Source organism: Salmo salar, chromosome ssa04, assembly GCF_905237065.1.
Source record: "Salmo salar chromosome ssa04, Ssal_v3.1, whole genome shotgun sequence".
NCBI lineage: Eukaryota > Metazoa > Chordata > Actinopteri > Salmoniformes > Salmonidae > Salmo > Salmo salar.
In genome coordinates, this window is record NC_059445.1 from 33,728,941 (window position 1) to 33,800,170 (window position 71,230).

A 71,230-nucleotide genomic window follows, 5' to 3' on the forward strand; every position below is an offset into this window, starting at 1 on the left:
TAAATAGCTAATGTGCCTACTCTGGTCTTGGCACCTGCTCTCTATCCAACAGCTCGCAGATACAGTGCTGGTAGGATTATTATGGATAAGAGAGGATATTTTTATTTGTCAAGCGGCAGTCAATCATCGATCATCATGTCACCAGAATTATTTATGGAGGGGAAAATTATATTTTAGATGGTGTCAGCATCATTTTATTTTCATTCATTTTGAAGTAGAAAAGTCACCAGAACTGACTTTCTCACAATTGTGGTAGAGGGTACAAAAATAAGAATAACGGGGTTGACATTTAGATGTAGTTAAAGCAGGGGTTCGGTGGTGACTTTCTGAACTGTTTGAGTTAGACCAACAGTTGAAAGTAAAGGATTGTATGTTATTTATAATCAAATCAAATTTTATTAGTCACATGCGCCGAATACAACAGGTATGCATATCCTAGCTTCTGAGTTTGAGTAGGAGGCAGTTTAATATGGGCACATATTGTTTTCGAAATTGTCAATACTGCCCCCTATCCTTAAGGAGCTGTAAGAGGTTAAAAAGTGGGATTAAAATGGATTTAATTGTAATTTGTTGTCAACAATGAACTCAAAGTACTCTGTAATGTCAAAGTAAAAAATTAATAATACAAATTAGATAACTAAAATATAGCCATTGAATACGAATTCAGCCCCTTTGTTACAGCAAGCCTAAATGAGTAAAATGTGGCTTAACAAATCACATAATATGCTACATGGACTATGTGTGAAGTAATAGGGGTTGACATGATTTTTTTTCAGACAAGTATTGATTTTCAAGCACAGATTCAATGACAAAGACCGGAGGGCCTTTTGAATGCCTCATAAAAGGTCAGTGATTGATGGTAACAATATCAAATCAGACATTGAATATCTCTGTAAGCATGGTCAAGTGAATAATTATGCTGTGGATTATGTATTACACCACCCAGACATATCAAAGATACAGTCATCCTTCTGAAATGAGCTGCAGGACAGGAATGAAACTGCATAGGGGCGTTACCATGAAGCCATTGGTGATTGTAAAACAGTTACAGCGTTAAATGGCTGTAATAGGAGAAAACTGAGGTTGGATCAACAACATTGTAGTAACTCCTCAATAATGATTTAAATGACTGAGTGAAAAGAATAATACAAATATGCAGAATAAAAATAGAATGTTAACATCGGCTGAGAAGATTATTATTACAATAGCTAATGTAGTTAATGAGTAGAAGTGTATTTGCTAAGTCTTGTAGTGAGGAGACTATAAATACAATTTTAGTATATTTCAAATTTTTGACAAATATACGTACAATGTATTTAAGATGTATTCAAAGTATATTTGTTTTGCTCTTTGTCTAATATACTAAGAATATACAAAAGTACAAAAAAAGTTCATATTCCGATAATTTTAAATGTATTTAATATACTTTAAAACGCTAATAAAATTCAAATAAAATGTACATTAAATGCATTAAATGTATTTAAATTCTTCCAATTTAGATAATTTTAAATATAATTAAATATGTTGATGAAGTATGATTTAAGTATATTTAAATATATATTTTTCCCCCAATGGGTTTATACTGCAAAACTTTGTTTATGCATTGTTTAATGTACTAAGGGTAAGAAAATTGACTTGTCCCAGTAGTGATGTATTGAGTTGGAGTGACATGTTTTGGGGATTTAGACATATATACAGTGGCTGTGTTTCAAACTCAAAATAGACAGCCCTCGGCCCTAAACCCTCAGCCCTTGAATGACGTTTTACATCGTCACATCCGAGTGTACCTTAAATGTCCCTTGCCCAAGCGAGGGAGAGTGATGATTGTAGAGGCAATGACCTTGGTGGAAATCTTGAAGTTGAGCTTTAAAAAATATGTCTAGTAAGCTAACATATCTAGCTAGCACTCCTGTCGGGTAGCTAGCTACAGTTACCCATAGCTGGCTAGCTAGTTTTATAGTTTAGTCATTTATTCCAATAAATTTCAGAATTCCAAAAAATATGTTTATGAATCTAGCTACGTTAGCAAGCTAGCTTCATATTTTTTCCTGACATGCCGAAAATGCAGCCTTGTTGATTCAATTTGACACTTCGCGGGCACAAGAGTTTGACATGTGACTACAGTTTGCATTGAATTGTGTGTCATATCAACCCTGCAAGTGACCAAAGTTGTTCACCCGCTCCCTCAAGCTAAATTGAGGGCCGAGGGGGCAACGTTAGTGAATTGGACTTCTACTTAAGATGGCAATCAAACTGCATCCGGTTTCGACGGGGATTCCCCAGAGGGAAAGTGGCTAGCGCAAGGGCTGAGGGGGTAAAAATGACGTGTTTGAACTGCAGCCAGTATCTATTATTTTGAATGCTAGAAAGTGAACAAAAGTATGTAATATATTAGATCAATAAAAACGAAGGCAATTAAAATAACCTATTTTTATTTCTCGCTTTGTGGCGGACAGGCCCCTGTCCTATCACTAGAAGATGCATATCGTTCATTTTAGCGGAAGAAGGCTATACTGACTATCGAATTGAAACTTCAATGAAAATTTATGAAGCGGAAAAAGTAGCCGGTTTACAGTGAGTCGGCTATTCCACCAATGGCCGGCCCTTATGGAAAACATTTTATATAAAGACCTTTCTTCCAGGTCTTCCATTATGGCATTAAGGGTCATCCTAGCTTTACAGTGCCTATTACAATTATTCCAAATCAATTATTGGGTTCAATGCACACGTGACAGAAATACTATATTAATATAAAATAAACTTGTATTACACATTCCAGTTTCTCTGTGTGATACATTTATATACAACTTCAGGTGTATTTTATTCATCTGATCCATAGAGTATATTCATTTATCAAATATATTAGTTGACACATCAGTCTATTCTAAAGTAGAGCCTTCATGATTATGAAAACATTATAGATATCATGTTTATTCCTTTACTCACCCAACCCAATTGGTCAGAGATATCTATCTCTATTTGATGATTTATATACAGTATAAGACATTAATTCAAACCTCAATAGAACAAAGTAAAACATCAATTTAAATAGTACAATTTGAGAAAAGGGGATACTAAACGAGTCAAATTACAAATGCAGTTATATTACTTGAATCACAATACGTATGATGATCGATACATAGACAATCATAATTTAATCATAGGTAATATAATATTATGACAGCTGACGGATGGTGACCGCTGACTCATACCAGACCCAAAAGCCTGGGTAGACAGGCTCAGCAAAGGAGGCCTTGAAGCGGTGTATGAGAGACATGGTGTCCCCCACAGTGTAGAACGAGAGGGTGCCTGCTGAGTGGTCCAGGAAGACCCCTATCCTGGAGGAGTAGGGTGCATTGATTTCCACCTGGTCTTTACCATATCGGGCGGAATAGCTGGAATCAGAGCAGAAGAGGCTCCAGGACTTGCGGTTGTAGCCGATGCGGCAGCTGTCCCCGTAGCCTACTCTCTTGATGCCCTTGTAGGTGACGCCCACGGAGGCACCCTCTCCACTCCATTCCACCTCCCAGTAGTAGGCACCTCCAGACAGGGACTCTTTGCAGAGGACCTGGGGCAGGCAGTCGAACCTGGAGGCACTGTCAGCGTAGTCCTGTGGTTCTCTCTTCAGGGCTGCCTTCCTGTTGCCTCTAGACAGGTATAGCTGGCGGTAGGCTGTGTTGGGGTCCAGGGTGAGAACGCAGGCATCTGAGAGAGAAGAGAGAGAAGGCATGTCATGAGTGAGTGCCACTGTGTGAACTGAATGCTCTTCTTTCCTATGGGCTTGATCATTTTACCCTTATAACCATACAATACTAGAGATTACAAGGTTAGCTATGGAATGTAAAAGGTTGTTTAAAACCAATATTATACACAATTATACAAAACAATGGCTGCATTTAGACAGGCAGCCCAATTCTGATATGTTTTTCATTAACTGGTCTTTTGACCAATCAGATCAGCTCTAAAAAATATTTGATGTGATTGGTCAAAAGACCAATTAGTGGGATTGTTTTTTAAAGAATTGGGCTGCCTGTCTAAACACAGCCCAAGTCCCAGATTTAAGTACCCTATTGCCTAGCACATCCCCAATCTGAAATGTCAAAAAGGTCAGACGTAGTTAGTTGAATTACCACAAACATAATATTGCAAATGCTACCAGTCATTCAAGTCAGCAAAGTGACCTTGAGTTTCATCAGGCAAACTAAGGGCAAGTAACGTAGCCTGGACCCAGATCGGTCTGTGCTGTTTGGCCAACTCCTCTGGTAATTCTCATGCATTGGCAAGGCAGGACAAACAGATCTGGGATCAGGACACCAGGCTATGATTAATGTGACCCTGCAAGATTGTAGTTGGTCTTATTAGATTTGTCCTGCATGTCCAGAATGGGATTCATGCCTGTCCCAATAACCATTTGGAATTCAGTTAATTCAGACAATATGCTGATCAGAGAATATAAAAAAAATACTTGGAGCATAGACATTGATAAAAGCAATATTCTTTCAATTATGGATGTAATAAAAGTAATTTTCTTTCAATTATGGATACATTTAAGGAAAGTGATTCTGCCTTCTTGATCTTTGCCTTTACCAAGAATGGTAATTGAGGTTCTTATAAATTGATCAGAGACTTGTCCCGAAGCCACACATGAGTTTTGTTTGGGGCTTTGTACAAATGGTTCTCTATTTTATGTGCGTCCTTTTGAACAGGTGTGTTTCTTGGAGCATTGCTATATAAATATATAAATATGGTTTCTTGCTAGGAGATCAAGACAGCTGGAACATTTGATAGGACTATTAAGGCTTTTCAAATTTCACAAGAGAATAATAACTAGTGTTGCCATTATTTTTCTAAAATGTAATAGTTGTCTTTAGTGTTGATAAATCCATGGATGTAAAATAACAAGCAGGACCCACAGGCCCCCCCCCCCACACCACTGGTCACTCCCCACCAAGAAGACCCTCTGGAAAACCATTCCCCCCCCCCCTCCTCCCTAGCCCCCTCACTATAATTACAGAGTTGTAGCCGCAGCCTTATATATGGAATCTCTTCAGCAGCATATTTTGTCTTAAGGTATAAAAAAATAAGTTAACAATTCTGACCATTACAATTAAGTTAGCAGACTTCATGAATAAGGGTGGGTAATGAAGAAAATGGTTCAATGAAAACAAGATATAACATACTTGTTTTCACTTTGGAAAGTATTCAGATCCCTTGACTTTTTCCACATTTTGTTACGTTACAGCCTTATTCTAAAATTGATAAAATTGTTTTTTCCCCCCTCAATCTACACACAATACCCCATGTTTGCAAATTTATTTAAAATTAAAACTGAAATATCACATTAACATAAATATTCAGACCCTTTACTCAGTACTTTGTTGAAGCACCTTTGGCAGCGATTACAGCCTTGAGTCTTCTTGTGTATGACGCTACAAGCTTGACACACCTGTATTTGGGGAGATTCTCCCACTCTTCTCTGCAGATCCTCTCAAGCTCTGTCAGGTTGGATAGAGAGTGTTGCTGCACAGCTATTTTCAGGTCTCTCCAGAGATGTTCAATCGTGTTCAAGTCCAGTCTCTGGCTGGGCCACTCAAGGACATTCAGAGACTTGTCCCGAAGACACTTCTGCGTTGTCATGGCTGTGTGCTTAGGGTCGTTGTCCTGTTGGAAGTTGAACCTTCGCCCAAGTCTGAGGTTCTGAGCGCTCTGAAGGAGGTTTTCTTCAAGAATCTCTCTGTACTTTGTTGTGTTCATCTTTCCATTGATCCTGACTAGTCTCTCAGTTCCTGCTGCTGAAAAACAGCCACAGCATGATGCTGCCGACACCATGCTTCACCGTAGGGATGGTGCCAGGTATACTCCAGACGTGGCACTTGGCATTCAGGCCAAAAAGTTCAATCGTGTTTTCATCGACCAGAGAATCTTGTTTGTCATGGTCTGAAAGTCCTTTAGGTTCCTTCTGACAAACTCCAAGCGGGCTGTCATGTGCCATTTACTGAGGAGTGGCTTCTGTCTGGCCACTACCATATAGGCCTGATTGGTGGAGTGCTACAGAGATGGTTGTCCTTCTGGAAGGTTCTTCCATCTCCACAGAGGAACTCTGGAGCTCTGTCAGAGTTACCATTGGGTTCTTGGTCCCCTCCCTGAACAAGGCCCTTCTCCCCCGATTGCTCAGTTTGGCCGGGCATCCAGCTCTGGGAAGAGTCTTGGTGGTTCCAAACTTCTTCCATTTAAGAATGATGGAGGCCACTGTGTTCTTGGGGACCTTCAATCTGCATACATTTTTTGGTACCCTTTCCCAGATCTGTGCTTCAACAAAATCCTGTCTCGGAGCTCTACGGACAATTCCTTTGACCTCGTGACTTGGTTTTTGCTCTGACATGCACTGTCAACTGTGGGACCTTATATAGACAGGTTTGTGCCTTTCAAAGTCATGTCCAATCAATTGAATTTACCAAAGGTGGACTCCAATCAGGATGTAGAAACATCTCAAAGATGATCAATGGAAACAGGATGCACCTGAGCTCAATTTAGAATCTCATATCAAAGGGTCTGAATACTTATGTAAATAAGGTTTAATTTTTTTACATTTGTAATACATTTGCAAACATTTCTAAAAACCTGTTTTCGCTTTGTTATTATGGGGTATTATGTGTAGATAGATGAGGAACAAATTGTATTTAATCAATTTTAGAATAAGGCTGTAATGTAACAAAATGTGGAAAAAGAGAAGAGGTCTGAACACTTTCTGAATGCACTGCATATATACAACTTTTAGAAAGCTCATGTTCTGAGCTAGCCATTAAAAGTATGGTCCACAGATCTAAGTGAATCTGAACAACCCTTTAACTGGAACAGAGTATGGAAAAATATGACCTTGACATCCCATAATCTGAGCCATCAATTTATACTTTATTCAAACTGTATTTAACACCAAGGAAAGTTATATGATGAAATTGGCCCCATACCAATCTGTTCACTGTGTCCCGTAAATCAGGTAGGCACAGTCCTTCATATAATGTGGGTGTGAACTGCAGTTAAATGCTTCTGGGACAAAGTTACACTTTTTTTTTTTTTCAAAGTGCATGAATGTAAATGTTTAATCTGCTAAGTTATATTACTTAACGGTGATAGCTCCTTGAATCTCTCAGATGATTACTGCTGGCAGGGGGAAGGCATGGTATGGGGAGGGTTCTCTGGTCTCTGGGAGGAAATGGGAAGAGAGGGAGGATGTAAAAGCATCCTCAGTTGACAAGGAACCTTGGATGTTTAGGGGAGTGGGCACTGACAACTAACCTGTGTTGCTAGATGGGGTGGAAAACATGGTTACATACCAATTGTACTATTACAAAATCCTTTTTGATCAATGTAATTATTTCTGTATGTATTTCTTACTTTAAAAAAAAAGTTGTGGAGCCCATAGGTACATGTTATATAAACTGAAAATATGAATTGATATTGTACCTGTAAATCACCCAACAAAAAAATTACAAAATAAAAACTTGTGACCCTGCAGGACAGGTGTGCACCAGCATGCAGGTAGTAGAACAGCTACAGTAGCTCATGTACTATAGACTTGGTTCACCTTGGTTCACCCCTCAGCCAGGTCAGAACTGGTGGTACTCTCTGTAGCCACGGCTAGGACGAGATGACCGACCACTTGGCCCATCTGGTCTGGAAGATCGACCACTTGGCCTATCATCTGGAATACCACCGGAGGCAGAGCCATTTATTTACATGTATAGCTCGGACCACAGTTATTCAAATCTGCTTGTGACCGATGTTTCCCTTTCCGCATGCTCAGTACGCACTTCTATTCTATACCTTGACTGTCCTATTCAGAGCAGTTTTTAAACTTGCTGAAGCTGTAGTGTCCAATAGTTGTAGTAGTCAAGTAACGTAGCTTCGAAAGATTTGCCAATACAGTGATGTCATTCTGTATAACCTTTTTACAAACCTATACTCCCACTCACCGCAGTAAACCGGTATAAAGTTCATTGAGCATGCCCACTTACAAACCTAGTATCTAAGGAATGTGGTAAGACTACTCCCATCACAGCACTAGCCTGTTTCCATGTGGGCTGGGCGCCAGGTAGTATTTTAGACTAACTCCTGTCTTTATAGTGGTTTTAACGCAATTTATGAACAGTAGTTCACACTTATATGATCAAATAGTATGAATAATTAAATGGCACTAGAATGAACCCTCAGTCCTATAGTATTTGATTTGGTAAGTATAGAATGAACCCTCAGTCCTATAGTATTTGATTTGGTAAGTATAGTCTCAGAAGGAGAATCATTAAATAGACGTACATTTCAGGAAGTCCTCTCTGTGCTGGGGCTCCTGGCTTGGAGACTTGTACACGGCAACAACTGCATCGGCTACAAAGAGAAGGAAATGCAAAAGAAAACAAAAAACATACATAACATTGTATTTGGATTGTACAATATAGCCTGCATGGAAATTTACTTTACAATCTTGGGATTTATTAGTGTTTCGGATATCCCCAGAAAATCCAACTTTAATGAGTGTGTGTTTGTGTAGAATTGCTTGATGCGTGTGTGGTGTTCTAAGAGAGTTAACTTATCAGCCAATGTAAATATTCAGGGCCACTTGAGCCACCACCTGACCTTTGAGTGCCCTCTAATAAAGATCAAGGTGCTCAGACCACTTTACTATTCCAACAATACTAGAGGAACCATTTTGGGTTTTTTTACGCACAGCAGAGCAATAAGAAAATTATAATCACTCAAGGAGCCATTTGAAATTCAGATTATGCTGTGATTGCCCTGTGAAAATGTAATTACTGGAATTTAGCTACAACACAAGGCAAGCCCATATTTCCTCAGCAACCACCTAACAATGTTGTTTGGCGGTTTGGTGGAGGTCTGGGGGAGTGGTGGGGTCGATATCCTTGTTTTTGAACTAATACCACTCCAAGTATTTTCCAGAATGAGGTCAGTGGGGAGTTTCATGTTGATTGACTCACCTTTCACAGTATTTCTCCTTTTGGCTTCATCCAGTTGGCAGAAAGGCATTTTGTTCACTGAAAGAGGAAAAATTCTAGTTGAGTAAATATTCTCTATAAGAATATATTGTAAATTACTGAAGCATTTCCAAGTCCATGGTTTTAAAAAGGACAAAAGCCTGGGGTTTAATCTAGGTCTCGGCTCTACATCATTCATTCAGCAATGGCAGTAACTAACTGAAGTTACAGTGCATTATCTCACTGTCTCACCAGTCTTGGCCACTTTGACCAGCTCCTCATTGCTGATGTCATGGAGATGGACCTTCATCTCAGAGACAGCCTTGGTGACGGGTCCGAAGGAGAAGTAGGGGTTCACTGAGACTGTGGGCAGCTCCTCAGCCTCCGTCTGAGCGATTAGCATGTGGTAGCTCTACAACAGAGAGGATAAGAGATGGTTAGATGTGTGAATGGATGAGGACAGACATGCCCTCTTTTCAAATGACACATTCATCATTTGAATTGGCTCGTGTCATTTCCTGGCTTCATATTTCCTGTCTTCAATTATTATAGACAGGTTGGTTGTTTAACAACAAAACCGACGTGTGCGCAACTATGGGTCAAAACAGACTGGGTTGGCTTAGATTGTTGACATGTAACTATTTAGTCTTCAATGTTCATTGAAAAACAAATGCATTTGCACAATTGTTGTCTCAAATACATCATTGCGGTTGTTGGTTAGCTAGCTAGTGAATTTTTGCCATATTAGCATAGACGTGACATCAAAACAAGACATGGTATCAAGAACAAAGATAAAACTAGCCAGCTACGAGTCTCCACATTGCAGCTTCTTGTCATTGTTACTTGCCATCTGGCCATTAAGAATCACAACAACACACGGCCTTCTGCCCCATTGAAGCGGCAAGAGCATTGGGCCAGTAACCGAAAGGTCGGCAGTTCGAATCCTGAGCCAACTAGGTGACAAATCTGTCAATGTGCCCTTGAGCAAGGCACTTAACCCAAATTGTGCAAAGAGTTCTGGTTATTTTGGGGTGATGCGCTTGGCGGGCCACTCAAATATGAGATATATATATAGTGTTAGGGGGAAGGCAATGTTTAAAATTGCTTGTGTCATTCCTTGGCTTGAGCCCAAATATTATAGTAGTTGTTTTAGGGTGAGGGGTGTTAGACTTTAAAGCCTGAGAGTATTTATCACCTCTGAACATCATTTGCGAACCGAGTGCTCACAGATTTTACGGTGGTTCCTAAAACAAAGCGCACTGAACGATCGCAAGACTAACGCTAGATCCACATTCGGTGCGATGTGTGCGAGCCTTTAGTCACCTGGATAAAGTGGATGTGGTCCTCTGTGCGTGACAGCTGTGTGATCTCGTTGTCTCGCTTCTTGAGGTCAGCGATCTCGTGGGTCAGACGCTCTAGGTGACCCTCAGCGTTGTTCAGTGCTGCCCTCTTATTGGAGGAGATTAGCTTGGTCATTTCCTGTTGCATCCTCTCGATGGAACGCATCATGTCGCCAAACAACTTCTCACACTCCTGCATAGCCCTCTGGGCTGAGCTCTGGAGAGGAAAGGGGCACACTTATTGGGCATGCTGTTATAATCTCTAAAGCAGTTTGGGTTGTACCAATACATGTATTGATATTTGTGATTATGAAATCTCTTGGTGGGAAAAGATCATGTGTCTCTCCAGGACACACATTAGAAATATACACTGTGAGTACATCTACAGTATGTTTAGTATGACTTAACAGTATATTGTAATTGTGTAATTTCACAACCTACTGTATTTTATGTGCTATAGAGACATGTACCTTGAGTGAATCCACAGCTTGTTTCAGCTCCTCCATCTGCTTAAGCCTCTCATGGATCCTCTCCTGGATCTCTGCCTGGGTGGCACCCAGACGTTGCTATGGATGGAGGACACAGGACGTCAGTGACATAGCCCCACAAGTCAGACAATTGTTTCCAAAATATTCCAAATACTGAACAACTCAAATGCTACCGACAAAAATTGTGGCTGAGTGAAGTGGCATGTTTTTCCTCGCCATTCATGTAATTTGAAATGGCCTTCAAAATGCATTATTATAATGTGCATTAGGTTCAGACAATGCAGTAATAAAATCTAGCCAGTAGTAGTTCTTGGAATAGAGGTTTGGTTGCAACACCCCACCCCAGCCCACACACATTTACAGTAACTGCTTTCACTCATGTGGGTGAGTCTAACTGATTGCCTGAATTATTTGTTTTAGGGGCTTGGCTGATACTAGCTAATCTATTCCAACAATCAACCTGTCGCTCTCAGTCACACAACTGCAGTCAATTGGCTACAGAAACCTTATGGTTTTGAATAGGCAAATTATTGAAAAGTAGTTTTTTTTCCTGTTACACTAATAGCTTTGTCATTTAACAATACAGAAATGCAACTACTTCAAAGACATAGCAGTTTTACCTGTTCTTCTGATCTCTCCTGTTCGGCAGATACCATGTCGTGACCTTTGTGCTCCTTCACGGTGCACAGAACACAGATACACATCTGGTCCGTCTTGCAGAAGAGCTCCAGACCCTTCTGATGCTGGGGGCAAATCTGTCTGTCCAGATGGCCGATCTCATCCACCAGCTTGTGCCTCTTGAAGCCAGGGTTCTCATAGTGGGGCTTTAGATGCCTCTCACAGTAGGATGCCAGGCACATCAGGCATGTCTTGATGGCTTTGTGCTTCTTCCCAATACAGATATCACATCCCACATCTTGTGGTCCAGCGTAATTGTAGTCTGGGTCTGGAGGTGGAGGAGGGTAGGTCTCAGACATCCTGAGTTGGGAGTGAGTTGAGTGTGAGGAGGAGCGGGAGGTCTGGAGGCGGCGTGGGGTGGGTCTCTTGTTGTAGGTGACCCGACAACGTGGGCAGTTGTAGGAACCGGTGTGGTCAGCGTGGTCCCAGTAGGTCTTCAGGCAGATGGAGCAGAAGATGTGGCCGCACGGAATGGAGACTGGGTCCCTCAGGTCTTCCTTACACAGATGGCAGCTCTCCTGGTCAGTAGACATGGGGATTGACTGATGCACCCTGGTGCTGTTAGGTTTTTGGTAGTAGTAGGCTAAAGACGAAGTGAGACTGTTAAATTTTCGGTCTGTCCCGTCCGTCAGGTCTGAGCAAAATGAGCCACAGGTGCTTCCGCAGCATGTTATATAGACTAAACAGTCATTGAGGGAAGGAGGCTAAACTGGTTAAGCAGAAACTAGTAAAACGTGGGTGGGGCCAGGTGACAGAGTGTCAATGGAACCATTCAACAGCCGTCAATCAGGAAGAGGAGTGTGAATTCAGAAAGTGAGAGGAATGATTGAATTGTGTGATCTCAGGATTTAACTTTGTTTTGACAGTACTGCAAATCGATACTGTAGTTACAAATATAGGTCACTGTTGGTTTACATAATTTCCAACAGGGACTCTACCCCAGACAAAGCTCACATTTTGACCCTCATGTTGTTCGTTTATGCAGTGCAATATTTTTATTTAACATGTGACATAAAACATGGTTCACTGCACACAGTTAAGATCAATTTCACATTGGATTTCCCTGCACATATAATAATGTAAGATATGTGTCACACTGGACTTCACTGCACATCTAATGAAGTACCAACATCAGTTGTACACAAGTGATACGTTTCTTTGATAAGTCACACTACAAAAGGGTAAACTATTGGTCTAACCCACTAAGTGACAAGATAATCTCAGGCTATGGGAAGTGGTTTGTCTAATGTTTTAAAATTCAGCCATGTTTCAATACTAAAAACAAAGGACAAAAAAACTGTGGTTGGAGTTGCCTTTTTATCAACACCACAATTACTAAATATTCCATTAGAATCTTTACCATTAAATCACAATACAGTTTGCAGAGGTTACTTGAATTTTTTTTTAAGCAAACTTACAAATAGGGCATCTTTCACACTAGTTCTAAAGTCTGGCCCAAAGCATCCATCAACACCTCGACAATGACGAAACATGTTAGATACATTGTATACACAATTCCATCATACAAGTAGATTTGCAGATCAGTTAAGGTCTACCTTCAACATGGCAAACAAACACATGACCAACAGAATCTCAGGAAAATGGCTTTCAAGATGGCTGATTCCATTTCCCTCATTACTGCCACTTATTGGTAGACCTGTAACAATGCCCTACCTATTACAATATTTTAAACATTAAACACATTTTTCTAAAATGCATTGTAATTTTAACTGTATTTTCTGTCAGTTCTTGGAAACAAAAAAGATCAATGACCATATATCTCAAATGCCATAGGGAATAAATATTTTTTTTCTCAGGAGGCATTGTTTTTGCATGTAAGAATTGTCCATAGTGAGATGAATCTGAATCTGTCAACATCGTCACTGATAAATGTGGCTTCAGAGTATTGTTGCTGGTTGATAGCATCCAGCTTGTAGTGAGGGCATGGCTGTGGGGAAAAGTGATATAATGGATGCCCACTCAGGGCATGTACACACTGACCTCTTGGCCTGGCTGCAAATCAAAGAGGGGAGGGTGAAGAAGACATTTTTTGTGGACTTTTCTTTAGAGTGACTAATGACAAAACTAATCTCCTCACCCTTCCACAGCAGCGTAGCCTAGTGGTTAGAGCGTTGGACTAATAACCGAAAGATTGCAAGATCGAATCCCCGAGCTGACAAGGTACAAATCTGTCGTTCTGCCCCTGAACAAGGCAGTTAACCCACTGTTTCTAGGCCGTCTTAACTGACTTGCCTACTTAAATAAAGGTAAAATAAATAAAGTTGTTTGGTTGGAATCTGGCTTGAGCAACAGAAAGTGACTTGCAATAGGTGTTCATCATCCTGCTATGCGATTGAGAGCAGTTAATTATCAACTGTTTATCTCTTCCACTCATTTCCTCTCAATCCAAATCATGATTCTAATTGGATTTTATTTTTTCTCCACATTTCTCCTCTTCACATCAGCCTCAACACTCCTCCGTCCGTTCCAAGATGGCTGTCAGCTTGTTAGCTCAGTGGAGTTTCAGGGTTGTTAAAAAAGAATGTAATGTGACCAGGCCAGATGTCCCAGACAACACCAGGGTAAAGAAAACTGCTTCAAAAAGTACATTGTGTTAGTCAAAGCATATTGGCTATATTCTACACACCGAATGTCATTGTTATAGGGTCTGCAAGTCATCCTGAACAAGTACTGTAGCTGACATGCTACTCACAAAATGTCCAGTGTCATGTTTGACGAGATGGTTGCAAGAGATTATTGCACATGAGGTGATCTGGTCAGTTTTTTGTGTTGAAGAATGTGGGTAGAGGTTGAAATCTAGATTTAACCTGAAATTGCCCCGGGGCCAGGGAAATTACAACATGATCAATATTTGCCAAGCAATTCATCTTATTAGTTCTAGATATTTAAAAAACTGTTTCTTTACAACTCTCTAATTCTAAGTTTGGGGTTTCAGTGCCTGACAGTTTTAGGAGAAGCCCTGATATTTTTTATAGCTGGCTCACAGCAGTAGTGCTGTTACAATTATCCAGTCTGTAAATCTGTGAATCTTGGACACACAAAACAGAAGACGGCAATGCTTTATTTATTGGTTGGATTGACTCTGTACTTCATATACACTGGGTATACCAAACACTAGGAACACTCCCTCACCCCCTTTTGCCCTCAGAACAGTCTCAATTCGTCGGGGCATAGACTCTACTGCACGGTGTCGAAAGCGTTCCACAGGGATGCTGGCCCATGTTGACTCCAATGCTTCTCACAGTTGTGTTAAGTTGGTTGGATGTCTTTTGGGTGGTGGACCATTCTTGATACACACGGGAAACTGTTGAGCGTAAAACAAAACAGCAGCATTGTAGTTGTTGACACAAACCGGCGCACTTGGCACCTATTACCATACCCCGTTCAAAGGCATCTTTTGTCTTGCTCATTCACCCTCTGAATGGCACACATACACAATCCATGTCTTAAATTGTCTCAAGGCTTAATAATCCTTATTTAACCTGTCTCCTCCTCCCCTTCATCTACACTGATTGAAGTGGATTTACAAGGGACATCAATAAGGGATATAGCTTTCACCTGAATCCACCTGGTCAGTCCATGTCATGGAAAGAGCAGGTGTTCTTAATGTTTTGGATACTCAGTGTAAATGTAGATTCATGATGAGCTTCAGAGGACATACAATTCCATTGCCAATGACAATACAGAGCCAGCTAACAGATAACTGGGCGGCGCGCAATTGGCCCGGTGTCGTCCAGGTTTGACCGGGGTAGGCCGTCATCGTAAATAATAATTTGTTCTTAACTGACTTGCCTAGTTAAATAAAGGTTCAATTAAAAAATAAAGGTTTAGGACTATCCAAAATACAAGCCCCTGAATGAAGCTCATGACAGCTCCACATCAGAAGGGCCTGAGTTCAGTTCAGTTGAGGACAGTCTCCAATAAGACAATCAGGTGTTGTGATTCAATATCATATCACTCCCTTTATAATTGACAGACATCCTGGTGGTCTTTCACATTAATGTGACTGTGAAGTCAAAGTTAGTTTGTTCAGTTGCCCTTAAAGTGAACCTTCAATAAAGATCTGTTTATAGGCAGGTGGTTATGTTGGCCCTTTTTTCTTCTGTGGTTTATTTCCACATTAGCTACCCACATGTAGCTGTGATGTGCTGTAACTGTAGTGACATAACCAGGATGACTGTAGTAAAATAGTTAGGATGCTGCTGTAATACACCCCTATCTGGCTCACCTGACTCATTCTGGTTGTTGTTCAACATGCTGAGCTGATATTGACAATGGAAACACATGATTGCTTATCTTACAGAGAGTCATGTTAATATGGATTCACTGGTTGCTTTCATACATTTACATGCAGAGCCAATGTTACATCTGCAACCTACATTTGCATAACACGTCTCTGTTTTCCAGGTACTTTTCCAAGTGAACTGTCCAAAGTACCACACAAATGTAATTAAAAAATATTTTGGAATCCTCATCAACAATTGTCCCTTTTTGCCCCTATTTGTTGTAGAGGTCTGTTCTGCAGTGTGCAGCAACAACCTGTTCCCTGTGATCTGGCCCCTGTCCAGACTCCTCTGCAGCCCTGTGTATCTGCCAGCCAGCACTAACAAAGGTAACCATTGTTCCAAGGCAACACTTGTAAATACTTTGTCTCTCTCCATATTCTGACCAATCACACACAGACACAGCCGGGTCCTTGACTTCTAGGTTGCGTCTCAAATGGCACCCTATTCCCTACATAGTTCACTACTTTTGACCAGCAACGTATGAGCCCTGGTGCACTATATAGGGTATAGGGAGCCATTTAGGAAGTAATCCTACACTCACACAGCCATTTTGTATTTTCTTACTCACTGACTCTCCACAACAACATCCCCTGACTGAAACCTCCTGGTTACCCCCGGTTACCCCCCACTACACCTGATGCAAGAGAATGTTTGGTTTAATGAATGTTGACCTTTCACCTTGTAAACCGTAGGGTTTTATGCCTGACTGATCAAAAGACATAACTAGGACATGTTTATAGCATGTTTATTCCTTTATGATAACTGAACTGTTTCCTCACCCAATAACTTTGAGTGATGGGCATTAGTCTTTGAGTTTATTAAGTACATTGCACCAGGCCTTGTGCATTGCTTTTCATAAAAATGGGAAGTGTCTGTACCTAATCAGATGAGCCTAACTTGTATACCTGTGTGTTGTTACTGTACAACTAGATGATTTTTTTCACATAAATCAAGACCATGCATTTGGCAGTGTATGACCTTTTCCCTCATACTCTCTCTCTCGTTAATCAATAAGGAAAACAGAGGGCTGCTTTTACTCTGGATTGGTCTACTTTCCTGGTATCTGATCCACACAAAAATTAGAGGAAGAGAAACTGGCTTATCAGAAACCTGACCAAATACGGAGAGAGGCGAAACTATCTCTAAAGTGCAATGATGTAAGATATGCAATGAGGGAGGAGTTGCGTACACGGCCTTGCGCAACCGGTTGGTAGAAATGTTTCGGTGGCCCTGTAATTTAAATAATTGTAACATACTGTAAATTTAGTATGCCTATCAACTCTTCTGGAATAAGATAATTCAGCAAACCATTTTATCCCTAAGGTCCACTACCTCACACATTACCTTGTGGCTACAGGGTAATGAGTTTCTTATTTATGCCCTCTTTAGTGAACTAGTGAGAGAGAGAAATGTGCACTACAGTATGGCCACATCCTTGGCCCAAGAGGAAACAAAGGTGTAAATTGAAATGCAAATGTGCTAATTAGTTCATGATGTCAGAATTGATCCAGAATGAGAATGGGCCATCCCACTGGGCACAGACGTTAATTCAATGTCTATTCCACGTTGGTTTCATTGAAACAACGTTTATTCATCCAGTGTGTGCCCAGTGGGATGGGTCTTTAAAGCGGAAATCAGCAGTTGAAACATTAACAAAGCATCCTCCCGGTCCCTGTTTCGATAAAAAGCTGAGGGATGGGCCTGGAGAAATGTATCAAAGAAATGTCAGCAACTCTGGTATGCTCCCATGGTGACATAATCAGACACACAAAAAAGACAACGCTTTGATCCGAGTTTGATCTTCGTCAGGTCATAGACAAATTAATAAACAGAGCTATGGATGCAAGGACTGACAATCCATGATATAGAAAATAGTTTTACCATGTTTTGAGGCTATATAGTGTTTGTTTACATTTACTTTGTTTACAAACATTGTAGTACAACAAGCTTATATTTGGGGTTCTGATTGGGTATGACAGTTGAAATAAGCTCATGAGGTATTTATAAGTTATATTCTTCAAGTATCAATGGGTACATATAATTAATTTTTAATTCCAAAAATGTATGTAGCAACTACAGATTGCCCCTTTAAAGGCTTACCCTTCAAAGCCTTTGTAATATTACTGTAATATTACTAAATAAGCCTGTCATGGGAGAAAGAGGATAGGATGACAATTGGCAATATAGAAACCAAGGTGTTTCTTGAAAGATGGACTCTGCTGGTTTTAGACTATAGCTAATAAAGACACAGGATATGTTTATACTGTACATACCAAATACTAAAGTAACAAGGGGACTTAAGTCATGGGCTAGATGGGCATTTTTACATGGCACAATATCAGATGGACATCAGACAGATAAACCTGTAAGAGATGGGAATGTTTTGTGAAACATGTTTCTGTGATTGCAATGTTCTCTTTTGGCTGCCTCTAATGAGCATTTTTTGTCTCTCTGTTTGACACACACCATATCTACTTTTACTACTCCATGCACCACTGGTGGAGGCAGCTGAGGGGAGGATCGCTCACAATAATGGCTGGAACGGAGCGAATGGAATGGCATCAAACACATTGGAACCATGTGCTTGCCGTATTTGAAACCATTATACTCATTCTGCTCCAGCTATTACCACGAGCCCTTCCTCCCCATTTAAGGTGCCACCAACCTCCTGGGATGCACCTGTATGGGCAGTTAGACTAGTTCAACAAGCTGCAGTTTAAATATATACAATAACTTCTGTCCTGAACTCTAACTGCTCTTTGTCAAAACACCTGTGGCAGGCAGTTCAAACAGTGACAGGTACCGCTGTTTGTTTTGGGTCGCAAAAGATAGAAAAAGATCCCCTCTGACATTTGAAATGTATCCTATTCTATCCTGTTTGTGGTGGGAACAGGTTTGTTTGTTCAGTGGGTGGACTCCAGCCCCTTCAAAACCGGATCTTCCACAAAATGCGCATTTGTGTCTATTCAACTGCATCTAATGTAGGGCCTATGACATCTGTAATTCTGTTCACTGTTCTAGTTGAGTTTGAGGGTGAAAATGGGAAAAACTGTTTATATTTTAAAACAATGCCGTATCGTAGTCTCTGATTAGCACACAAAACTTTGGAGCTAATAAAAAAGGATGATTAACTGATCCAGCCTGCGGTGTAGTTTGCGCGCTATAGGGTCAAATACAGTTAAAAAATTTGAATCAGACTAAAAACTGAAACCCCCCAAAAAATTCAGGCATATTTAGCAGCAGTTAGTGCCTCCCTGTGTGCTACAATTCATTCATTCTCCCTGCCTCAGCCTATCCCCTATTTTTTATCTCCTTTCAGCCCGCCCCCTCGCTCTCTCCCCCTCCCTTTAAGTCTCCTACAGCCTTTGCTCAACCTGTTTATCTGAACTGGGCTGAGCGCTACATACTCTCAGGCAGCACAGGGGTAGAGCCTGCTTTCAATCAATAACCTCTGGAATTCAGAAATACAAGTAGGTCCTGTCTCTGGCAGGCTCTGCCACACTCTTGTGGACGGCGGACTCCCTAGTGCACTGGTTAGATCCCTCTGTGGATTCCTCTGTCTGTCTGTCTGTCTGCCTTTCTCTCTCTCTACAGTTCTGAGGAGTGTTTTTTGTAGTGTAGTGAGTAGCGACGATGGCTGATCCCACGTCTTCGGATTACTTCAGCTGCCCACTGTGTGTGGGGCTGCTGAGGGACCCCGTGGCTATCCCCTGCGGACACAGTTTCTGCATGGACTGCATCAGCGGCTACTGGAATGAGGCAGACTACACAGGGATCTACATCTGCCCCCAGTGTAAGATCACCTTCACCCAGAGGCCTGTGCTCAGGCCCAACACTATGCTCACCAAGGTGGCAGAGAAGATCAAGAAGACTGGTGCCAACCTCAACCTGAACCTCACACCCCCAGGGAACACCTTTGCTGGGCCTGCCGACGTGCCCTGTGACTACTGCTCTGGTAAGAAGCTCAAGGCTGTTAAGTCCTGCCTGAACTGCCTGGCCTCATATTGTGAGAAGCACCTGAAGCCCCACTATGAGTCAGCCACATTCAAAAGGCACAAGCTGGTGGACGAGCTGGGGAACCTGGACAGAAAGATCTGCCCCCAGCACCAGAAGTCCCTGGAGCTGTTTTGTCGGACCGACCAGATGTGTATCTGTGCCATCTGTACTGTCAGCGAACACAAGGGACATGACATCGTCTCAGCCGAGGCAGAGAGGAGTGAGAAACAGGTAAGGAGCGGAGACATGTTTCTTTCTATCCGAGTGTCAGGCTTAGCTGTGAGTTTTATGGGAGTAGCCCAGACCTTGACTTGTAGGTTTACAATTTTTCACAGAATGATCTGTATTTTGAAATCAAAATATGATTAATTTAAACTGAAATCAAAAGTGTGACGTGAGGATATCTGGATACTGTACATACAATGTAAATAACTTGTTCAGCTGGTCATATGGCAGAAATCAGTACACCCTGAAGGTACAAGGCACAGTCACTTTAAGGGGAGTGTTCTAGAACTGACTCAAAGGTTAACTGACTAACGGTTTACTCACCAACGCCTCCTTCCCTCCTAAAGAACCAGATTTCTCTCAGTGAGCGAACAGAACTAGGTAGTTAGTCAGAGGGGAAATACGGGACAGGGATGTGAGTGAGTGGCCAGTGGCTTATGGTGGTGCGTGTTGATGATACAGGAATGTGGGGTTAGGCAGAATTGTAGTATTCCCAACCCCCACCCACTGCCACCACCTCTGCAACGTTTGTACTTTGACCCAGCTAGCTTACCAACCAGCCAGCGTTACCACCCACTCCTACAGGTCAGGCAAGCACACTCACACATCCAAAACAAGTACAGCTCTCTGATTAGCTGTGAGTTTGATCGAGGAATGTGTTCTTAATATGTGGTAAAGGTTTGTGGTGTTCCAGCTGTGCTTGATGAGACAGTGTTCCCGATCCGATAGCCATGTTCCCAGCTTCCAAACAGGGGTCTCAAGTCCCAGGAAGACCCAAATACACCAAAGGCAGACCCAGGGTTTCTAGTTTGGTGTATTTGGGGCTATATTATGACAGAAACTAGAGACTCCAGTTTCCTGGACTGAACTTTGAAACCCACCTGTGGGAAGGGGCTGGGTTTAGGCCTAGTAGTGGGAGTGGGGATGGTGGAGGTGGTGATAATGGAATGCAGTTGTACCAGAATGCAGAGACTGAATCAAGGCCTTGTCTAACCGCATGTCCTATTTATGATCAACAAACCATTGACCTGACCATGACCAGCCACTGCATCCAAATCAGTCTCCATTCAAATGGACTGCCAGAATTGGCAGTCAAAAGCTACAGTTTTTAAAACAGCCACAGTTGGGCCACATCAAACTAATATACAGTATGTTACTTTTACATTATTATCACCAATATCTATGACATGAATGTATATCAAGGACATTTATATGACATCATCGTAATACTGTGAAGCAAAGCTTTTTACAAAGGCCATAATTCAGCTTTCTGTTTGCTAAATGGGGAGACTGGTTCCTCTCATCCCCAGATTTACAACCTGACTCTCCTCTCCCATGGCTTCACTCCTTCTCTTTCACACTCCCCTCCCTCTCTTCCCCCAATCCCCTCTCCCCAGATTCCCCACATTCCTTGAGCTTATCTTGAAGAATGGGCTGGTAGGTTTTGAGTAAAGGCTGAATTAGCTCTCCCTCTCCTCTCTATACTGTATAGGCCAGTATGTGTGCACCTTAAAACATCTCTTTAGAAGTCAGGCTCACGCATACAGCAGTAGTTTCACATTCCTGGCATGGTCAGGATTCCATGAGGCTCTTTTTTTCCCCTCCTTCGGAGATAAAGCCGCCCATTCTAAGTAGACCTTTAGAGCGATGCTTGTTATGGGGAAAAGGCACTATTACTCTCATTGTATAATCGCATCTTTGTCACATAAGGTATGTTTTTTTTTCACTTCATAAAGAGACACAAAAAACAACCTATTAACTAATAACAGTATGAGAAATAAGAATTCGATCTTAATTGTAGAGTATAACATAAACACATGCAATGCCCCTCAAGATAACGCTGTCCACTGTCACTGTTAACCACAAATAAACCATTCAGTGACATTACATAATCAAGCCCAAGTTGGAAGGCATAACAAATCTAATGATACTAATCGTGAACTGAATGACATGCAAGGCCCTTATATATTCACTCACAGGAGGCTGCTGAATGGAAAACGTGTTTGATGTGTTCGATACCATTCCATTGATTCCGTTCCAGCCATTACTAAGAGCCCATCCTCCCCAATTAAGGTGCCGCCTATGACTCACCTGTAAGAGGTATTGTGTTGATGATTCTGTGGTGTCACCTCAACAGAAACTCCTGGGAGTTGCTCAAGCTGAGATCAGACAGAAATGCCAGGACAGGGTGAAGGAGCTGGAGGAACTGAGAACAGCAGTGGACTCACTAAAGGTAAGGAGAAAATGTCTTCAAAACATTGTCTGATGAAACTTCTATTTCATACACTAACTCATAACTGCTCTGTCATGTTCAATGTTTAAAAAAAATAAAAATTCTTCTTAAACTACATTCCCTATTCCCAATTAAAGCAGAGAACTGTAGATCAACTTAATGTGTGATGACCTTCTGCATGGCAGCCTGTAACTCACGATGTATCAATGATGACTGTGTCTTGTCTAGAAATGTACATCTAGCATATGTGTGTAGGCCTCTTGACCTGAGATAAATGAATCATTAACTGTGTTGTCCTGTCCAGAGCTCAGCCCGGAGGGCCATGGCGGAGAGTGAGAAGATGTTTGAGGATATGATCCGCTCCATCGAGAGAATGAGGTCAGAGGTGACAAAGATGATTGGCATCAACGAGAAGGCTGCGTTCAACCAGGCTGAGGGGCTGGTGGAGAGGCTGGAGCAGGAGATAGATGAGCTGAAGAAGAAGGAGACGGGACTCAAACAGCTGTACAGCACTGAGGACCACATCCACTTCCTACAGGTGAGACTGAAAGGACTACATACAATTACATACTGTATGTTCTGAATATTCTGTAGTACATTCATTTATAGTGGTCAGTGGATGTCCACTAAATTGTAAAGTGCAAGAAAATTGGATCTGTAAAAGGTTCAATAGTGCAATTTATGTTTGGTCCATCGTTTAAAAAAGGTCTATGATGTTAAGCAGCAATCAAAGTCATGGATCTCTAGAATATGTTCCTCTGCTGCTCGTTCATTGTTGGTCCTTGAACATGCTTATTTGATGACACTCATGATTTATTTTTATACAGAACTTCAACTATCTGTGTACTCCCACGGATGATGGCTTTATCCCCAGAGTGTCGGTGAACCCAGACTTCTCGTTCAGCGCAGCCAGGAAAGCCGTGGCAGAGATCAAGGATCGTCTGGAGGAGCTGGGTAGAGAGGAACTTGTGAAGATCTCCAAGTCAGGTCAAAACAACATCCATAGCCTCCGTTTCCAGTCTTTCACGTGTCATATTTCAGAAGCAATTGTCTGACCTGTGAGACTAGAACATATACAACCAGTGTCTAATTGACCATCATTTGTTTTATATCTAAAAACAATACACAGTATATCTGAAATTCTGTTAACAATAGCCAAGACACTCAATGTTTTGCTGATTACCTTTTATATTGCCTCTCACAGTGAACGAAGTCCCTGTTTATACGACAGAAAAGAGAGAGAAAAGCAGCAGAGGTGAGTCTTGTGATCAGTCTACTGTATATATGATGTTTGTTCATTGTGTAAAGTTAGATCACACACTAGAATTTTTTTTTTTTTAATAGTTTGGGAGGTGAAGGCCTATGAAGAAATTCAGTGCTGTGGTTTTGAATAGACATTGAGACAATGTCTTCTATTTTCACCTTCTAGTCATAGAAGTAATGACAGTGGACAGCCCTCCTCCACCAGAGCCCAAGACCAGATCAGAGTTTCTGAAATGTAAGTACATATCTGTTCAATTAGCATCTACTCTCAAACCTGGTTCCAGATCTGTTTGTGCTTTCTTACCAACTCCTATGGTCATTGTCATGCCAAACAATGACCATAGGAGTTGGCAAGATGGTACAAACCAGATCTGGGACCAGGCATATTATCTCTTCATAAACCTGTTGACTCATAAACCTGTATCACAGAACAACACGAATGTTGACCCATTTCACTTCCATCCCTCCCCCAGACTTCTGCCAGCTGAGACTGGACCCCAGCACAGCCTACAAGGAGCTACACCTGTCGGACAGCAGCAGAAAGGTGATCCGAACCAGGGACCTCCAGCCCTACTCTGACACCCCGGAAAGGTTTGACAGCTTCGCGCAAGTGTTGTGCCGCGAAGCCCTGTCTGGTGGCCGCTTCTACTGGGAGATCGAGTGGAGCGGGGAGTTCTCCATGGGGGTGGCGTATAAGGGAATCAGCCGCAAGGGGAAAGGATCACTGTGTCTGCTGGGCTATAATGATAAGTCCTGGAGCCTGCTGTGTTCTGATACAGGGTACTCAGCCTGGCACAACAGGGCAGATAAAGCCATCAATGCGCCCCATTCACCGAGGATAGGGGTCTACCTAGACCACTCGGCAGGGGTCCTGGCCTTCTTCAGTATAGGCAACCACATGACTCTCCTGCACAGGTTCGAAACCATGTTTGTGGAGCCCCTCTATCCCGGCTTTGGAGTTGGAACCTCGGTCAAGATCTGTCAACTCAAATGAACACTAACATGTGCCTCTTATTCCTTGATGAAAAATATAATCACTGTTTTTTAAAGAACGTTTTGTTTTATTTTTCACATGGTGCCCTATGCATCATTTGTAATTTGTTGTTTTTCTTTGAGACTGACTGTGCCACATCGCTCCATCCAAGAGTTCTATTTTATGAATTTTCTAAACATTTGAATGAGCAGAGGTCCTAATAATTACACTGTATGTAAACATATAACCTTTATCTGACATCAAGTATTCTTTATCTAATGGTATTTTGAAAAACTAGTATCTACATGGCCAACTAAATGAGTTTGTACTGTATGTAACAGTTAGCTTTTATGACTAGAATAACTCTTTTCAATAAAGATGAAATGACATATATATATATATATATACACAAGTATGTGTACACCCTTTAAATTTGTGGATTTGGCTATTTCAGCCACACTTGTTGCTGACAGGTATGTACAATTGAGCACACAGCCATGCAATCTCCATTAAAAACATTGGCAGTAGAATAGAACTGAAGGGCTCAGTGACTTTCAACGTGGCACCGTCAGAGGATGCCACCTTTATAACAAGTCAGTTCGTCAAATTTATGCCCTGCTAGAGCTGCCCCGGTCAATTCTAAGTGCTGCTATTGTGAAGTGGAAACATCTAGGAGCAACAAGGGCTCAGCCGCAAAGTGGTAGGCCACACAAGCTCACAGAATGGGACCGAGTGCTGAAGCGCGTAGAGCGTAAAAATCGTCTGTCCTCGGTTGCAACACTCAATTACTGAAGTTCAAAACTGCCTCTGGAAGCAATGTCAGCACAAGAACTGTTTGTCGGGAGCTTCATGAAATGGGTTTCCATGGCCAAGCAGCCGCACACAAGCCTAAGATCATGATGCGCAATGCCAAGCATCAGCTGGAGTGGTGTAAAGCTCGCCGCCATTGGACTTTGAAGCAGTGGAAACGCGTTCTCTGGAGTGATGAATCACGCTTCACCATTTGGCAGTCCGACAGACGAATTTGGGTTTGGTGGATGCCCCAATGCATAGTACCAGCTGTAAAGTTTGGTGGAGGAGGAATAATGGTCTGGGGCAGTTTTTCATGGTTGGGGCTAGACCCTTTAGTTCCAGTGAAGGGAAATCTTAATGCTACAGCAGACAATGACATTCTAGACGATTCTGTGCTTCCAACTTTGCGGCAACAGTTTGGAGAAGGCCCTTTCCTGTTTCAGGATGACAATGCCCTCTGTGCACAAAGCGAGATCCATATATCGAGATCGGTGTGGAAGAACTTCACTGGCCTGCACAGAGCCCTGACCTCAACCCCATCGAACACCTTTGGGATGAATTGGAACGCAGCAATATTCCAACATCTAGTGGAAAGCCTTCCCAGAAGAGTGGAGGCTGTTAAAGCAGCAATGGGGGGACCAACTACAAATGAATGGAATGGAATGAGATGTTCGACGAGCAGGTGTCCACATACTATTGGTCATGTAGAGAGAGTGTGTGTGTGTGTGTGTGTGTGTGTGTGTGTGTGTGTGTGTGTGTGTGTGTGTGTGTGTGTGTGTGTGTGTGTGTGTGTGTGTGTATACATACTGTATGCAGTATATGTGTAACCGATGTGAAATGGCTAGTTAGTTAGCGGTGGGGCGCGCTAATAGCGTTTCAATCGGTGACGTCACTCGCTCTGAGACCTGAAGTGGTTGTTCCCCTTGCGTTGCAAGGGGGTGAGTGTAACCGATGTAACCGGCTTTTGTTGCGCGATGGGTAACGATGCTTCGTGGGTGTCAGTTGTTGATGTGTGCAAGGGTCCCTGGTTCGAGCCCAGGTTGGGGCGAAGAGAGGGACGGAACCTACACTGTTACATTGGTGCCGTGACCCGGATCATTGGTTGCTGCGGAAAAAGGAGGAGGTCAAAAGGGGGGTGAGTGTAACCGATGTGAAATGGCTAGTTAGTTAGCGGTGGGGCGCGCTAATAGCGTTTCAATCGGTGACGTCACTCGCTCTGAGACTTGAAGTAGGGTTTCCCCTTGCGTTGCAAGGGCCGCGGCTTTTGTGGCGCGATGGGTAACGATGCTTCGTGGGTGTCAGTTGTTGATGTGTGCAAGGGTCCCTGGTTCTAGCTCAGGTTGGGGCGAAGAGAGGGACGGAATCTACACTGTTACATATGCAGTATATTCCGGTCTCTGACATTGCTCATTCTGATATTTCTTAATTTTTCATGATTATGTGTGTATTAGGTTTAAAAAAAAATGTATTGATGTGGGTATTACTGCACTTTTAGAGCTTGAAACATTTCGCTGTACCTGCGATGCAAACGTGTAAACGTGACCAATAAACTTTGACTTCATATTTGTGTGCCTTTGACCTAATCTGTCTAACATGTAATCAACTTGCAATTTATTGTCAAGGCAAATCAAAGGCTGCGTGTACCCTTATTTTTTTATTTAATAAAATAATTGTATTTTTTTCCCCCCAAAGGGAACTTCAGTTGTGGCTAATTATAGTACAAATTGTTTATATTATCATCATTATTTTACATTAAATTACTGATTAGTTTGTGAGCTGTCAAATCAAATGAGGCATTTTTCTTGAGGAGAATCTGTTTGATGTTAAAGTTACATAAGCTGTTTTAGGACTTAATGCTAACATGACCTGTTAAGTCAACTAGGAGATTATTATTTGCTTCATTCCAGTGACTGTTTGATGCTGAATATCAGTGAAGGCAAGCCCCATGGATTTTTACAATGGCCTCAATAGTGTTTAGTGTGAGACATGAACAGCCTAAATAATCACAACAATGATTTATTTGGGCCTTGTGCTATGAACAGTCCTGCATGACAAAACACAGTGATTCTGAGTGAGTGTTAGTGATAGTCACCAATATTAATTATTTAGCGTACCATAATAAAAACATGTTTGAAAGGATTGCCGTTACAGTAGTCTTGCATGTCTTTTTGCTAAATGAATTTATATTCCTGTGTATTTATCAACTCAAACATATGTTTTATCCATATAGACAACATGCCTAATGAAGCAGCTTCAAGTTAGGTTTTAACACCACAATGATACAATATTTCTGTAATTCTACTTCAAGACAAATGTTTGTCTAGTGTTCTCTGCTCATAGGCTTCTTCTTCTTCTTCTTTAAAGTTTTATGGCTGACAACACCTATTTGTGCCTTCGTCTTCTCATCCCCATCCATCGTGACAACCACAGACAAACTCATATTTCTCCTCCTGTCAGTACCTGTTTTAAATGGTCCAAAAATATTCCACATAGTTCATATACACACACTAGGCTCCCAGAATAGGTTATATTAAATACACGTTTTGCTCAAAGCAGCCAAATAAAGTAATGTAGTTAAGGACCCAGTTACCCCTGCCTGTACCTGACCTTGTTGAAAAACAAGTCAATAATGAATGAAGATCATTTAAACAATAGGCTCCTAGAATAGGTTATATTACATACAAGTGTTACTCAAAGCAGCCAACTAAAGACATTTAGTTAACGTAAGTTCAATCACAAAGTCTGGTTTGAGTGCATCTCCTCAGTTTCATTGATTCAGTAGTACAACACAATTCACATTGCATTTTATCATGGGCACAGTGGAAATGTATATCTGTGATGCTTAAATTTGGTCTTACCCCCAGAGTGAGAGTACCCTCAGATCTCCTTGCTGAGGGTGGAATTAATCATGCACAGCTTCTCGTGGGGTGAGCCTGATGTTGAGCATGTCACGCCTCATGTCTAAAACATGGGAAAAGGACAAAGTCAAAATGTCGATGTATCTACAAATTCAATGTTTTACACAATATTGTATCATATTTGATGAGTTACTGACCTGCCCATCCACAGGCTCGATCTGCTAGGCTCTACAACTGGACGTGTGCGCTCAGATCACACTGGCACAGGATGTCCATGCACCGGATGGCCTGAGGGATGCACTCCTGTTGGACTGAAAAACAAATAGACATTTAGTCAGTGGTGGGTCTTTTTCAATGCTGTACCAATCTGGACAGAAAATACATCATCATAACACAAACCCATCTTGGACAATGTGACAAGTGGTCCCTCAACACTCAACTTTCATTGTCTGTTCTTGTTTCCCCAATCAACAGTCTGGATCTTCCTCTTCTGCCATGGTGGATGAGCTACGTTTTCTAGTAAATACAGGGCCAGACCTGAGTGTTGTCACTGGGTTTCCGGTCCTCCCATCTGAAAGACAAAAAAATTAACAAAACTTAGCTAGCAAAAGCTGATTACCTAAATGGTAACATCTATATTAAAATACCATAACCCACAGACTTGACTATAGTAAGGGTAAAATAGACTGGGCTTTTGTCTATCTGCAGATCTAAAATCATACTATGTGGATGGGACACTTCTACTGCTGCTGTCCCCAGTCCACCTGGCTGTGCTGCTGCTCCAGTTTCAACTGTTCTGCCTGCGGCTATGGAACCCTGACCTGTTCACCGGACGTGCTTGTTGCACCCTCGACAACTACTATGATTATTATTATTTGACCATGCTGGTCATTTATGAACATTTTAACATCTTGACCATGTTCTGTTATAATATCCACCCTGCACAGCCAGAAGAGGACTGGCCACCCCTCATAGCCTGGTTCCTCTCTAGGTTTCTTCCTAGGTTTTTGGCCTTTCTAGGGAGTTTTTCCTAGGGAGTTTTTCCTAGCCACCGTGCTTCTTTCACATGCATTGCTTGCTGTTTGGGGTTTTAGGCTGGGTTTCTGTACAGCACTTTGAGATATCAGCTGATGTACGAAGGGCTATATAAATACATTTGATTTGATTTGATTTACTGGGATGGAGGAATTATCTGGAATGATCAACTAGATCAGGACAGTCTAGGGTACTATTTGTCTGAAGAGGCAAAGTATTGTGATGAGCTATATGACTGTACTTCTGATTCTAATTCTCAAGAGGAAAGTTAAAACCCTCAGCCGTAAGTTCATTGAGGAGGATCAACAGTGATAGGGAGATCTTCTGAAAGCAATCGACATGCAGGGATGTAACAAGGATTTTGGGCACTGGCCAGCAGACCACGATTTCTACATTCAGGTTCAAATCTGTGGTTTGTAAAGGCAAAATGTCACTGCTGGGTCAGGCTAGTTTGGCACATTGTCTACTAGCAGTCTGAAAAGTACTAGCCTTGGGCTAGCTTAATTTCCATCCCTGCTGACATTTCTAACTGACTTCACAGGTCATTTGAATAGTCATGTACAACCGTTTCTGTTTTGTAAGGGGAAAACATTAGGTAGTTTTGTAAGCTAGCTAGCCAACTTTAGCTAATGTAGCTAACTAGCCAACCAAGGTTCCTAACTACAAGGCGATATTTAGCCAGGCAGTTAACATTACCTCACTGTTTGTGGAGTCAGACTTTTCTAAGTGGTGACATGCTAGCAAACCAACTGTCCTTGCCATGGTGCTGGCCTAATGTTAGCTAGCAAGTCTTGACGACACGAACGGTGAGTTATCTAGTTAGCTAAATATAGCTTCCCTGGTGGGCTCATGCTAGCTAGCATGTCACCATGTGAAAAAGTAGCTGGCTAGCTCACTAAAGACTAACGTTATTTACAGGGAAATATGTTGACACAAGTTAACTTGTCCGAGATAGATTTGCGCGGTTATCAAAACGTCACATAGAGTAAATCTACACGAAACACACCTTATATGGGAAGATAAGGCCTATTTCAGTCATGGATCAAATCATTCTGCTGGTGTTTAGATACTTATTCACAAGTTTAAAGGTGACGTTCTAGAATCCACATCTTCACAAGGTGGGAGATGGGTCATAGTAACTGTTCAACTTGACAATGCTATTTTCATAATTTGTAATGTATACGGACATAACTCACATGCTCCTAATAAGAGCCTTTTTACCAGGAAAGTACAGGATTTAAGCAACAAATACTCAGAGGCTTTTCTGATTTTAATTAATTAATTCTAATTCTAATCACAGATCACTGCACCTGTACATAGACCATCTATAAATAGCCCAAACAACTACCTCTTCCCCTACTGTATTTATTTATTTATTTTGCTCCTTTGCACCCCAGTATTTCTACTTTGCACACTCATCTACTGTCAAATCTACCATTCCAGTGTTTTACTTGCTATATTGTATTTACTTCGCCACCATGGCCTATGAATTGCCTTTACCTCCCTTATCTCACCTCATTTGCTCACATTGTATATAGACTTATTTTTCTACTGTATTATTGACTGTATGTTTGTTTTACTCCATGTGTAACTCTGTGTTGTTATATGTGTCGAACTGCTTTGCTTTATCTTGGCCAGGTCGCAGTTGTAAATGAGAACTTGTTCTCAACTTGCCTACCTGGTTAAATAAAGGTGAAATAAAAATAAATAAATAAATAATTCTTTCAGGGGGTTTGAATGAAACACCTGATGCATCTGCTGATCGTTTTCCTCCTAGAACGAGTCAAAGCCCTCAAAATAGCAATATTATCACTACATCATACATCATGCAAGGATCTCTGTGTTGAGGATGCCTGGTGTTATTTCAATCCGGATGCAAAGGGTTATACCTGGACCAACAAAACTATGTCACGTAAATCTAGAATAGATTTATTCCTAATTTCCCCTTTTTTGTTACAATTTGTTATAGATGTAGATCATCAGTTGGCACCCTTTTCTGATCATCACTTGATTTCCCTTAATTTACAAGCTACTAAAAAATCAAAAGTTACTCGAGGATATTGGAAATGAAACAACACACTTCTTAAAGATACTACTCTCATTGAAAACATCAAATCGTTAGCTAAAGATATTTTTGCAAAAAAAGACTTGGGTCATGGAAGTAGATGGGAATTTTTCAAATATAAAGTCAGAGTGGTAGCCATTAAACGCGCCAAAGAGCTGATGCAATTAAAGAACCTTAGAGAAAAGGAGATGATGAGCAAGCTTGACAGTTTTCTAAATAAAGATAATCTATCTGAAGAAGAGGAGTCTGTATTCCAGTCTTTACAACTAGAATTAGAACAGCTTTACACGGATCTGGCAAAGGGTGCCTTTGTAAGGTCAAGAGCTAAATGGACTGAAGAGGGGGAAAGAAACACTAGTTACTTTTTTGCACTTGAAAAGAGAAACTAAAAAAAGAAAATCTTTAACTGCACTCAAAATTAACTGTGTTTTATGCAAAGATCCCATTACAATATCATCATTTGTCAATTCCTTTTATGAAAACCTTTACAGCTCTCAATTTCAGGAAGATGGTTGTCAAAGCTACATTTGCCACACTCAGAATTATGTCCCTATAATTGAGGATGATTTCCACTCAGTTTGCGATTCACCTGTGTCAATTCAAGAAATTAGAGAGGCTCTGAATTCAATGAAAAAAGGGAAATCACCTGGCCCTGATGGCCTGTCAGTTGAATTCTATTGACAGTTTTGGGAGTTCTATTGCATCTTATCCTACCTCATTTGCACATGCTGTATATAGATTTTTCTACTGTATTATTGATTGTATGGTTGTTTATTCCATGTGTAACTCTGTGTTGTTGTATGTGTCGAACTGCTTTGCTTTATCTTGGGCAGGTCGCAGTTGCAAATGAGAACTTGTCCTCAACTAGCCTACCTGGTTAAATAAAGGTGAAATAAAAAAAAGTTACAAGAAGACCAGATTTTTTATGTTTCAAGATTGCATTAAATGTGGGGAAATGGTCTCCACTATGAAACAGGGCCTTATTTCATTGATTCCGAAGCCCGATAAAGACCCTTCTCTCATTGACAATTGGAGACCAATTACTTTATTAAATATTGATTACACATTGATTGCTCTGGTTTATGCCAAAAGATTAAAGAAAGGAATAGATACCATTATAAATGAGACTCAAACAGGATTTATGAAGGGCCGTCACATAAACTCAAACATTCGTTTAGGCTTGGACCTTATAGATTATTCAGATGCAATTGACTCAGATGTGGTTGTCTTATTTTTGGACTTCTGTAAAGCCTTTGACACAATTGAACATGAATTTCTCTTTAGGTCTCCTAAACTTTTTGGATTTGGTGAAAATTTTATCAGTAATTCGCATGTTTTACAAGGATATAAATAGTTCTGTGTTACTAAACCTTAATACTGGCAAAAGATTCAGTATCAACAGAAGTGTACGACAGGGATGCCCAATTCCGCCATTTTTATTCATTTTGGTTGTGGAACTTCTATTTCTAGATACTCTGAATAATGCAAATTTGTATGGCTTAACCATTTTTAACAAAGAAATCAAAATTTCCCAACTGGCTGATGATACTACTCTTTTCTTAAGAGACAAAGACCAGGTCGTTTATGCCCTTAATGCTATAACTGCATTTTCTATTGCATCAGGATTAAAACTGAATGTTTCTAAATGTGAAATGTTATGTTTATTTGACTCGGATGATGAAGAAATAGGAAATATTCCTGTAAAGGACTGTGTTAAATATTTAGGAATACATCTGTCAAAAAACCACTTAGTCAGACAACATTTGAAGTTTTCTCCTAAAATTAAGAAAACCAAAAATATATTCAATAATTGGCTACAAAGAGATCTTTCTATACTTGGGAGAGTACTTCTGTCCAAGGTAGAGGGACTGTCTCGTTTTGTGTACCCCTCATTATCGTTATGTGTAAATCCTGCTACTTGTAAAAAATATCAATAAGACCTTCATTTGGAAAAATAAGTCTCACAAACTAAAAAAGTCAGTCCTTTCTAACAAAAGAGCTGAAGGCGGTCTAGAAGTGTTGGATTTTGTTGACATAAATAACACTTTCAAGATAAACTGGTTGAAAAGATGTTTGATCAATACTGATTCAATATGGTATTTCATTCCAAATAATGTCTTTAATAAGTTGGGAGGTCTTCAATTTTTACTGAAATGTAATTATATTCCTGAAAGATTACCTGCTAAATTGGCTAGGTTTCACCAACAAGCTTTAATGGCCTGGAAAATATGTTTCCTGCAAAATTTTCCCCCACATAAAGCTCTTTTGTGGAATAATTCAGACATAACTGTAAGGAATAAGTCATTGTTCTACCCCAGCTGGCATGAGAGGAATATTGACTTTGTTCTTGATGTTTTCGACAACAAGGGTAATATTCTCACATATGAACAATTTATAACATTGAAAGAGTTTCCAATACCTTTCAGAGAGTTTATTTCTGTGATCAAAGCCGTTCCCAGTGGTCTAACTACACTAATGAAAACTCATCTTAGCTTTCGTAATGATCACAAAGTTTATCCAGAACTCAGATCGGAAGGCGTAGGCTTACTTGAGAAATCTTGTTGTAATAAATATATAAGACAAATTCTTCATTCACAAAACCAACTTACACCGAGCGGAAGGTTTTTCTGGAACATGCTTATTCCTGACATTGTCTGGAAAGATGCATGGTTAAGGCCATACAAATATTGTATACCAAACAAAGTTAAGGAAGTGCAATTCTACATTTTACATACAATATATCCATGTAATTCTATGATATCCAAATTTGTGGCTATTGATGATATCTGCATTTTCTGTGAATCACATTTTATTTGCCACACATGGTTAGCAGATGTTAATGCGAGTGTAGCGAAATGCTTGTAAGATATAAAAATATATAATATGTTACTATTGCAATGATAACAAGACCACTGAAATTGTGATTTTTTTAATTCTTGTTGCCAAATACTTCATACACAAACTAAAATTCTAAAATTCTATACCAAAATTTAAAAAAATGTTGATTGAATTTAACTATTTTATTAAAACATTAACATTAAACAATAACAAGAATAACATTTTCCTAAATCATTACAATAAGATTTTTTCAGAGTGATTACAATTGCACTAGAATTGTTTATTTTTTATATTTTTTGTTTGTTCTAGTATTTTCTCGTTAATACCTGCGTTCTGTTTTGTATGATGTAAAAATGTAAATTGTTGATCTGTATTTAGATTTTTTTTTAAAGACTACAAAAAAAACACAGACCTTATATGAAGTGGTTCTAAAATAGAATACGTAATTCCCAAACATTCTATTTTCTTCTTTTTAATTGTATTTGTATTTATTTATTGTTTACTTCAGTTTATTTAGTAAATACTTTCTTAATATTTTTTTTTCTCTTAAAACTGCATTGTTGGTAAGTAAGCATTTCACTGTAAAGTCTACACCTGTTGTATTCGGCACATTAGAAAAATACAATTTGATTTGATTCTATGAATTTATGACAATAAAAAAGACCAAGTGCTCACTTGTCAGAAAATAGAAGAATTTTTTTTTAGCATATTATTTCCGGGGGTGTATATGGTCAGATTTTAATCCGATTTCATGTTGCTGAAACGCTGTCAATTCCACTTTAAATCGACCTCCATTAATGGAAAATGGTCTGGGGAGTAATAAGGTTGAATGATCTTTTCTCTTGTGGCATAGACAAATTCCTTCAATTCACGTTAAACTGGCAATAATAATTATTTGATGGAGACGTCGTTACAAATTACTTCGCTCAATAACGTTATGGAAAAGGGTTTATTGGATAAATGTGGCATCTACTCTTGCTTCAGAAAAAAAGTGCTAGTTTACAGGATTTGTTCGCTGTTTTTGAGTGGTCATTGTTCTTAATACCTGGCAACCCTGGGGCCACCCGTCTGCCTTGGAAACCATAGAGATGACGAACATGTTTACACACGTCATCACTAGCTATTTAGCAAGGGATGTTGTACGTTGTATGTGTTAGCTATATATTGTGCTAGAACTATAAAGTATTGGAATTAGAAGAAAGTTTGCATGTTGTTTTAAAAGCTAGTTATCTAGCTTTTCCATTGTTGAGTAGCTTGCATTTAGCAGTCTGGTACTGATAATTAGCTAACGTTAGCAGATTTGTTCAGCCAGCAACGCCTAGCAGCTAGCTAACGTTAATCTGGACACGCTATCAAAACAAGAGAAGGGGAGATGTTCAAAGCAAAACTACTTTTAATTGGACCAAGTGAGGTAAGACGAAAGAGCTATTTACACATAAGGTATTTCTTTTGCGGCTGGCTTGAGCTGGCTAGCAATGATGAATTGTTTGGATTCATTGGGTACGATGTAGCATGGGTGCCAGTCTGTTTCTGCTCTCTTTGACTACTCCTTATGGAATTGGCATTCCAAACACTCTCTTGGCAATTATAGCAATGGAGTTGGCAAGAGTACAAACCGATGTGAGACCAGGCTAGGTTAGATGGGTTGTAAATTAAAGATATTGCCAGCTATCTCTCCAGTGAAAATTGATGAAACAGATCTTCCATTGTGTTTCAGTCTGGAAAAACAGTTCTAGCCAACTTTCTCTCTGACACAGTGGAGACAGTAGGAGGGGAATACTGTCCTACTCAAGGTGTCAGGTAAATCGGACTCATCTCCCAGTCCCAGCATCAGATTTGTCAATCAGCAAAAGCTTGGTAGCTGATGTTTACAACTCCAAATGATGGCTTGTGCACCATTTAACCATTGTGTTGTTCCAAGGATACTGGAGTTTGAATCTCAGAATGAGGGAAGTGGGGACAAATCCTCGACATGTGAGGTGGAACTTTGGGACTGTGCTGGAGATTTCAAGTAAGGACCAATAGGGCCATTTCAAACACTTCTCAAACCCATTTCACAGCTGAACTGGACACCTAACACAAACTCGCGAAAACAGAATTAGTCATAACCGTTTCAGTGTAATTTATTAATCTGTCCATCACCATTCACAGCAAAGAGTACTGCATTGCAGTTATGTCAATCTAATCAAAGCTACAATTCTACCAACTTGTCACTTCCGATGCAGGTTTGAGTCATGCTGGCCAGCATTGATGAAAGACTCCAATGGTGTGGTGATAGTTTTCAACCCAGACATGCCACGCCACCTAACGGAAGTAGAGACATGGTACTCCATGTTCATCTCCTCTCAGGGGCTGCAGGACAGCCAGTGTCTACTGATGGCCCACCACAAGCCTGGCAGTGGAGTAGATAATGGACGACCCAACCTAGGTAGGACTAATTATCAACAAGCTTGTTACATTGTATATTTTTCTAGTGCACTGTAGGAGTATCTTTCCTTTGAATGACATTTCAATATTTCCAATGCCCCCACTGCTAAAGCAACCTTATGCGAGTACATGCCATTTGTCATCATGCCACTTAAGGCCCAATGTAGCAGTTCTCTATCAAATCATGTATAAGTAACAATTAAGTACCTTACTGTTATTTTTTCCAAATAAAATTGTAAAAGTAGCTTAACAAATACCTATTTCTCAAGCAAGAATTTTGCTAGGACTGTCTGGGAGTGGTTTGATTAAGGGACCTAATTGGATGAGCCTAATGGGAGTGATATGTAACCTGAACTAGCTGTTATTGAAAGGTTTAAAACTCCTATTGGTATTAACATATACCACCTGGTGATGTCACCAGGAAGGCCAAAACTCCATCCCACCACAACAAGTGGAAATTTCAGGCTCTCTTTTCAAACAGCCTTGCAGTAAAACTACATCAGTTTTTCCAACCCGTGTAGAAAAATAACAGGAAACTCACATTTGACTGCACTGGGCCTTTAGACAGGCCATAGACCACTGCTTTTCAATTCATACTAATGAGGGCAATTATCAGTTGGATTTCTTTGACATGTTTCATGTGTGTAGCTTCGCATTTGAACAGGTTACCATTGAGTCACTCTAACCTGGAGGAAGATCCTGAGGGTGTGCGGCAGGGGTTCCGCAGGTACTTGGAGAACATTGTGCAAACACTGTCAGAGAGCCGGGAGCGAGAGGAGATGTCTATCATTACTTAATATCATTCCGAACCCAAGCTTCATCTATCAAAGGTTGGATTTAGACTCCACTAGATGCTCTGCAACCACTGACCCGTCTTTTTATTTTACACGCACAGGAATGTCTAACTTTAATCAATCAGCTGCACTTGTGCTTTTCCAAAACATAATTCCACCCTATTTCCAGAGTTGGTGGCAAAAGTAACCAGCAATTAAATCTTTCAACCAACTACACTTGGATATTTTGTTGTGTGCATACAAATGGTTAATGTCTTTTTTTAATAAATTCTGAAATAAATGCAACATGTAAAGTGTTGGTCATGTTTCATGAGCTGAAATAAAATATCCCATAAATGTTCCATATACACAAAGCTTATTGCTCTCATTATGTTTATATCCCTGTTGAGCATTTCTCCTTTGCCAAGAAAAATCCATCCACCTGACAGGTGTGGCATATAAAGAAGCTGACTAAACAGCATGATCATTACATTACACCTGGGCCAGCAGGTAGCCTAATGGTTGGAGCATTGGGCTAGATCAAATCCAAGCTGGTATGGTAAAAATCTGTTGTTAACCCACTTGCTTTAGAATATGGCAGTCCATCCAACGGTTGAGCAGTTTGCTGTCAACTTATTAAAAAGTGTCCCATGGTGGGGTTATGGTATGGGCAGGCATAAGTTACGGACAACGAACAGTTACATTTTATCCATTGGCAACTTGAATACACAAATAACATGACAAGATCTTGAGTCCCATTTTAAGGTATCTGAACAGATGCATACCTGTATTCCCAGTTATGTGAAATAGATTAGGGCCTAACAAATTTATTTAAATTAACTGATTTCCTCGAACTATAACTCAGTAAAATCTTATTGTTGCGTTTCTATTTTTGTTCAGTATATTTCCCACTAATGTTTCAGAAGAAAGTTAGCAACTTCAATATTTGATAGCAGTCCTGTAGTGTCATGAGTTGTAAATGTTCCAAGTTAGTGCTAAAGTTCTTTAAACAATATACATTTATTAAATTGGATCGCCACAGTTGAGGTGGAAGTTAAGAGCAGAGCAACAAAACAGTCAGATTTAAACGGCGTATCCAACAATGCCTCCTTTCCCGATGCACTCTCCAATGTAGAACCACATCAACACTTCAGTGCACACCAATCCATTTCTGAATGCATCCTGTAACAAAAGCACATTGAGATGAATGCCACACAGATACCAGCAAGTCACACCTTAAAACAACGTGAATCTATTCAGAAACAATTCCATATTTCCCAAATAGTTACGCTGTAGACCTAATGTCTACTCTAGTGGATTGTGGCTTACGTCAATCTTAAGAAGCACTTATTTTGTTTATGAAGGGACTACTTGTTAGACTTTGGATAGGTCACAAACACCCACACTGAGTCCTTTTGGCAAAATAATGAATTAGTTAGCTACTTATACAGTATTGCATTAATTCAAACAATCTTCCCAGTTTTCACCTTCACTGTGGTCTGTCCAAGGCGTCCACTGTTGACACCGGTGACAATGTTTTTGATTCCAATAATGGCCTGGGGAATCTCGGCAGGGGAAGGGGGCACGAGCTCGACTTTAGCATAGTGCCAGAAGGTTGCTAGACGGGGCTTGGAGTAGGTGGCAGCGGCTGAAAGAACAATGTACATGTCGTGAAATGTGTCCTCTGCTGAACACTGTTGGGTCAAGCTAGACAAGAAACATAGCTAGCATAAGAGAGTTTACAGGTGAGATACACAAATTGGTATATACAACCTGAAGCTAATGCCTGCAAAATTGTGGAAATATTCCCTTCAAGACAGAATGTTGTATACAATTACATGTATAAAATAAAAAAATAAAAAGAACTCTACTGGTTGTCTGTGCAGTTTGTCCTTCAGCTGCTGGACAAAATATCCACAGAAAAGTATCGTTTACCCAAATTTTTAGAGAGCCGGTAAGTATATGGTTCTGTTCTACATGGGTTGGCACAGAGGTATGTTTTATTGGACATTTGGTTCTCGTCAATAGTTATTGAAACAAGTATGCCATGACAATGAAAATTGTATATTCTGAATCAGTGGAGAACAATCCACATTTCCAAAACATTTCAGATTTGAGGCTTGAAATCAGAATGAAAAAAAGGTAAGTGTTGATTGTTCACCATCCTCACGATTCGGAATACCATTTCATGGCATGCTTTGTTCAATAGCTATTGACAAGCGAACCAAATATTAAACTAACTTTACCTCAGTGCCAAACCAAACCATATTTCGAGCTGTTGAAGGACAAACCGCACAGACAACCTGTAGAGTAAGTTTAAATGTAATTTAACATTCTGGCTTGTAAGGAATAGTTTAGCATTTATTTGGGCTACTCATTCAAGGGTTTTATTTAGAATTCCAGGCACTCCAAACCAGCATGGCTACCATGGCATTCTGCAGTGATACGCCATCCCATCTGGTTTGCTCTTAGTGGGACTATCATTTGTTTTTCAACAGGACAATGACCCAACACATCTCCAGGCTGTGTAAGGGCTATTTGACCAAGAAGGAGAGTGATAGAGTGCTGCATGATGACCTGGCCTCCACAATCACCAGACCTCAACCCAATTGAGATGGTTTGCGATCAGTTGGACCGCAGAGTGAAGGACATGCAGCCAACAAGTACTCAGCATATGTGGGAACTCCTTCAAGACTGTTGGAAAATCATTCCAGGTGAAGCTGGTTGAGAGAATGCCAAGAATGAACCAAGCTGTCAAGGTAAACGAGGCTACTTTGAAGAATATAAAATATATTTTGATTTGTTGTACACTTTTTTGGTTGTTACATGAGCCCATGTGTTATTTCAATTGATGTCTTCACTAATATTCTACAAAGTAGAAAATAGTAAAAAAATAAATTAAAACTCTGGTATAAGTAGGTGTGTCCAAACTTTTGACTGGTACTGTATATTGTCACATACACTATCCAGTAAAATGTGTTCTTTTACAGGGTCAGCCATAGTAGTATAACACCCCTGGAGCACATTAGGGTTAAGTGCCTTGCTGAAGGGCATAGCAACATGTTTTTTACCTTGTCGGTTAGGGTGTTCGAACCAGCGACCTTTCAGATACTGGCCCAACACTAAGCGCTTGGCTACCTGCCGTCCATTTACACGAATTTTGCAGGCATTAGCGTCAGGCTGTATATACCAATTAAATTGGGTATTACAGCATGATTAAAATCAGACTACAGTTGAGAGCTAGGTGACTCAAATTGTCAGAACACCTGAGGTTGACATTTAGCTAACTGCCTACATCAAATATTAAATCTGAGGCTACATCATTATGTAACTTAAGTTATTTACTATACCGTTAGCCAGCTAGATAACAAGTTAACTTAGTTACTAATTACAGTACTAAAATGAGTAACCTCATATAGTTAACGTTCATTTGGAGTCATCTTTATTCATGATTAAGGGGGGGGGGGGGCTTGTTAGTTAGCTAGTTAGAGTCTGAGTAGTTAGTTGCAGTCGGAAGAATGTGCTAACGTAGTTAACAGTGACAGCAGAACCAGGCCATGCAAGCTTGACTATAATTTGAACTGCAATAACATGCATGTTTAAAAGCGTCAAGGTTTAGCTAATGTCCAAACAAAATAATTTGACTTACCTCCGATCAAAGTAGGTACTTTGGCCACCAGTTTCTGGACTGCCTGTGCCATGATGCTTTATTTTGAGCAATTTTCACGACTTCTCTTACCGGCTTGTCTGCTGCAACTGCGAATGTCACCTCCAGCTAGAAGGACCCTTCAAGTGCGGCTGCCTTATGAATTGCCTGAACAGAAATAGCTGCAGCGCTGCCTCATGTAACGCATGGACACTGAATGGATGTAAACTACTGTGTGCTTGTTATTCTTTTCCCCCACGTAATCCTTCTCAAAGGTGAAAAATCTGTTTTTCATGGCAACAACAGACTGTAACAAATTGAACCAAGTGTCGGTAAATCTCCACACTTTCTTTCCACTATATCTGATCTGAGAAAGCACTGGATAGATACACACACATCACTATAGCAGACTTCTGCCATATTGCTTTCACCGATTTAATTTGTTATATCAGAGCAGCTGGGGGAAAAGGATGCACTCAGGGCTTGGGGAGCTATAATATGAATCAATTGTGGGGCATATTGGCCATATAGCATATTATTTGTATGTCCAAATGTATTTTTTTTTTAATGCTTAATGTTTTTTTGTTGTTGCATTTATATACAGGCCTATGTATTATGTTACAGTTCCTTCACATAGTATTCATAGACCTTGACTTATTCCACATTTTGTTGTTATAGACTGAATTCAAAATGGATGACTTTTTTTTTTTTTACACACAATACCCCTTAATGACAAAGTGAACGCATGTTTTTAGAAATGTTTGCACATTTATTGAAAATGAAATACAGAAATATGTCATTTACACCCCTGTGTCAATACTTACTGGTAAATTGTGAAGGTTAGAATCACCTTTGGCAGCGATTACAGCTGTGAGTCTTTCCGGGTAAGTCTCTAAGAGCTTTGCACACCTGGAATGTACAATATTTACCCGTTGTTCTTTTCAAAATTCTTCAAGCTCTGTCAAATGTGTTAGTGGTCATGGCTAGATAACAATTTTCAAGTCTTGCCATAGATTTTCAAGCAGATTTAAGTCAAAACTGTAACTCTGGTGGAAAGCGGACTGAACCAGGTTTTCCTCTAGGATTTTGCCTGTGCTTAGCTCCATTCCGTTTATTTTTTATCCTGAAAAACTCCCCAGTCCATAACGATTACAAGCATAACCATAACATGATGCAGCCACCACTATGCTTGAACATATGTAGAGTAGTACTCAGTAATGTGTTGTATTTGATTTGCCCCAAACATAACACTTTGTCTTCATGAGAAAACATTTTTTGCAGTATTACTTTAGTGCCTTGTTGGAAACAGGATGCATGTTTTGGAAAATCTTTATTCTGTAAAGGCTTCCTTATTTTCACTCTGTCAATTAGGTTAGTATTGTGGAGTAACTACAATGTTGTTGATCCATCCTCAGTTTTCTCCTATCACAGCCATTAAATTCTGTAACTTTTTTAAAATCACAAATTGGCCTCATGATGAAATCCCTAAGTGGTTTCCTTCCTTTTCGGCAACTGATTAACGAAGGACGCATGTATCTTTGCAGTGATTGGGTGTATTGATACACCATCCAAAGTGTAAGGAATAACTTCATCATGCTCAAAAGGGACATTCAATGTCTGCTTTTTTATTTACCAATAGGTGCCCTTCTTTGCAAGGCATTGGAACATTTCCCAGGTCTTTGTGGTTGAATCTGTGTTTGAAATGCACTGCTCAACTGAAGGACCTAACAGATAATTGTATGTGTGGAGTACAGAGATAAGGTAGTCATTCAAAAATCATGTTAAGCACTGTTATTGAGTCCATGCAACTCGTTAAGCTAATCTTTGATCCTGAACTTAATTAGACTTGCCATAACAAAGGGGTTGAATACTTATTTACTCAAGACATTTCAGCTTTTCATGTTTAATTCATTTGTAAAATGTAAAAAAATATAATTCCACTTTGACATTATGGGAAATTGTGTGTAGGCCAGTGATAAAAAAACAAAACAATTTCCATTCTTGGTGAGAAATACAAATAATAGAGGGGGATAAAAAGCATCACTTCCAATTTTGCAGTTATTATTAATTTGCCGTTTCAAGTAGCATCATATAGAACATTCATGTTCAATGTTGTAAAATACAGAAGTTCCAAGTTGAGGCCAAATTGCATCAACATATTAAGTTTAAATGCATGCATCAAACAACGATAATCTAATAGGATAACAATCTACCGTCAAACTACATGGATAGAGGTTACAATACTGATGTCTAACACTTTATTTAGGACCTTGTGAAGATGCTGGAGGAAACAGGTACAAAAGTATCTATAGCCACAGTAAAATGAGTCCTATATCGACATAACCTGAAAGGCCGCTCAGCAAGGAAGAAGCCACTGCTCCAAAACTGCCATAAAAGAGCCAGACTACAGTTTGCAACTGCACATGGGAACAAAGATCGTACTTTTTGGACAAATGTCCTCTGGTCTGATGAAACAAAAATAGAACTGTTTGGCCATAAAGACCATCGTTAAGGGGGAGGCTTGCAAGCCGAAGAGCACCATCTCAACCGTGAAGCACGGGGGTGGCAGCATCATTTTGTGGGGTTGCTTTGCTGCAGGAGGGACTGGTGCACTTCACAAAATAGATGGCATCATGAGGCAGGAAAATGATGTGGATATATTGAAGCAACATCTCAAGACATCAGTCAGGAAGTTAAAGCTTGGTCGCAAATGGGTCTTCCAAATGGACAATGACGCCAAGCATACTTCAAAAGTTGTGGCAACATGGCTTAAAGACAACAAAGTCAAGGTGTTGGAGTGGCCATCACAAAGCTCTGACCTCAATCCTATAGAATATGTGTGGGCAGAACTGAAAAAGCGTGTGCGAGCAAGGAGGCCTACAAACCTGACTAAGTTACACCAGCTCTGTCAGGAGGAATGGACCAAAATTCACCCATCTTATTGTGGGATGCTTGTGGGAGGCTACCTGAAACGTTTGACCCAAGTTAAACAATTTAAAGGCAATGCTACCAAATACTAATTGAGTGTATGTAAACTTCTGACCCACTGGGAATGTGATGAAAGAAATAAAAGCTGAAATAAATCATTCTCTACTATTTTTCTGACATTTCACATTCTTAGACTAAAGTGGTTATCCTAACTGACCTAAAACAGGGAATTTTTACTTGGATTAAATGTCAGGAATTGTGAAAAACTGAGTTTAAATGTATTTGGCTAAGGTGTATGTAAACTTCCGACTTAAACTGTATATAGATGCTTGGGTCATTTTCGGTCACTCACAGGGCAGATATGCCATCAGTTTCCTCCTCCACCTGTAGCGATACAAGATCAATTAGATGTGATAATTTATTAAAGATTAATAAATACATAGGCTACAGTACAGGGACATGTTCTCTCACCGTAGTCTCTACAGCAGTAAAGGGACTCTGGCTCTGTCCGAGCTTGTTGTACCCACTCTTCTCCACAACCAGAAGAGAGAGAGAATGTCCTTCCTCCTGAACCAGAACCATCACATCCTCCAGACAGTTCTCCTCCATGTTCTGTCCGTTCACCTCCATCACAACGTCCCCTACCTGTAGTCCTGCTCTACTCCCAGAGCCCCCCAGTGCCACCTAGAGGACCCCAAAAAATCAAGGTAATTTCCATATTAGAAAGCCAACTGTATCATTTCACCTCTTTAAAGGCCCAGTGCAGTCAACATGGTGATTGTCCTGTGTTTTATATACATTTCCACACTAAGAGGTTGGAATAATACTGGGAAATTGTGAAAATTATGATAATGCAGTTTTGGTGTAAGAGCTGTATGAAAAGACCACCCTGAATTTCTGCCTGTTTTGGTGGGATGGAGTTTTGGTATAAGTTAATAGACCAATAACAGAGAGTTTCAAACCTCTCTGCCATTAACAGCTAGTTTTCAGGTTACATATCCCTCCCATTAGGCCCCTCACTCAGACCACTCCCAGACAGTCCTAGCAAAATTGGTGCCTGAGAAATTGTTCTTTGCTAAGAAGCTATTTTTGTTTCTTTTTGACCATATAAATAGAATAAGATAACAGTAAGGTACTTCATTTCTATCCAGAAATTATTTGATATTGACATCAAAACAGCTGCATTGGCCCTTTTTACCTTACATTGGGCCTTTTTACCTTACATTTAATGAGAAATATAATTATTCTCAGCTCTTTGTAAGTACAATAATTCAGTGCTATCTCTGGTTTGAGTAAAAAATGAAAAATTCACTTGTGATCCTTGAGCTGCCCACCAGCTAGTGTGTATCCATGAGTGTCCTATGGTGCCCTACCTGGCTTACAAAGGTTCCAGGGGTGTCCTGGACACAGCCCAAGTTGATGCCAAAACCCAGAGGTCCTTTCTGGAGAACACAAAGCCGTGGACTGGGCACGGGACTAGGCACAGTGGGCAGCACCACTGGTTCTTCCTTTGGAACCTCCACTACAACTGGGAGTGGTGGTGGGGCTAGGTTCTCAGTTTCCTTTACCTGTTCAACTGCATTACTCCCACAGAAGAGCAGAGGGGACAGATCCAACTGAATGGAGTAAAATAGGGTACATAACAAAGAGAACAATCATTAACTCATTAGATGTACTTTATATGTTTAATGCCTGCTTACTCTGGTTATAATTTAACCCGGAACCCAGAGTAGCCTAATGGTTAGATCGTTGGACTAATAACCGAAAGGTTGCAAGTTCGAATCCCCGACTTGACAAGGTACAACTCTGTTGTTCTGAACAAGGCAGTTAACCCACTAGGCCGTCATTGAAAATAAGATTTTGTTCTTAACTGACCTGCCTAGTTAAATAAAGGTAAAATAAAATGTAAAAAAAGTCAAGGATGTTTATTAAGCCCTACCAAGTTGTTACATGTTTTAAAAAAAACAATTCTAATAAAATGCAACAGTTGGACAATGGAAGACATTCCAAACTTTTAGACATTTTATAATCCATCATATATTGACTGAATTACAGCAAATAAATAATTTTACTGGCACGTACTAATAATGAATGGAGTTCAGGGATTTTGGTGGGAATTCAGGTATTCAATTTATTGTAAAATGTAACTTATTTTTAAATGTAACTTATTTTTTTAAATGTAACATCTAATTTGTCGACATTTAAATTGTAATAAATTATTACTTTTTTTCAATTACACAAACAATGAACACCCATCAAATTAAAGTTATTCTCTATTTTATGATATAAGTGATTGAGACAGTGCTTAAAATCCCAGACTAATATTTAGCATTCCTGAAAGATAATGTATTCCATTGAGCACATTTCAGCCATTACCAGGATGTGTTTGACAGGTCATCACAAACATTTCCGCGGCCGTAGCGTTAATGGAAAAACGACAGGCACAAGCCAGAGTATGAAAGAGTCGCAGAAGTAAAATGAAAGCAATCCATCCAGCAAGATTTAAGTGACAAGTGGAGTTTGCACCCCTCAAACACAAGAAATTGATGTCTGAAAAAGACAGATCCTCAAATGGGCGGGGTATGCACGTTGCTACAAACACACTTGGGATGACTGTGGTCACAGCTACCTGTAAAACTCTTGGCCACGGGCTGTGATGGTGGTAAGGGTGACCTGTTGGCAACTCTTCCGTACTCTGTCCACTATGTCCTCATGGCCCAGTGACTCCACTGCCTCTCCATTGACCTCAAGTAGCAGGTCTCCTTCCTCAATGCCTGCCATCTCAGCCGGGCTGCCTTGGTCTACCTCACGCATTACGTGGGCTAAAGAAGGAAACCATTTTACACACATACACTGATGGTTACAATCTGGATTATAGATATACACTACCGTTCAAAAGTCAGTTGTATTGCTTCCTTACAGTTTTCAGCTGTGCTAACATAATTCCAAAAGGGTTTTCTAATGATCAATTAGCCTTTTAAAATGGTAAACTTGGATTAGCTAACACAACATGCCATTGAAACACAGGAGTGAGGGTTGCTGATAATGGGCCTCTGTATGCCTATGTAGATATTCCATAATAACTACAATAGTCGATATTATGGAATATCTACATAGGCTACAATAGTCATTACAATAGCCAGCTACAACAGTCATTTACAACATTAACAATGTCTACACTGTATTTATGATCAATTTGATGTTATTTTAATGGACAAAAAATATGCTTTTCTTTCAAAAACAAGGACATTTCTAAGTGACCCCAAACTTTCGAACGGTAGTGTAAGTGTATGGGTAAGTGTATGGGCCGTGTATGTGTGTCTTGTTTTTACCCTAGCGTTTTTGCTATTGCTTGTGTCAAAGCTATTTCCTGCATATGGTATGCATAGTTGAGTTTGTTTGTACATGTATCATCATCCCTCTGACCTTTGCATCCTGACGGTGTCCTCTCCTCTCTGAGGAGGAAGCCATACCCCTCGGGTCCAGGGACCAGCTGGAGTTTCCTGGGTGTATGGGGCAGGTTGTGGTGGGAACCAGCCAGGGTGGGGAGGATGGGCATCCGCCTGTGGGCATAGCTCTGCTCACTCTCACTGTCAATCACCAGGATGGTCATGTGGTCCCTGCACTTCTTCACCTGCACACAATACATGGACAACCTGTATCAGGCCGGTCATGTTCATTAGGCACCAAACGGAAGAAAAGGGCTTGAAACAGGGAGTGACTATCTGGACTTGTCCAATAAGAAACATTGGTTTTCATTTTCCATTTCAAAATGTTTTGATGCCCTAATGAATGTTACCCAGATTGCTCAAAGGCTGGTCCATTCAATGAAGGGAGGTCTGTCTGTCCAAGTCCACCTACCATCTTGCTGAGAACAGAGTTTGTGAGCTCTGACACTGTGTTGCCATCGATCCACAACAGGCGGTCTCCCTGACACACCCCCGCTCTCTCGGCCGGACCCCCGCTCACCAGGCTCACTGAGATCAGTCCCTTCTCCCCTAGAGGCAGTTCACATGTCATGACACAAAGTCAACAACCATTCTACGACCAACCAACCAATCAACTCTGATTCTGATTAATTCATAATTTCATAATTTGTATCAATGCCCTCTCAGCTGCAGTCTCGCATACCTTCCACGGGCAGGAAGTTGATTCCAAAGCCTGAAGATGTATCTCTGATGATGTGGCAAAGCCGGGGCGGGCTGCAGCCCTCTCCTCTGTGTTCTCTGGCTAGGGCCTGGAGATCATGACCCTGTGACATTGCCTGGTCGTACTCCTCTCCATCCAACACCAACAGACACAGCTGGCGCCCACTAAGCTTTATACGCATGGCCACCTGACTCACACAAAGAGACAGAGACAGACATACAGTGGGTATCATAAGTATTCACCCCTCTTCACATTTTATTGTGTTACAAAGTGCGATTAAAATGGATTTAGTTGTCATTTTTTCATCAACCATCTACACAAAACACTCTGTAATGTCAAAGTGGATTTAATTGTTTTTTTTTAAAGATGAATGAAAGATAAAACACTAACATACCTTGATTTGATAAGTATTCACCTTCGTGATTCAATACGTTAGAAACACATTTGGCAGCGATTACTGCTCTGACTCTTCGTGGGTAAGTCTATAAGAACTTTGTCCACTATGGACATATCTATTTATTATTGCCATTGAAATGTTAGCTGTTAAAATTAGATTAAACAATAATATTAAGGGATTAGAAATCCGTGGCTTAAAAACGAAGGCGTACGCTGAAGATTCATGTTTTATTTTAAAACCACAATTAGAATCTCTCCACGGCCTCATAGAGGATCTAGATACTTTTGCTAACCTCTCTGGATTAAAACCAAATTATGATAATGGGTATTGGATCACAAAAAAATTCACATTTTACATTACCGTGTAGTTTACCAATTAAATGGTCTGACGGAGATGTGGACATACTCAGTATACAAATCCCAAAAGAAAGAAATGATCTCACTCCAATACATTTTTATAGAAAGTTAGCAAAAATAGATAAGATCTTGCTACTGTGGAAAGGAAAATATCTGTCTATTTGTGGAAAAATCACCCTGATTAACTCTTTAGTCATATCACAGGTATATTCTTAAAAAAGTATGCATATCTATATAGGTTATATGTATGTATATATGTGTATATGTATGCATACGTGTATGTATATGGATATACACTGCTCAAAAAAATAAAGGGAACACTAAAATAACACATCCTAGATCTGAATGAATGAAATAATCTTATTAAATACTTTTTTCTTTACATAGTTGAATGTGCTGACAACAAAATCACACAAGAATAATCAATGGAAATTCAATTTATCAACCCATGGAGGTCTGGATTTGGAGTCACACTCAGAATTAATGTGGAAAACCACACTACAGGCTGATCCAACTTTGATGTAATGTCCTTAAAAGAAGTCAAAATGAGGCTCAGTAGTGTGTGTGGCCTCCACGTACCTGTATGACCTCCCTACAACGCCTGGGCATGCTCCTGATGAGGTGGCGGATGGTCTCCTGAGGGATCTCCTCCCAGACCTGGACTAAAGCATCCGCCAACTCCTGGACAGTCTGTGGTGCAATGTGGCGTTGGTGGATGGAGCGAGACATGATGTCCCAGATGTGCTCAATTGGATTCAGGTCTGGGGAACGGGCGGGCCAGTCCATAGCATCAATGCCTTCCTCTTGCAGGAACTGCTGACACACTCCAGCCACATGAGGTCTAGTATTGTCTTGCATTAGGAGGAACCCAGGGCCAACCGCACCAGCATATGGTCTCACAAGGGGTCTGAGGATCTCATCTCGATACCTAATGGCAGTCAGGCTACCTCTGGCGAGCACATGGAGGGCTGTGCGGCCCCCCAAAGAAATGCCACCCCACACCATGACTGACCCACCGCCCAACTGGTCATGCTGGAGGATGTTGCAGGCAGCAGAACGTTCTCCACGGCGTCTCCAGACTCTTTCACGTCTGTCACATGTGCTCAGTGTGAACCTGCTTTCATCTGTGAAGAGCACAGAGCGCCAGTGGCGAATTTGCCAATCTTGGTGTTCTCTCGCAAATGCCAAACGCCCTGCACGGTGTTGGGCTGTAAGCACAACTCCCACCTGTGGACGTCGGGCCCTCATACCACCCTCATGGAGTCTGTTTCTAACCATTTGAGCAGACACATGCACATTTGTGGCCTGCTGGAGGTCATTTTGTAGGGCTCTGGCAGTGCTCCTCCTGCTCCTCTTTGCACAAAGGCGGAGGTAGCGGTCCTGCTGCTGGGTTGTTGCCCTCCTACGGCCTCCTCCACGTCTCCTGATGTACTGGCCTGGACACTACGCTGACAGACACAGCAAACCTTCTTGCCACAGCTCGCATTGATGTGCCATCCTGGATGAGCTGCACTACCTGAGCCACTTGTGTGGGTTGTAGACTCCGTCTCATGCTACCACTAGAGTGAAAGCACCGCCAGCATTCAAAAGTGACCAAAACATCAGCCAGGAAGCATAGGAACTGAGAAGTGGTCTGTGGTCACCACCTGCAGAACCACTTCTTTATTGGGGGTGTCTTGCTAATTGCCTATAATTTCCACCTGTTGTCTATTCCATTTGCACAACAGCATGTGAAATTGATTGTCAATCAGTGTTGCTTCCTAAGTGGACAGTTTGATTTCACAGAAGTGAGATTGACTTGGAGTTACATTGTGTTGTTTAAGTGTTCCCTTTATTTTTTTGAGCAGTGTATATATTTACCCCAAAAAATATATGGGGGATTGGAAATGATGCAGACAATTACATTGATGGAAGCAACAATCTTTTGGCAATTTTAAGCTTATCCAACCCTTAAATTATTATTATTTTTTTAATTAAAAAAAAGAGCTTTGCACACCTGGATTGTTTTAAAAATTCTTCATGCTCTGTCAAGGTGTTAGGGATCATGGCTAGACAGCCATTTTCAAGTCTTGCCATATATTTTCAAACAGATTTAAGTCAAAACTGTAACTTGGCCACTCAGAAAGTTCCTGACAGTAACATTCACTGTTTTTTTATGGTAAGCAACTACAGTGTAAATTTGGCATTGTGTTGTAGGTTATTACCCTGCTGAAAGGAGGATGCTCTCCCAGTGTCTGGTGTAAAGCAGACTGAATCATGTTTTCTTCTAGGATTTTGACTGTCCTTAGCTCCATCCTGTTTATTTTTATTTAAAAAAAAACTCCCCAGTCTTTGCCGATATCAAGCATATCCATCCCATGATGCAGCCACCATCATGCTTGAAAAAAAGGAGGCAATTACTCAGTCATGTGTTGTGTGGAATTATCCCCAAAACGTAAGGCTTTGCATTTAGGCCAAAAAGTGTATACCTGTGCCGTGTTTTTTGCAGTATTACTTTAGTGCCTTGTTGCATGTTTTGGGGGTATTTTTATTCTGTATATTTTTGTTCTTCTTTTCACTCTGTCATTTGGGTCATTATTGTGGATTCACTACAATGTTGTTGATCCATCCTCAGTTTTTCCCATCACAGCCATTGAACGCTGTAGTTGTTTTAAAATCACCAATGGCGTCATGCTGACCATCCATGAGCAGTTTCCTTCCTTCCTGTCCTGCAGCTCAGTTCAGAAGGACCACTATATCTTTGATGTATCCGGGTGGTTTAATACATCGTCCACAACATCATTATTAACTTGACCATGCATAAAGTGATATTCAATGTTTGATTTGTTATTGTTACCAATCTACCAATCACTGCCCTTCATGAAGATTTCAAAAAGCTCCCTGGTCTTTGTAGTTGAATCTGTGCTTTAAATTCAATACTTGACCGAGGGACCTTACAAATGTTGTATGTTATGGGGACAGAGGAAGGGGTAGTCATAAAAATCATGTCAACCCCTAATATTTCACACAGACTGAGGCCATGTAACGTATTATGTGATATGATAAGCCAAATTCTATTCCTGAACTAATTTAGGCTTGCCTAAACAAAGAGGGTGAATACTTATGCAATGACTATATTTTAGTTATTTACTGTCCTTTTTTATTAATTTCTACAAATTTGTAGAATTTTCTTTTCACTTTGACATTATGGAGTATTTTGTGTAGATCAATGCCAAAAAAAATCTAAATTACATATATTTCAATCCCTCTGTAAGGCAACAAAATGTGAAAAAATCCAAGCGGGGTGAATACTTATGATACCCACTGTACAAGTTAGAATGTTATGTTCAGTCTAGGTGCCTTTTTGGCCAAGTCTCTCTTGAAAAATAGGTATTTTGACAACAATGGTAAACCTGTTAAAATCAGGGTAAAATAAAAGCAAAACATGTGTATAATGACCAATATTTTAGGTTAAATCCTCCTTAAAAGTCGCTCTAGGTCATCGGCCATCTGACCTTTGGGTGTGTCATGTTATCCACAAAGCCCTCATTGACCTCCAGGAGTCGATCCCCGTCTCTGAGACCGCCGCGCTCCGCCACCCCCCATGGCGTCACATGTCTGATCACATGACCAAGGCAGCCCCTCTCCATACGCAGGTGGAAGCTGAAGGACTCACCCTCTTCACGTTTAAGAATGCAGAGACGCAGTGTGGGCCCTGAGCAAGGCTCTACAGGGGACAGGTATATAGAAGGAACAGTGGACATACATTTAAAGTCTATAGTCTAAAGTCTATAGTCTAAAGTTAAAGTCTATCGTATATCATCTTTCTCCCCAAAATTCAGAAGAGGTGAAAGAATTGAGGTGTGTAATGGAAAACACTAAAGGGGTAGCCTACCTGCATCATCTTAGGATTGAAGGTGAATTTCCTTTGACATAAAAGATAATCATTTTATTTTTCAGAAATGAGCGATCAAGTTGCAAATCACCACTTCACGAGCCATTGAGTGAAATTTCAACAGTACAGTATGTGGCCCCATTACGTAAGTGCAATCTGTGATCATTTATCTGGGGGTCTCTCAGTGACAGAGAGAGAGAGAGAGAAAGAGAGAGAGAAACAGAGAGCGAGAGAGTCAGAGGGAGTGAGAGAGAGAGAACAATCTTAAAAGTCAGCAAATCCAGGCTCAGAGTTTCATGTGTTACTGTGTTTCCAAGGTCTTCAGGGACAGAATGTGCAGAACAGCACTATGAACTGCTATGAAACTTAGTTTCTATTCAGCCAAATAAGTATACTCAGGACTAACATAAACTTGAATGTTTCCAATTCAACTGATCACTTGCTTAGGCCAACACATGTATTTATTCACATGCAAAAACTGGAATAGTGCAAAAAATTGGAAAACAGTAAGGGTAGATTGTGAGGAGGAGAGGAACAAAACTTACCTTGTTAGCTCTATGACCCCCACAAGACCTGAAAGAGAACATCACAACACATCAGTCAGTTTAATAGTTTACAGCAATTGTTGATCTCATCAGTGTGTACGTTTCTTTATGTGAATCTGAAGACAAAATACATTTGATCAACCTTTACCTTGCAAAAAACAAAAAAATCTGTGAATCCTAATTACCTACTTTTCCTGACATCCATTTACACATTTCAAACTGGTTGACCTGGTGTCGACCCACTGGGCACACACTGTTTGAATCAATGTTGTTTCAACGTAATTTGTCAACTCATTATGATGTGGAATCAATGTGAAAAATACATTGGATTTGAAAAAAGTTATAATTTTGAGGGTGAAATTTCAACCATAGGATTATGTATGTCATCATGGTAACCAAATTTTCAACATAGACACACCTTGTATAAAATATGTTGAAATTGTACCTTTAAAACAATGTCAGATCTTCAACATTATATCCACTATCAGAACAAAAAACAATAGGCTGGACAGCACCTCCAACTGGAGAATTTATCTACCTACAGCTACCCTTTGGTCTATTTTGTCACTGACTATTACCAATGTGCTATCGTGAGAATGAGTGTTGAGAGGTCTGCACTTAAAAACAAAATAGATTATTTTCATTACAAAAGGTAGGTTAAACAGAGAAAATTAAATGTGACCATACTTTATCACTCATACATCATCAATTATGGTATTTAGGCCTAAATAGCATTACAGAGTCATCAACAGCTATTGTTTCAATTCAACCCAGAATTCAACTAAAAATAGACAATACAATAGTGTGACACAGATAAATATGTTGGTCACGATTTGATGTTTTGAGAAAGAGATATATTTTTGTTCTATCTATTATGTTTTTGTATTGGTTGTGGTTTTTTTTCGTGTTTTTGTCTTCATATACCTCCAATGGGAACAATGTTATCCAGTGTGTATCACTAGGGAGAGCTGCAGGGGAATTAGGGTTTAGAGTACCTTCTACAGCAAAAAAAGAGTCAGAAACTGCCTGATAGAAAAATAAACCTCCCCTTTGTCTTCTTTCACCCTGTGTAAAACAGGACTTTATTATCTGTAGTGGGATCTCATGCCTGGGGCCTGTTACAGATTCTTGGGTGCTTTTCCGGGATTGGCTTCACCTGCTGGAGGATGCTGATCCAGTGATACAGATATCCGGGACTGTGTGACCTGTGTAGCCGTGTGACCTGCGTGAGGGATAAAGAGAGGCCATGACGTACGGTGCAAGGAAGGGCCTGCATTCACTGACACTGGAAGAACTCTATCTGATCGCCAAGGCCGTCGGCCTGGTACCAGACAAAGACCAGTCGAAGCTACAGAAGGATGACAAAGAGGGTTGTTTTAAGCATATCCATGCTTTCATGTACAGTAAGACCTTGCTTGATTCTGAGGATGGGGTAATGGTTGAAATGTTGGTTTTGAATGATGCAATAGAACTAGCTATACAGAGTTGTAATCTAAGTCTTGTAACTTCACCTGATAGCCAAGTGGGTAGTGCTCTGTCTGAAAATATACCTCCGTCGCCCACCGATGCAACTGATTTTGAAAATGTAGCCAGTGACACATCAGATACTGAATACCAGATAATGCTTTCTAGCTATGAGGAGCTAGGTAGGAAACTCCTCCAATGTAGAGTTAGCCCTACCACATCCACAGCTGAGAAACATAGCTCTGTACATGATAACTCACCACACAGTAACCTTCACTCTGAGCGTACACCACACTCTAAGCACGACAGTTTAGTCTCCCTAAGAGATCTTTTACATGCAGTGGAGAGAATTCAAGATTCATGGGGGTCAAATAGGCAACCACGCGTCAGACATAAGCTACTATAATGTGTGCAAACAGATAGAAGGGATTTAAGAGAACTGCAGTGAAAATGAGATAGTCAGAAGCGTGTTGTGGATCAAAAGGCCTGGACATATTCGCAGGGAGTTGTGACCCCTCCTTTCTGATAGCAAAGTGTCTGACGAAGTAATACTAAGGCATGTGATGAAAATAACCAATAGCAAGAACAAGAGGCAGCATTGGCTTGGCCTGATAATCCTCCCCTAACCAATACATGCTCACAGCATACAGCTTGGTGATAGCCATAGTAATGAAAACTGTATCAAAGGGGAGGAGGTTGCTGATCATAAACACAAGAGTAAGACCATACATCAGCTCAGTGCGCAGGTTGAAGCTTTAACCAGCATGATAGACTCTACGACACAGTCAAAACAACCAGAACATACGTGCCAATGTTCCACGAGCCAACAGTCTGGGCCCAGAAGAGAGAAACCATACGACTCCCCCAGATATGTTGAACAGGGTGTACCGAACTGTGGCCACTGTTTCTTCTGTGGTGAGGAAGGACATGGAGTAAGTAGTAGGCTGTCTAAAGAGACTAAAGCGCTTGGGAAAAGGGAGCCGGTCAATGCACATGAACAACCAGTGATTGAGCCGCAGCTACAGTCCCAACCGAGTGGTTTCACAGGGTCAAGACCTCAAAGTATAAATCGCAGGAGTACGGTCTCACAACGTGCATCCTCCAAGACGTCTGGTGTAAAGAAAAGAGGCAGGACGGGAGGTGGATCTCCCAAAGTATACTCACAAGGCCAGCCAGCTGCAGAACATGACAAAGTGGCCCAGCTTATAGGAAAGAAATGTCTGCTCAGATGTAACATGTATGGCTTGGCAGTAAGCGGCCCAAGTGAGCATCTTGGGTCATGCCTGTAAATAGTACAGCTGCTTGTACTGTGGCTTGCGAAAGTATTTACCCCCCTTGGCATTTTTCGCATTTTGTTGCCTTACAATCTGGAATTAAAATTGATTATTTGGGGGGGTTTGTATCATTTGATTTACACAACATGCCTACCACTTTGAAGAGGCAAAATATTTTTTACTGTGAAACAAACAAGAAATAAGACAAAAAAATTATGTCAAAGTCAATACTTTGTAGAGCCACCTTTTGCAGTAATTACAGCTGCAAGTCTCTTGGGTTATGTCTCTATAAGCTTGGTACATCTAACCACTGGGATTTTTGCCCATTCTTCAAGGCAAAACTGCTCCAGCTCCTTCAAGATGGATGGGTTCCACTGATTTACAGCAATCTTTAAGTCATACCACAGATTCTCAATTGGATTGAGGTCTGGGCTTTGACTAGGCCATTCCGAGACATTTAAATATTTCCCCTTAAACCACTCGAGTGTTGCTTTAGCAGTATGCTTAGGGTCATTGTCCTGCTGGAAGGTGAGCCCCCATCCCAGTCTCAAATCTCTGCAAGACTGGAACAGGTTTCCCTCATGAATTTCCCTGTATTTAGAATCATTCCTTCAATTCTAACCAGTTTCCCAGTCCCTGCCGATGAAAAACATCCCACAGCAGGATGCTGCCACCACCATGCTTCACTGTGGGGATGGTGTTCTCGGGGTGATGAGAGGTGTTGGGTTTGCGCCAGGCATTTTCCTTGATGGCCATGAAGCTCATTTTTAGTCTCATCTGACCAGAGTACCTTCTTCCATATGTTTGGGGAGTCTCCCACATGCCTTCTGGCGAACACCAAACGTGTTGGCTTATTTATTTTCTTTAAGCAATGGCTTTTTTCTGGCCACTTCCGTAAAGCCCAGCTCTGTGGAGTGTACGGCTTAAAGTGGTCCTATGGACAGATACTCCAATCTCCGCTGTGGAGCTTTGCAGCTCCTTCAGGGTTATCTTTGGTCTATTTTTTGCCTCTCTGATTAATGCCCTCCTTGCTTGGTCCGTGAGTTTTGGTTGGCAGCCCCCTGTTGGCAGGTTTGCTGTGTTGCCATATTCTTTACATTTTTAATAATGGATTTAATGGTGCTCCATGGGATGTTCAAAGTTTCAGATAGGTTTTTATAACCCAACCCTGATCTGTACTTCTCCACAACTTTGTCCCTGACCTGTTTTGAGAGCTCCTTGGTCTTCATGGTGCCCTTTGCTTAGTTGTGTTGCAGACTGTGGGGCCTTTCAGAACAGGTGTATATATACTGAGATCATGTGACAGATCATGTGACACTTAGATTGCACACAGGAGGACTTTAACTAATTATGTGACTTCTGAAGGTAACTGGTTGCACCAAATCTTATTTAGGGGCTTCATAGCATGAATACACATGCACGCACCACTTTTCCATTTTGAATTTTTTTAAACAAGTCATTTTTTTCATTTCACTTCACCAATTTGGACTATTTTGTGTATGGCCATTACATGAAATCCAAATAAAAATCCATTAAAATTACAGGTTGTAATCCAACAAAATAGGAAAAACGCAAAGGGGATGAATACTTTTGCAAGGCACTTTAATGCAAATAGTTGTGCAATTTAGTTTGTGTGTTTCTTGTTTGAAGTGCAATAGTGTAATAATCAGGTTCTCTTCTTTATAGGTGTGTTATTCTATTTGTGTGATATAGGATTTGTGCAATTTATTTGTCAGTTTTTTGTGTATTTGTGTGTTTTTTTGTTAGCGATAGGGTAAATGTGTAATAATTTGATTATCTTTTTTATTTGTATTTATAGACTACATTTTGTTTCTATTTGTCTTTGTTACTAGTTTTTAATATTTTTAATTCTTATTTTTGTATATATTTTTATATTGATATAGTTTTAAATGTTATGATTATTTATTTGTTATGTTCCAAATGTCTGAATAAAAATTACAGTTTTTTGGTGGTGGGGGGCGCTGAAGAGGGGATTCGCCCAGGGAGCCATACAAGCTAGAACGGCCACTGCACTCAGGCCACTACTCTACTACCACATATCTACAATACAAAATCCATGTGTACGTGTGTATAGAATGCATGTGTTATTATGTGTATGTGTTGTGATGTATTGAGAAATGTACTATGTGTTAATGAGTTTAGATTTGAAATGGTTGCAAATAGCCAATGCGATTTGTATGCAGGGGTTGAGTTATTTGAATTAACAAATGATAGTTCTTGCATTGAAGTGATTGGATTATGAGATGCAAGGCCGGTTAAAGTTCAATGATGTATTGGGGACTTGGGCTGAAGACACTGTAGAGAGTGGTCGACTGGAATGTGTTAAGAAGCACATGAAAGAAATCTCTTCCGTTTATTATAAGCACGCTTCGGAGTCTTCAGTAAAAGAACCCAGCATCTTAGGATGAACAACTGGTGAAATCCTCAGACTACTGATGACCAACTGAGTGAACAAGCTAAAAAGTTAGCTGGTACTAGTAAATTAGCTGGTCAGCTGGAAAGTAAAGGCGCGTGGACTAATGAGAGCCATGACACTTTTCAGTAGTGAGACCGGTTTGTGTTTCCAGGAGGCTAACGAGAGCTTCAGCACATATGAGAAGCAATTTTTGCTGTTTTTGGAGGCCAACGAGATAGCTGACGACCGAAGAAGAGCAGTGTTTCTATCAGTCGTGGGTTCAAAGACATTTACGCTGCTGAAAAATTTGGTAGCTCCGAAAAAGTCGGGAGAGGCTAGCTTCCAGGAGCTAATTTCAGCTCGGAGAGACTTTTATGGCCAAAACGTAAAGTGTTGAGCGAGAGGTACACTACCGGTCAAAAGTTTATGGACACCTACTCATTCAAGGTTTTTAAAAAAATATATTTTCTACATTGTAGAATAATAGTGAAGACATCAAACTATGAAATAACACATATGGAATCATGAAGTAACCAAAAAAGTGTTAAACGAATCAAAATATATTTTATATTTGAGATTCTTCATATAGCCACCCTTTGCCTTGATGACAGCTTTGCACACTCTTGGCATTCTCTCAACCAGCTTTACCTGGAATGCTTTTCCAACTGTCTTGAAGGAGTTCCCACATTGGCTGTTTTTCCTTCAATTTGCGGTCCAACTCACCTCAAACCATCTCAATTTGGTTGAGGTCGGGGGATTGTGGAGGCCAAGTCATCTGATGCAGCACCCATCACTCTCCTTCTTGGTCAAATAACCCTTACACAGCCTGGAAGTGTTGGGTCATTGTACTGTTGAAAAATAAATTGTAGTCCCACTAAGCCCAAACCAGATGGGATGGCGTATCACTGCAGAATGCTGTGGTAGCCATGCTGTTTAAGTGTGCCTTGAATTCTAAATAGTGTCACCAGCAAAGCACCCCCACACAATAACACCTCCTCCTCCATGCTTTACGGTGGGAAATACACATGCGGAGATCATCCGTTCACCCACAACGTGTCTCACAAAGACAAAGCGGTTGGAAACAAAAATCTCAAATTTGGACTCCAGACCAAAGGACACATTTCCACCGGTCTAATGTCCATTGCTTGTGTTTCTTGGCCCAAACAAGTCTCTTCTTATTGGTGTCCTTTCGTGGTGGTTTCTTTGCAGAAATTCGACTATGAAGGCCTGATTCACACAGTCTCCTCTGAACAGTTGATGTTGAGATGAGTCTGTTACTTGAACTTTGTGAAGCATTTATTTGGGCTGCAATTTCTGAAGCTGGTAACTCTAATGAACTTATCCTCTGCAGCAGAGGTTACTCTGGGTCTTCCATTCCTGTGGCGGTCCTCATGAGAGCCAGTTTCATCGTAGAGCTTGATGGTCTTTGCGACTGCACTTGAAGAAACGTTCAAAGTTCTTGACATTTTCCGCATTGACTGACCTTCATGTCTTAAAACTTCTTAAGGGTCAGGGTCCTGCTAGCAGGACAACTTCCTGTGAAACTGGAGGGCGCGTAATTCAAATAAATTCAAATAAATATTATGGAATTTAAACATTTAGGGACATATAAGTGTCTTATATCGGCTGAAAGCTTAAATTCTTGTTATTATAACTGCACTGTCCGATTTACAGTAGCTATTACAGCAAAAACATGCCATGCGATTGTTTGAGGACGGTGCCCCAGATCAAAATATTTTTCCACCGGCACAGGTTTCATACATTCACATATAATGATTAAATATTCACTTACTTTTTGAAAATCTTCCTCTGATTTGTCATCTAAAGGGTCCCAGCTATAACATGTAGTGTCGTTTTGTTAGATAAAAATCCTTCTTTATATCCCAAAAAGTCCATTTAGTTGTCGCTATCGATTTGAGTAATCCACTCGTTCAACTTGCAGATAAAAAATCTGAAAATCTACCCCTAAACTTTGTTTCAATAAGTCAAAATACATTTCTATTTACTCCTCAGATACCCTAAAATGTAATCAAACTATAATATTTATTTCAGAAAGAAGTATGTTTAATAGGAAACCAATTTTAGCAGGTGCGTAATTTCTTCATGGCGCACGCAAACACGGATTTCCAATACTGTGTCCTTCTACTAAAACTGTTATTTCTTATTTGTTTTTGAAGTTACAAGCCTGAAACCTTGAACATAGACTGTGGAAGCCACCCGGTGGAAGCCATTTTACAATATGAGCTTTCTCTTGCATTTCTAAGAGAATGGTCTCTTGCTCAACAAGAAAATTCTGATTGTTTTTTCTTTGGATTTTCTCCTACCATATCTATTGTGTTATATTCTCCTACATTATTTTAACATTTCTACAAACTTCAAAGTGTTTTCTTTCCAGTGGTACCAATTATATGCATATCCTGGCTTCAGGGCCTGAGCTACAGGCAGTTAACTTTGGGCACGTCATTCAGGTGGAAATGGAGAAAAAAGGGGCCTGTCGTTTCTCTTTGCTTATTTGAGCTGTTCTTGCCATAATATGGACTTCGTCTTTTACCAAATAGGGCTATCTTCTGTATAACCCCCTACCTTCTCACAACACAACTGATTAGCTCAATCACATTAAGAAGAAAGAAATTCTACAAATTAAAAGGCACACCTGTTACTTGAAATGCATTCCAGGTGACTACCTCATGAAGCTGGTTGAAAGAATGCCAAGAGTGTGCAAAGCTGTCATCAAGGCAAAGGGTGGCTACTTTGAAGAATCTGAAATATTTTTCGATTTGTTTGACACTTTTTTTGGTTACTACATCATTCCATATGTGTTACTTCATAGTTTTGATGTCTTCACTATATCTACAAAGTAGAAAATAGTAAAAAATTAAGAAAAACCCTTGAATGAGTAAGTGTTCTGAAATAGTTACCGGTAGTGTGTGTTTTTCAGAATAGAAACGTTTGCTGGAGAGATGTTAGCTGAGTATATAGCATCGCTGACTGGCGGCTGGCTACATGTGAGTTTGGGGCTGCACTAGAGGAGCAGCTGAGGGACCAGCTAGTTTATGGAGTTGCCAGTAAGGAGCTGCGGGGCAAGATGAGAGCTGTGTGGAATACGGGGAGAATTGAACATCGGCAAAAGTATTGGACATTGTCAACAACTTCGAGTGCACAGCCCAGAGTATGCAGAAATTCCAGCAGACACCGTCTCAGTTGAGAACCGATCAGTTGACCACAATAAGGGAGGGGCATCAACCCGGATCCTCCAAGGAGAAACAGTGGATGTCAGACCAGAGGGGGGAAACGTCAAAGCACTGTTTCGCTGTTTGGGGACAGGACATTCACAGCAGACCTGCAGAGTTCACAGCAGCGTTCCAATGCAGAGCGTGCCAGAAGACAGGACATCTTGAAAGGGCTTACAGGGGGAGAGAATCTGCGGGGAACAGCTCGTTTTCTAAGCAACGCTCTCAAACAGCGCACTCTAATCCAGTTAAGGGGACACGCTACTGGACGACAGATCAAGTTCAGGAGGCAGAACTGCTATTGCCTGCAGGGTCCAGCACAGTCGGAAATCACCAGTCAGAAAAGGACTTAGGACTTTTTACAGTGTGTAGTGATCGTGCGTATGTGAAACCGTACATGGTCATGGTGAGATGTAACGGGAAAGATAAAGATGGAGGTAGATACTTGGGCTGCCATGTCTATTATCTCAGAGAAGCTGATCAGCAGATTTAAGAAGCATAAACTGCAACCATGTGATGTTGTTATGAGAACTTACTCAGCTCAGCCTATTCAGTTATTGGGAAAGCTGGAGGTTAAAGTGAAATGTGGTGCTCAGGTGTTACCATTACTTCTATTAGTATCAAAAGGGAAGGGTCCTACGCTAATGGGGAGAAACTGGATTCAGCACCTCAAATTAGATTTGTTAACCTGTCTGGGCTAGGGGGCAGTATTTTCACAGCTGGATGAAAAACGTACCCAATATAAACAGGTTACTACTCTGGCCCAGAAACTAGAATATGCATATTATTAGTAGATTTGGATAGAAAACACTCTGAAGTTTCTAAAACTGTTTGAATGGTGTCTGAGTATAACAGAACTCATATGGCAGGCAAAAACCTGAGAAAAAGTCAACCAGGAAGTGGAGGATCTGAGAATTGTAGTTCTTCTTTCTAGTCCCTTTCGAAACTACAGTATCTGTGGGGTTACGTTGCACTTCCTAAGGCTTCCATTGGCTGTCAAAAGCCTTCAGAAAGTGGTTTGAGCATTCTCCTGTCACTGGGCAGATAATAGGAGCTCAGTTACTGAGTGGACTACCTGGCAACAAAGGGATTGGATATGCTCGATCCCGCGAGTACGCTGTTACTTCTTTTTCTCCTTGAATGAATACGCTATTGTCCGGTTGGAATATTATCGCAATTTTACGTTAAAAATACCATAAAGATTGATTTTAAACAGCGTTTGACATGCTTCTAAGTGCGGTAATGGAACATTTTGACTTTTCGTCTCTGGTACCGCACTCGCGCGTTATGCCTTTGGATAGTGCTCTGAACGCACGAACAAAACGGAGGTATTTGGACATAAATATGGATTATTTCGAATAAAAACATTTCTTGTGGCAGTAGCAGTCCTGGGAGTGCATTGTAACGAAGATCAGCAAAGGTAAGAGAATATTTCTAATACTAATTCTGAGTTTAGGTGGCCCCGAACTTAGCGGGTGTCTGTATAGCTTGCTGTGATGGCTGAGCTATGTACTTAGAATATTGAAAAATGTGCTTTCTCCGTAAAGCTATTTTAAAATCTCACACAGCGGTTGCATCCAGGAGTAGTCCATCTATAATTCTTTAAATAATTGTTATATATTTTGTCAATGTTTATGATTAGTATTTTTGTAAATTGATGTGCACATTCACCGGAGGGTTTTGGTGGGAATACATTTTCTGAACATCACTCGCCAATGTAAAATGCTGTTTTTGGATATAAATATGAACTTTATCGAACAAAACATACATGTATTGTGTAACATAATGTCCTAGGAGTGTCATCTGATGAAGATCGTCAAAGGTTAGTGCTTCATTTAGCTGTGTTTTGGGTTTTATTGACACATGTCCTTGCTTGGAAAATGGCTGTGTGATTATTTTTGTCTATGTACTCTCGTAACATAATCTAATGTTTTGCTTTCGCTGTAAAGCCTTTTTGAAATTGGACAATGTGGTTACATCAAGGAGAAGTGTATCTTTAAAATGGTGTAAAATAGTTATATGTTTGAGAAAGTTGAATTATGACATTTTGTTGTTTTTGAATTTGCCGCCCTGATATTTCACTGGCTGTGTCCAGTAGGTGCTAGCGTCCCACATAGCCCATAGAAGTTAAGAGTGAACCCATGTGTCAGACCCAGTTACGCAGCTGTGCGATAAATATGCTGAAGTGTTTAGTGGTGAAATGGGTGTGGTAAAGGGATTTAAAGGCAAAATTCAAGTGTCAGAGAAAGCTGTTCCAAAGTTTTGTAAGGCTTCACCTATGTCTTATGCACTCAGTTAGGCAGTAGACAAACAGCTTACAGTGCTAGAAAAACAAGGATTAATCACACCCATATAATATAGTGAATGGGCAGTACCTCTAGTTTGATCACCCTCACTGGAATGCCGAGAGACCTTGGATGATGATTTAAAGGTAATTTGTAATACTGATAATTACGGAGAAGTTTTATAACTTTATTTTATTTCACCTTTATTTAGCCAACTAATCGGACCATGAGGAAGATAGACCTGTCTCTAGTCTATTTCTTGAATCAAGTTATGGGTACAAATTCAATGTGTTTTTTGTTGGAGTTAAGGGCAGTAATTAGAATTTGATTTGCAGTGTTGTTTTTACAGATTAGTCACTATGTGAATTATGTGTCAAAATGCTGTTTTTTTTGGATTGACGTTTACACACCTTGAGTGATATAGGGAAATGTATTGAGTGATATATGAAGGAGTGTATTGTTGTTTGTTTGTTTTGTTTTGATAAATCTCACCAGATTGGGTCTACTGGATGATCGGGATAATTTCCTGATCCTATGACTCTGCGATGAGGTTGACGGTATGATAAGGGAGTATAAGCTAATTTGAAAATTTGTTTCAACAGAATGTGATGTTATTTTTTTTCACTTGTTTTAGAGATTTGCATTAAGAATATTGCTAGTAGTAATAATTTGTCATACAGTAGATAATTTGTTTGGATTACTTGAATGCTTGTCTGGGTTTCCTGAATCAGAAATTAAGTGAACTGAATTGTTGTTCTGATCTGTCCTTTCTTGAGGTTATAGTGGAGATGGTATCTAAATGCATGGGAAGAATAATTTGACCAAACGGTGTGGACCTCACAACCCCCTCTAACTGGCTGAAGAAATGCTGTTCACTACGGCCCTGTCCTATGCCACTTCTATCGAGAGACCGAACCAGCAACAGGTGTACAGCATCCAGCTGAAGTTATCAACTGCCTTTTTCTCTCAGGAGTGCAACAGAAGTCCACGTGGAGTGAGCACGGAGAGAGAGAGATCTGTTCCAAAACTTTTCTCATATTGCTAGTATACTGGTTGGCAAATGGACAAGACATAATGAGTTGTGGTGGGGTTCAGGTGAGACATTGAAATTGGGACATTGTCATGGGCCATCTATTTTGAACTGTGAAGCAATCTGAAGAAGAAAAATTAAGAAATGCCAGAAGATTGAATGCCGGAGAAGGGTCAACTGTGCCCATAATTGATATAGACTTGTCTGAAATTGTTATTGTGGGGTATCTGGTTGATGGAGGTCTACATGGCTGAATGTATACTCATTTAAGGCTAAGAATGTGTTGAGATACTGATCTATAATTATAAACCTGATGAGGAACTTAATACTAGAATTATGAGATTAATATATTGTATGTTAATATAAATGTACATTCTGCCAGTATTGATGCATGTTAAGTTGAGGGTTTTCATTTTGAGTGATATAACCAATGTGAATCACTGATCAATGTCATTCTAAATTTTGGTTGGACAATTAATTGGGTTCTGATTATGATTTGGGAACTGAATGATTTCCCATACCTATTCCTGACTACATCTCTGATGAGGGCCCTAATTCTGAACATAAGAACCCAGATGTGGAACTCATGTTCCTACTGAGTGTACAAAGTGCCCAGAGAGGGGTGTCTGTCACTGGTGTAGGAAGGGTTCTAAATGGGGTGGACATTTTTATCATGCTGTGTCACACCCTGATCTGGTTCACCTGTCCTTGTGATTGTCTCCACCCCCTCCAGGTGTCGCTTATCATCCCCGGTGTATTTATCCCTGTGTTTCCTGTCTCTCTGTGCCAGTTTGTCTTGTTTCCCAAGTCAACCAGCGTTTTTCTTTGCGCCTATTTTCTTTCTCCCTAGTCTCTGTTTGTTTCTAGTCCTCCTGGTTTCTACCCTTGCCTGTCCTGACTCCAAACCCGCCTGCCTGACCACTCTGCCTGTCTTTCCCCTTGTACTGTTTTGAACTCGGATCTGGTTTCTGACCCCTGCCTGGCCTGACCTCAAGACTGCCTATCGTCTGGTACTGTTTGGACCTGGTTTATGAGAGGTTATGAACTCTCGCATGTCCCCAACCTGCCTTTGCCTACTCTCTTTGTTATAATAAATATTGGAGCTCTACCATCTGCCTCCTGCGTCTGCATTTGGGTCTTGCCTTGTGCCCTCATATGCTGATCCCTATCTTCGTGCATAGTGCCAGTGTGATGATTGTCCTATTTGCTGGTAATGAATCTTGTGTGTGATTCAAATTTTTTATGTTTCATTTTCTGATCCAGATTGACTGTGTTTAGATAAGAAAGGTCTAAAACTCAAAGGTTGTTTACTATGGATGAAATGTCAGTCACCAGAAATATGTACTTAGATTGTTTAAATTTGTTTAACAATAATCATGTAATACTTGTACCCTTACATTTTTCCAGAAGAAGCTTAGCTTCTTGAGAGGGGAATGTGATAGAAAAATTACATATTTACCTGATTTGATATTAATAGTAAACAATTATGTCATGGGCATCGTAAGGATTGGACCAAGGCGCAGTAGGTAAAGTGCTCAACTTCTTAATTTATTTAAAGAAAACACTTAAACAAAATAAACAAACGACGAAAGACAGTTCCATAAGGCTCCCAGGCTATACAGAAAATAACCACCCACAAAACACAAGTGAAAACAAACCCAACTAAATATGGCCTCCAATTAGAGACAACGACAACCAGCTGCCTCTAATTGGAGGTCATTGCCAAAAACCCAACATGGAAATAGAAAACTAGATATACACATAGAAATAGAAAATATAGAACATAAACCAAAAACACCAAACCACACAAAACAAACACCCCCTGCCACGCCCTGACCAAACTACAATGACAAATAACCCCTTTTACTGGTCAGGACGTGACAGATTATATATTTAACTAAGAGTAAGAATGGCCTGCTAAGGCTGAGTTTTATGGCGTCCACTCTAGCTTCCTGCAGCTAGTCTGGGTGTCGAGGACAGGGGTTTTACTAGAGATAGCTTGAAGCTGACAATTGATTGATGTCTTTGTGATAAAACTTTCCAGCCACATTCCATTCTATCATTAGTGGTGCATGTGAGACATATGTCTCCGGTCTAACTGGGCCTGGATTCTATAGATAGCCTGAAGGAATGGAACAAACATTTCATTGTTTGTTCTCATCCTTGCATCTGGGAAACTTAGCCTGGAGGAGTAGAATAACACCCACCCGTGCAGATAAACGACAGGATGAACCCAGGATGGGTTATGGTGCCCAAATTGCCATGGTTGAAGCAGTTTTAGGTTTGGTATATAAAGACCCGGTATTCTCTCTATAATTCAGACTCTCAGTCCAGCAGTCAAGACTGTTGGGCTGACGGTTTCATTATTGCAATAATTAATCGATATTAAATAAAGAGGATTGGTTGAAGAAATGACAAAGTCTCTCTCAGTACTGAATTTCCACGACACCTGCCGATGTATAGAAAAATCAGCTAGATGTATATTTTCCATGTCCTTGTTCAGCCACGACTCTGAGAAACATAGGATATTACAGTTCTTCAGATCACGTTGATAGGATAGTCTCGAACGGAGCTCTGATCAGTCTGTTATTACATGTAGAATTTGTCCTCTCCCCCTGCGATAGACTAGAGTCCTATCCAAGGGGTGTACTTGTACATCAAGCTGCCTCATGCCACAGAAACAGGAGGAAGGCTCCTACTCTTATGAGCTTGTGCAATGCTACTTACTTTATTTTCTCCACAGAGGGATGACATTATGAAATCTGGGATGTGTCTAAAATGGCATCCCATTCCCTACACCTTCATAGTGCACTACTTTTGACCAGTGTCCAAAGGGCTCTTGTCAAAACAAGTGGACTATATAGGGAATGAAGTGCCATTTCAGAAACAGACACGGTTTTAGTTAATCTCATAAACACAACAGCCGAAGATAAACTGTAATAATAGAGATTTCTGTGTTATGAAAGGAGGGGAGTGGGTTATCTAGGTTATTCCAATATCTTAGATTTACAACCTATTTTACAGGAAGGTAGAACTTAGGTAAACATCATTCTCATCATGAAATAACTAACCTAATCAGTTTGATAAAGTAGGTGGTAAAAAATAGTGACATACACAGTAGGTGTTTGCATTCCCCTTATAGGCCTTACATATATTAGACTTTGCTCCTCATACCAACTCACATGAATACAGTATTTGGGATGTTATTCAATTGATATGGAGTTTATGTTGATCTTCATATTGACCGCAATATATCCTGTATTCACTCTAACACTGATATGGAGGTGTGTATTAGTGTTTAATTTACACATTCAACGATTTTATCAAAACCCCATCACAGTACAGTATGTTTGATTCTTCAGTGCAGCAAAGTAAACCATTCAAATAACTTGAGAATTAAAGTTTTAGTGTATTTGTTCCATGTTCATAACATGTATGGATGCTTATGACATGTTTATTGCATAATATTGTTTATAACATGTATATATAAAACCTAGATAGATCCCTGTTCAATTAAGTGGAATCTTCATCGACCTCACGCTCCTGACTGGGGCGGCAGGTAGCTTAGTGGTTACAGCATTGGACCAGTAACCGAAAGATTGCTATATTGAATCCCCCGAGCTGACAAGGTAAAAATCTGTCGTTCTGCCCTTGAACAAATCAGTTAACCCACTGTTCCTAGGCCTTCATTGTAAATAAGAATTTGTTCTTAACTGACTTGCCTAGTTAAATAAAGGTTGTGGCGGATGAATCAGAATTAGTTGGGTAACATAGATAATTAAGATGTTTTATTTGCATAATATGCTTATGTGAGATACTTGTCATTAGAATTTATCCCTTTGGATAATGAATGTTGGCAGTTGCACTTTTCCCTTAGCTGGGGCTCAGTCACTTGGGGCCCAGAGAGGGGTGAGGTCAGACTTGTCTTTCACATGTCCCTGGTGCTATGCAGAATATCAGAAAGGGAAGAGGACAGAATGGAACATTGTCTACATGTGTGTGTGTTTTACTGAGGATGGGCCTCTATGAGATAGCACTGACAGAGGAGATTTACGATGTCTTTGGGGAGTAAAGCCTAAAGAGCATTCCAGAGGACATGAGCTAATGGTTCTGTTCTATACCGTACCAGGGAGAGACGGTTCCAGTTTGGAGTAGGAGGACCAGACACTGGCCTATCAAATGAAAACTGTTGACACAGCAGTTGCTGTCTACTATGTTTTATAGATATCTTTCATACAAAACTTAACCTTGTGACCCATTCTATGTATCTGTGGTTCGTCATGTACATTGAGAGGGGTGTATCTTGGCTATAAAAGATCTTTGTACTTTTGTGTAATCAATGGTTCATTAGAGATAGCGCATCATTGAAAGTTAAGGGCTTTTGCAAAACTCTTATTATTAAAGATGCAGTTTAAGTATAACTCTGATTGGTGTGTGAAGTTTGTCTCTCTCCTCATTTGGTAATGCAGAAATTAGCCACCACAAGGTTAAATAAAAAAATAGAAAAAAAATCAATGACTGAACATGCACAGCGGGCCTTTCTGATTTAACTAATGGTCCTCTGTTTGTCTTTCCCCGCCATAAACCTTCAGCATGGCAGGTGAGGTCACAAACTGGAATACAGTTACTGCACTGACATCAGCATGTACCCAGTGCTAGGGAAAAGTGGCCTAGGCAGGGACCACAGTTGAAAATTAGCTGGTTGGTGGAATCTTTTATAGCACATTTACAGAAATGTAAAACAGAGGGGTGGAAAGATGGAGCCAGTCGGTCAGGGGTATTGTACATGGGTCTGGTGACTGAATCATGGTTACAGCCAACCTATAGACACTGCCTGCAGAGCAATACCTATTGCACCGAACAATAAACTATGATCATTCACTGCTCTTTACAAGACAATGGATATCTATGGAATAGGAGCATAATATCATAAAATATCCCAACTGAATATTCTCCAAAACAGATAAAGTAGGCTACAAATCAATATTTTAACATTATGGTAGCCTGCTATTAGCCTACTTATGAATAATATTATGAGAATATGGATTACTGTGATGGAACATCAATACAATAAAACACCAGAGCAAGATTCAGATGATCACGAAAAACAAATGGAGCTGAATAAAAGAAGGCTTTGCCGTACCTGTAGTTTGTTTCATGTTGAGTCTTTGTCTCTGTTCCAGCTGGTCAGCAGAGGAACACACAGAGTGATAGAAAATGTCGCACTGTGGGACTCCACCTTCCCACTTTCAAAACGGACAGCGCTAGGCTTAATATTTAAACTGTGCATGTGTCAAATCAAATCAAATTTAATTTGTCACATCCGCAGAATACAAACGGTGTAGACCTTACAGTGAAATGCTTACTCACAAGCCCATAACCAACAATGCAGTTTTAAGAAGATTTTGTTTTTATAGAAATATAACAAATAATTAAGGAGCAACAATAAAATAACAGCAGTGAGGCTATATACAGGGGGTTCCGGTACAGAGTCAATGTGCGGGGGCACCGGTTAGTCGAGGTAATTGAGGTGATATGTACGTGAAGGTAGAGGTAAAGTGACTATGCATGGATAATAAACAGAGAGTAACAGCAGCATAAAAATGGGGGGTGGTGGGGGGGGGCAATGCAAATAGTCCGGGTGGCTATTTGATTAACTGTTCAAGAGTCTTATGGCTTGGGGGTAGAAGCCTTTTTGACCTAGACTTGGCGTTCCGGTACCGCTTGCCATGCGGTAGCAGAGAGAACAGTCTATGACTTGGGTGGCTGGAGTCGTTGGCAATTTTTGGGGCCTTCCTCTGACACCGCCTGGTATAGAGGATGGCAGGAAGCTTAGCCGCTTGCATACTGGGCCGTACGCACTACCTCTGTAGTGCCTTGCGGTCGGAGGCTGAGCAGTTACCATACCATGCGGTGATGCAACCAGTCAGGATGCTCTTGATGGTGCAGCTGTACAACTGTTTGAGGTTCTGAGGATCCATACCAAATCTTTTCAGTCTCCTGAGGGGGAATAGGTGTTATCGTGCCCTCTTCACGACTGTCTTGGTGTGTTTGGACCATGATAGTTTGTTGGTGATGTGGACACCAAGGACCTTGAAGCTCTCAACCTGCTCCACTACAGCCCCGTCGATGAGAATGGGGGAGTGCTCGGTCCTCCCTTTTCTGTAGTCCACAATCATCTCCTTTGCCTTGATCACGTTGAGGGTGAGGTTGTTATCCTGGCATCACAATGCCAGGTCTCTGACCTCCTCCCTATAGCCTGCCTTTCAAAGCATTTCATAGCTACAGATGTGAGTGCTACAGACGGTAGTCATTTATGCAGGTTACCTTGGTGTTCTTGGGCACAGGGACTATGGTG

The 71,230-nt window shown here is 40.5% G+C and overlaps 5 protein-coding genes and 2 long non-coding RNA genes across 7 annotated transcripts; 2 read left to right on the plus strand and 5 right to left on the minus strand.

The window, feature by feature from the left end:
• Window positions 1–540: 540 nt before the first annotated feature.
• On the minus strand, window positions 541–12,165 carry ftr83 (finTRIM family, member 83). Its single transcript, XM_014195815.2, has 7 exons — window positions 11,436–12,165; window positions 10,798–10,893; window positions 10,311–10,544; window positions 9,240–9,399; window positions 8,991–9,047; window positions 8,314–8,382; window positions 541–3,705 (listed from the first exon to the last, which is right to left on the minus strand). Exons 1-7 carry the CDS (start codon window positions 12,024–12,026, stop codon window positions 3,176–3,178), a joined length of 1,737 nt encoding a protein of 578 aa, XP_014051290.1. The 5' UTR covers window positions 12,027–12,165; the 3' UTR covers window positions 541–3,175.
• A 7,012-nt stretch (window positions 12,166–19,177) lies between these two features.
• ftr82 (finTRIM family, member 82) lies at window positions 19,178–24,881 on the plus strand. Its single transcript, XM_014195817.2, has 7 exons — window positions 19,178–20,027; window positions 22,159–22,254; window positions 22,559–22,792; window positions 23,082–23,241; window positions 23,459–23,509; window positions 23,684–23,752; window positions 23,991–24,881. Exons 1-7 carry the CDS (start codon window positions 19,434–19,436, stop codon window positions 24,509–24,511), a joined length of 1,725 nt encoding a protein of 574 aa, XP_014051292.1. The 5' UTR covers window positions 19,178–19,433; the 3' UTR covers window positions 24,512–24,881.
• On the minus strand, window positions 23,230–23,746 carry LOC106602879 (uncharacterized). The gene is made up of 3 exons (XR_001328317.1): window positions 23,677–23,746; window positions 23,438–23,470; window positions 23,230–23,318 (listed from the first exon to the last, which is right to left on the minus strand). It is a non-coding gene; the product is annotated as an uncharacterized lncRNA (long non-coding RNA).
• Window positions 24,882–28,146: 3,265 nt separating the features above from the next.
• Window positions 28,147–30,290, minus strand: LOC106602878 (uncharacterized). The gene is made up of 3 exons (XR_001328315.2): window positions 30,182–30,290; window positions 28,338–28,711; window positions 28,147–28,243 (listed from the first exon to the last, which is right to left on the minus strand). It is a non-coding gene; the product is annotated as an uncharacterized lncRNA (long non-coding RNA).
• Window positions 30,291–35,187: 4,897 nt separating this feature from the next.
• ift22 (intraflagellar transport 22 homolog (Chlamydomonas)) lies at window positions 35,188–37,640 on the plus strand. Its single transcript, NM_001140751.1, is given in 5 exon segments — window positions 35,188–35,489; window positions 35,796–35,878; window positions 36,000–36,089; window positions 36,304–36,506; window positions 37,154–37,640. Coding segments are annotated over 5 exon segments (564 nt in total). The 5' UTR covers window positions 35,188–35,450; the 3' UTR covers window positions 37,303–37,640.
• Window positions 37,641–38,279: 639 nt separating this feature from the next.
• Window positions 38,280–41,217, minus strand: atp5l (ATP synthase, H+ transporting, mitochondrial F0 complex, subunit g). The gene is made up of 3 exons (XM_014195834.2): window positions 40,928–41,217; window positions 38,766–38,926; window positions 38,280–38,460 (listed from the first exon to the last, which is right to left on the minus strand). The coding sequence occupies exons 1-3, from the start codon at window positions 40,977–40,979 to the stop codon at window positions 38,362–38,364; spliced, it is 312 nt and encodes a 103-aa protein (XP_014051309.1). The 5' UTR covers window positions 40,980–41,217; the 3' UTR covers window positions 38,280–38,361.
• Window positions 41,218–43,999: 2,782 nt separating this feature from the next.
• On the minus strand, window positions 44,000–52,679 carry nherf4b (NHERF family PDZ scaffold protein 4b). Its single transcript, XM_045716238.1, has 8 exons — window positions 52,249–52,679; window positions 47,984–48,188; window positions 47,714–47,850; window positions 47,279–47,486; window positions 46,482–46,674; window positions 45,226–45,490; window positions 44,324–44,536; window positions 44,000–44,236 (listed from the first exon to the last, which is right to left on the minus strand). Exons 1-8 carry the CDS (start codon window positions 52,495–52,497, stop codon window positions 44,201–44,203), a joined length of 1,506 nt encoding a protein of 501 aa, XP_045572194.1. The 5' UTR covers window positions 52,498–52,679; the 3' UTR covers window positions 44,000–44,200.
• Window positions 52,680–71,230: the final 18,551 nt, after the last annotated feature.

What these genes read in the sequence shown, in the direction of transcription:
- nherf4b (XM_045716238.1), bottom strand. Translation starts at nt 52,497, where the DNA reads ATGTCCACTGTTCCTTCTATATACCTGTCCCCTGTAGAGCCTTGCTCA. An exon ending in ATAACATGACACACCCAAAG is followed by an intron (nt 48,189 to 52,248) that starts GTCAGATGGCCG and finishes TGTGTGAGTCAG; the next exon opens with GTGGCCATGCGTATAAAGCT. An exon ending in CGTGGCCAAGAGTTTTACAG is followed by an intron (nt 45,491 to 46,481) that starts GTAGCTGTGACC and finishes CTCTTTGTTATG; the next exon opens with TACCCTATTTTACTCCATTC.
- atp5l (XM_014195834.2), bottom strand. Translation starts at nt 40,979, where the DNA reads ATGGCACAGGCAGTCCAGAAACTGGTGGCCAAAGTACCTACTTTGATC. An exon ending in AGTACCTACTTTGATCGGAG is followed by an intron (nt 38,927 to 40,927) that starts GTAAGTCAAATT and finishes TTGTTCTTTCAG; the next exon opens with CCGCTGCCACCTACTCCAAG. An exon ending in TTGGACAGACCACAGTGAAG is followed by an intron (nt 38,461 to 38,765) that starts GTGAAAACTGGG and finishes CTTTTGTTACAG; the next exon opens with GATGCATTCAGAAATGGATT.
- ftr83 (XM_014195815.2), bottom strand. Translation starts at nt 12,026, where the DNA reads ATGTCTACTGACCAGGAGAGCTGCCATCTGTGTAAGGAAGACCTGAGG. An exon ending in AGGAGAGATCAGAAGAACAG is followed by an intron (nt 10,894 to 11,435) that starts GTAAAACTGCTA and finishes CTCCATCCATAG; the next exon opens with CAACGTCTGGGTGCCACCCA. An exon ending in ACCACATCCACTTTATCCAG is followed by an intron (nt 9,400 to 10,310) that starts GTGACTAAAGGC and finishes TCTCTGTTGTAG; the next exon opens with AGCTACCACATGCTAATCGC.
- ftr82 (XM_014195817.2), top strand. Translation starts at nt 19,434, where the DNA reads ATGGCTGATCCCACGTCTTCGGATTACTTCAGCTGCCCACTGTGTGTG. An exon ending in ACCACATCCACTTCCTACAG is followed by an intron (nt 22,793 to 23,081) that starts GTGAGACTGAAA and finishes ATTTTTATACAG; the next exon opens with AACTTCAACTATCTGTGTAC. An exon ending in TGTGAAGATCTCCAAGTCAG is followed by an intron (nt 23,242 to 23,458) that starts GTCAAAACAACA and finishes TGCCTCTCACAG; the next exon opens with TGAACGAAGTCCCTGTTTAT.